This window comes from Pinus tabuliformis, chromosome 6 (assembly GCF_031772625.1).
Source record: "Pinus tabuliformis cultivar Carrire ecotype Pingquan chromosome 6, CPIR1, whole genome shotgun sequence".
NCBI lineage: Eukaryota > Viridiplantae > Streptophyta > Pinopsida > Pinales > Pinaceae > Pinus > Pinus tabuliformis.
Genome location: NC_142292.1, coordinates 977,041,370 through 977,113,458, shown reverse-complemented (window position 1 = coordinate 977,113,458; position 72,089 = coordinate 977,041,370). Strand labels below are relative to the sequence as shown.

At 35.8% G+C, this 72,089-nt stretch overlaps 1 protein-coding gene across 1 annotated transcript; it reads right to left on the bottom strand.

Moving 5' to 3' along the window:
• Positions 1–17,346: 17,346 nt before the first annotated feature.
• On the bottom strand, positions 17,347–53,634 carry LOC149262260 (putative carboxylesterase 11). Its single transcript, XM_089423799.1, has 2 exons — positions 51,780–53,634; positions 17,347–18,611 (listed from the first exon to the last, which is right to left on the bottom strand). The coding sequence occupies exons 1-2, from the start codon at positions 52,787–52,789 to the stop codon at positions 18,074–18,076; spliced, it is 1,548 nt and encodes a 515-aa protein (XP_089279925.1). The 5' UTR covers positions 52,790–53,634; the 3' UTR covers positions 17,347–18,073.
• Positions 53,635–72,089: the final 18,455 nt, after the last annotated feature.

The following is a 72,089-nucleotide window of genomic DNA, read 5'->3' as shown; positions in this document are numbered from 1 at the left end:
ATCTTCATTGTGTCTTTGTTGTCGATTGTCAACCTGTTCACTTCTCCTTGCAGCTTCAAGATAACTTTTGGAGGTAGATGGCTTATGTGCTTGAGATGTTTCTTTAGTATACCCAAGACCTGTCTTGATTAGAGGAGAACGCTGCACTTTGATAATCTCATCTAAAGTTTCAGATCCTTTAGCAAATCTAAGATTAAGAGCTTTCGTTTTCTCAATGTCCTTTCTAAGTCCCACAATTTCACATTCTAACTTTTCATTGTGTTTCTCCATTTCAGCAAGTTGGAATGTCAGAGTATCTATAATCATATTTTTTTCTTCTAAGCAAATTTTGAGTTTAGAAATTTCTTCATAAATACCTTCTTCATCTATAGCATCCAAGAAATCATCATCTTCAAAAGCCATCAAAAGTCTATAATCATTACCTTGTTCATCTTCATCACTATTTGAAAGTCCATCACTGTCTTCATGTGTGTAATAGCTCTTCTTACTTACATTCTGTTTTCTGTTCCATCTAACTGGTTCCTTACCTTTGTCAAGCTTATCTTTATGAGGACACTTGGCAGCATAGTGACCGACTCTTCCACAAGCAAAACATTTGAAAGGTAGCTTACCTCTGAATCTTCCAGAACCCCGTTGAAGGTTCTTGACAAAATTTGATTCTTCCTCTTCTTCCTACATATGCCCTGAGTCATTGTAATCTCCTTTTCCTGAGGCTTTGAATGCGGCTTCTCTATTGTCTAATGGTCCCCCTTTTCTCATTTCATAAGTGGTTAGGATTCCGTGTAGTTGTGACATGGTAAGGCTCTGTAGATTCTGTTTTTCCTCTATGGCAGAAACTTTTGATTCAAACTTAGAAGACAAAGATCTTAGAACCTTTTAAACCAAAACAACTTCTTTTATTTCTTCACCCAAATTTTTCATACAATTAACAATCTCAACTATACGTAGGAAATAGTTAGCCACACTTTCATCATTGTACATTCTGAGATTTTCATATTGAATTCTAAGAGTTTGTAGTTTTGCTCGTTTTCCCTGATCATCTCCTTCATAGCTCACAACGATCTTGTCCCATATTTCTTTTGCGGTTTTGAGCTGCATAACCTTGACAAATTCTAATTGAGATAGACTTCCTAATAGAGTATTGACAGCCTTTTCATTTGTTTCATACTGCTTCTTACCAGCCGTATCTGTAGGGGTTGCTGATGGAAATGTGTATCCTGTTTCCACGATATCCCAGACTTTTGTACCAAGAGATTGAAGATATGTTGTGATTCTTACCTTCCAATAAAAAAAATTGCTCCCATCAAAAATTGGTGGCCTGATCGACGCTTCTTTCTCATAATTTCTCTTGATGATGGATCTTCCTTCAAGCGATCAAGCTTCTTCTGAAGGACCTGCTCTGATACCAATTGTTGGAAATAATACTGAGAAGGGGGGGTGAATCAGTATTATCAGGTCAATTATTTTTCATTTCACAATTAGATTTGTATACACTACTTCAGTTAGTAAATACCGTGTATGTACGTAACTTTAGTTAAGGAAACAAGTGTATATCAGCAGACTTGTAATTTAAATTATTCTTCAGATGTTGATCATTAATCTGTGCATCAAACCATATAAACAGTAACCAAGAACAGTGAAACAGAACAGGCAATCACACATAAGAACACAAGATATAAGGTGGAAACCCAATGTGGGTGAAAACCACCTGCTGCAATTCGTCTCTATCTTCTTTTAATTAGAAACTTATTTTTACAATGTTTCTGTACCGGTGCAGTCTTATACCAGTACGCAGGCTGCTACCTGCAGAAGGCTACAACCTTCTCTCGTTCTCCAGCTTCTCCTGGAAGGGAGCTACAACCCCCCTTAGCTCTTGTACTAGCTGAGGTACTAGTACGTAGGTGCTGACCTACAAAAGGCTACAACCTTCTCTTTTCTTCCAGGGACCACGTTTCATAAATTTTCATACTGGATCCATGAACAACATCAATCAAACATCAAGTATATCTGCATCAACCAATCTCCTTTGCACCAAACAAACTGAATCAAATAATCACTTCTCTGAATGATGTACCCAGAAAACAGTAACAATAACCAGACACCAATTCTAAACCCAGAACACTGCAGCAATAAACAAAAGTAGCTAAAACATATATTCAAGAGACATGCGCTACTTCGATGTGTACCACCTGCGTGCATACGCTTCTGAATCAAATCCAACCCGCGTATATGTTATTTTCATTCATAGAACCAGCATGTATACGTGCCTTTGCTTCGCTTAACCTGCGTACAGATCTATAAAAGATAATTCATTCTTTTCACATATTCAGGCATCAGTTATACCCAGATTATCAGATTTATAAATCAATTCATGCACCAAAATAACAGATCAAAATCACACAAAGATACTACTATTCAAGCCTTAAGATCTTGACCCATCAATAGTACTTATCCATCTTCTTGCGCTCAAGTTCCTCCTCCTTGATTCAGATTCAGCTATGCACCATAAACCAATCACCAGTATTCCCGATTTTTCTCTTCATAAGATATTCAATCCTTCAGTCAATACCTTTGCCAAATGATCTCCTCCTTTTTATAGACTTAGGACTTATTCAAACCATGGTCCAAAACCATAGAGAATCAATACTAGGGACCCAATACCTGGGTTCAATACTTCGGATGCAATACCAAGGTCCAAATATCATGGACCCAAAAATAAGCTTTCCCACATGTACGCGCTTTTCCGTGCATGAAAGTGCATGCATACGCATACGCGACTTTTGATCAGCAATCCCGCGTGTATACGTGATATGGTTAAGAGGAACCTACGTATATGTATTTTTATTCCATTCTGAGAGCTTGTACTGTGATCTACCATCTGAGTGAGTTTCCATCAAGGACAACATCTGTGCCATAGTGCCAAACCCGTGTCATAATGCCAACACTTTGATTGATGGAATGTTTGGGAAAGAATATGAAAACAACAGATTAGTCATAGGTTATTTGAATCTTTAGTTTAGTTTTATCTTATGCTATACAAATTTTTTTCTGTTTGGAGTCTTCTATAGCGAATACAATTAGTATATCTTTAGTATCATAGGTAAAAATGGCACAAGAATAGGCTCCATTCATTTTGTACCTTTGAAGGTAGAATTATTATGGATCTGGATGATGTATGTTAGTTTTATGGCCTGAAAACTAATTTATATTTTTAATAAAAAAATTCATAATCATTCCTTAAAAAGAAGCAAACGTTCCAAATCAAAAAAAAAGAGTAAAAAAAAAAAAAAAAAAAAAAATTAAACAGGAACATAACTTAAACCAGTGTAACGAGAGGTGTAATTGCAATTGTAAATGTGATCATGTGAACCCTGGTCTTGTCTCGGCGAATGTGGCTGGTGAAAGTTTAACGAGCGGGATGGCTCAGCAAGACGGCATTTGCATTTGCGTTTCATTCCTGTGTTGGGCTCCTGGTCGGTATTCTGCAAGCAAGTGCAAGAGTCGGCGGTGGGCTTTTAGCGTCGGGTGGCGGCATCCGATCTTCCCCTGCGACTCTTGGTTGTGTGAATTCATTATCGTTTTGCTCCAAAGGCACCCCGAGTTTTATTGCACTTGCATAGTGCAGCTATGGGTAATTGGGGGAACTTGGTATTTCTGTCTTCGATGGATTTTGGAAGGTGCGAGTAGTTGGTCCGTTGGAGGCGTTTGGAGGAAAAAATATACAACATATGAGCTCTAGAGGTGGTGTTGTTGGGGGTGGTGGTGGTTGTGCGAGGGATTCTTCATTTCTGGTGCTTGGTCCGAAAATTGGCGCACCTGGTGGTTTCGTGGGCGTTTCTCTGTGTGCGATGGAGATAGAGGAGCCACCTTTCCAGAGTATTCAATGTCAGCATTTTGGTGTGGGCTACACAAGGCTTCTTGGGGAGCGTCGGCCTGGGGTGAGTTTCTCCCGCCTTCTCCTTCTCAAGTAGCTTGCGTTCTCGCTGGGGTGCTCAATTGGTGGTGAGGTGGTAGTCGGGTTGTAGTGTGTGGTCGTCTACAGAGAATTGTGGGTGAAGGGAGATCTGGTCTTTGGGTGTGGAGGTCTGGGCAAGTTTCAGTGGGTTGGACTCTGAAGACTGTTGGGGTATTTTGCTCTCCTGGACTGTTCAATATGCGACCTTCCTCACGTCGTGGGCGCTCCTTCCCCCTAGAAAACCAACCTCTATGGGTCGCGGGGACCAGACAAGGTTGGCTCCTTCATAATATTTGGCAATGGTGGAAGTTAGGACGCGCCGGGGTGACAAGACCACTGGTTGCTACCAGCTATCGGTTGTTGGAACACGTGGCGGTCATGGTGGCAAAAAGTAGGCTTCCCTTGGAGGTGGAGGTGGGAGGTCTCAGCAACCTCAGTGAAGTGGTGGTGTGCGGCGAGGTGGAATGACTAGTTGGGGGTCTGGTCGGCGTGCAGCTCCCAGCCCACAGGTAATTCAACATTGTTGTCTGGAGAATTGCTGGGAACTAATTCAATCTCTGCTAGATCGGGTGGAGTCGGCTGAACGGGTTCGAAGGGAGGAGCATGTTGAGTTGGTGGCCACCTTGGACAAGATGCACTACTTTCAGTGCTAGGTCAGAGAGCGAGTGGTGGTGGTCTGGCGAGGCCAAAACCACCTTGCAAAAAAAGTGGAAAAGCTAGAGACTTGGTTGGCGCACTTCGAAGGGCATGTCCAGTGCAACTTCCGCCCTCCGCCACCTCTAGGAACTGCCCCGGATAACCCAACTTCCATTACGTCGGATGACTAGTATGCTATCAGGTGTTTTTTATGTATTGTCTGTCTTTTGGTGCCTTTGGCCCTTTCATTTATGGACATTGTCCTTAGCCTCCTTTTTGTATTTTTGTCACCTGCTACAAACATTGGTCAACAAACCTAGTCGAGGTGAGACCACCTGCTTTTTCTCTACTGGATGTACATCTTTTTTACCATATGAATAAAATATCGACTTACTATATATATATATATATGATTTAAAAAAAAATAGAAAACATCTATATATATATATATACATATAGAGAGAGAGAGAGAGATATATATATATATATATATATATAGATATATTGGGTGGACCCCCACCTCCACCTCAGGCGTGACACCAAAGGGTCGTCCGCACAGAGGTAGGAGGTTGCTCATGCCACCCTACTCGCAACCCTTTGGCACCGTAGTTGGGGTCTGGGGTCGATTCTCGAAATCAACCCCCGCCCACAACAGTGTCACCGACATTACAGCAAGAGCAACCTGCAACTCCTGTCGCCATAAAAATGCTTTAGCATCACAACCACGGCATGGTCTCCTCAAGTTTATCTTCTTCTCTTTTAATTGTTTTTAATTTTTATTTTTATTATTAGACTTAGTTACCAGAGAATCCACAGTAAAAACCATTTTCTGTCAACGTTTCAAATCCCAACCGGGATCCATCATCAGGACTTCTTGAATGATGATAGTAGAAGAGCTTAATTGAGGGTTTTAAATAGTTAAGAGGAGAATAGATTTAAGGATGAGAAGAATGTCAGCTTTATTTAAAAATGTTAATTTTTTATTAATATTTTTATATATTTTAATGTTTTTTTTAATTGTCTTATATTTTACTAATTTTTTAAAATTTATATTATTTTTTTCCTTATGTTTTTAATTTTTTAATTTGCTTCTGATTTTTTTCCCTTTTAATTTTTTTATTTTTCTTAATATTTTTGTAATTGAATTTTTCTATTTATGGGTTATTTTTTATCCTTTAAAATGTTTTACTCTTGAATTTTTATTTAATTTTTATAATTTTTTTATGTTTGTTTTTTTTCATTTTAAATTTAAAAAATAAAAAACAAAATAATGTTTTAATTTTATTTTATCTTATTTTTTACTTATTATTATTTTTAAAACTTTTTATTTTTCATTTTAATTTTTGTTTTGTTTTATTTTTAAGTTTTTTATTGATTTGTTTATTTATTTATTTATTTACTCTATTTTTTTGCTACAGGGGTTGTGTCGATGTTCGATTAGCAACCTAACCCCACTATGTATCAATTTGATTGTTAACCTTTAAGTCTTTATTACAGTGGATCGAGTTTGCCTCTACTATGTGTCAATTTGATGGTTGATTTTTAAATTTTCATTACAATGGGTCAAGTGTGCCCCCACTTTGTGTCAATTTGATGGTTGATTTTTAAGTTTTCATTGAATGTGTCAAGTTGCATTAGGCTAAGATTTTAAGAGAACTATATTTTTAGCATTTTGTATAATGACTCTTTCATTTGGGTATTCATTTTTAAGTTTGTTTTTAGTCATGATATCTGGTCTCAAAATATGTTGAAAATTTAAGATAGTCTATAGTCATGATATTTGGTTTTAATTCCATGGTTGAAAAATGTCAAAATTTTAAGGTTTTTATCTTTAACACCATGGTCGAAAAAGGTCATTATTTTAAGAATTTTTAGTCTTGATATTTATCTTTAACACCATGGTTGAAAATTGTTAGAATTTTTAGATTTTTCGGAGTTGTGGTATTTTATCTTTAACGCTATTGTCAAAAACTATTAAAATTTTAAGGTTTTCCAAGTCATGATATTTTATTTATAATGTTATTGCTAAAAAATGTTGGAATTTTAACCCCCAAAAAAAAGTTGATGCAACATCAACACTTTTTGACTTAGAGGTGTCTTTTCATGTATATTGCACAAAAAAATTTAGTTTTTAATGACATTGTTAAAAAAATTGGAATTTTAGTCAAAAAAAAGTGTTGATGTAACATCATGTTGCACCAACATTTTTTGTTTAGGGTGTTTTTTCATGTTTATTGCACAAAAAAATTGGCTTTTAATGTCATTTCTAAAAACAAATTGAAATTTTAATTCGAAGAAGAAAAAAAAAATTGTGTTGACTCGACATCAACACTTTTTGTTTTTTGGATGTCTTTTCATGTCTTTTGTGCAAAAATAGGGTTTTTTTGGGCTAGAGTTTTTGTTTTGAGAATACAATTCTCATTAAGTTGGTAACTTTGTTTAAAAACATTAATCTATTCAAAATCAATATTCACACCACATATAATGCATAATCAAATGCTATCAGCAATACACAACATTAATCAACATGAGTACTACACTCTGAGACAAATCCTAACACACTATCACATTGTGTTAAAGCTCAAACTTATCTCAAGAGGTCATAATGACTCTTCATTTCCTCTATCTCAAGCCCATCCATTCCAAGTATTGAACCTTATATACCACACTATAACACTCCCTCTCACCCCCTTGGACCTTCCAAGCTTAATGGGAGGTGTTACTTTGTCCTAACCTAACATCCATGGTCTCATAATGAAAATGGGGTTACAAAATTTCTTCTCTGTCAAGGTCAATAGAATTAACCTTAGGACATTATCATATTCAGTGCATCGAAAGCTTTCCAACAATATAAGGTTTATTAAAATCTAACACCCTGATCAAAAGTTATGGCCATTCAAGTTTACCAATACGTCCCCACCACATTAACAAGCAATGCCACATGGAATTCCCCCTTCCCCTTAATAACCCTATGTGGCACCTCCACCTCACCAGTGGTCCCCACCATGGCCCTGCCATGTCACTGCACCTTCGTGCCCTACTTGGTTGCTAAAGGTTTACAACTCTCGGCCACCCGCGACAAGATAGACATTTCTACATCTGTTTCCAGAATAAATTTCCATTCCTCAGACCTGTTAACCGTGGCCTCCAACGTTCTTGAACTACTACCACCACAAAAGATCTTGTGGTGTGATGAAGATTTATCACGCAATTTCCAGGTGGGTTTCTTGTTCCCCAACCTCCATTAGCTTTACGGCATCTATTGTTAAAACCTCCTACGCTCCACAATCTGCGATGATGTCCCATTAACGTCATATTGATACGTGGCCTCTTGCTAAGGTTCCATGTGTCAACCAATTCCAAGCCACATGGCCACCCAGGGGTTTTCCTCCTACCACGTGTCATGTTTTCTGCATGCCACATTAACATACATCCACATCATCCTACCACTAGGCTTCGTCATGGGCCTTACGTAAGTATGGGCCCTTGTGCAACACAACAATTCATGTTAAAATATTTTTGGTAGTTCCCATTGTGGACCACTCCTACGACACTTACACGTCATCGCACCCCAACCCAACACTACAACATAAGGCCTGCTCGATACTTGCAACTATGACATGTCATTCCCATTCTCTGAAGGAATACTCTGTCTCACAACTCATGTCTACTAGGATGTTATGGGACAACACACCCACTCAACTCTTGGGGTGCGATGGGAGTTTTATCCATTAAGTAACAAGAGAACTATTTCCATCCAATTCCCTTCAACCCTTGAGAAATTCTACCTCTATTCATCGTAAGTTGTAGCGTCGGTGAAGTTCGATGACTCTTACAAAGAGGTCACTACTCGGCTTTTTGTTCATAGAGTTCATACACTATCAATCCCAAAGGGACTTCATTTAGAATTTCCCAATGTTAATCACAATCCTATCTAACCTCTATACAAGGACAACCAAGCATACACACTGGCTCATAAAGGAAGCACACATATAGTTAGCCCCTAGGCCATTAGCCATTAACATAAACATGCTCTTAATGTTTAGATGACTAGAAACTGGGAGAGGGACTTCGACTCTCCTCCTAATCGCAAGCTAATTGAATCACTTCTCTTTCCTACAGTTAACCACCTCTAAGCCAGATTCAGTGCTTATAGAGGGAAGTGCTCAAGGGAAATCATCACCAGTCATATGAACATTCACATGGGAATCCAAAGTTCATACTTCCTCCACCTAATATCCAGGAATCCAAATCATAGTACCTCCACCTAAACACGTCCAGATCAGACAATCCAAAGCATTTAGGACATTTAGGACTCCACCCCACAACCAATTCATGGAATTTAGAACTACTACAACTCCACCTCACAACCATTTCAAGGAATCTAGAGCACCTAATGCCCCACCCAACACACAACAGGAGTCCATAAGTCCAAGCACCTCCTCCCACTTCAAGCTTCAATAGTCCAGAATCGCAGTGCCTCCACCTGTCTCCTACAAGAATCCAAAGCACACTATGGATTCCACTTGATAGTATTCATGGGAATCTAGAGAGCATGTCGTCCACCTCTTAACTAATACTTAGGGATCCAAAGAGCTAGTCTCCACTTGATTGAGAAAACAAGAGTCCAAAAGTCCAAAGCACACCACTCCACTTGTTATTCGTGTCTCCTTCACCTCCATTACCTTCCCCGTTGTTTGTGTATTCGCCCCTCGTTTGTATGCATGAAGGTATAAATTGTGAATAATCGTAATAATGCCTTGAATGCATGAATCCCCTTTCTTTTCTCAACATCCCTTTTCCATCTTGATTTTCCATGGCATGTTGACCAAGGTCACCTCTGCCTTGGAAATGGGGCGGCTTTCCCTTTTTCTTCACACCTATACATAGCATTTAATTTCTTGTGTCCTTATGTTCCTTCAGTCAACAAGGCACCGGTACATAGGCACAATTTATTCCTTCAATGTAACAGGAGGAAATGGGTGGCTCATTAATGGTGACTTTAAAGCTTGTCTCTTCCTCAAACAAGCTTCCACACAACTTCGCCTCCACAGGCTCATGAATTCGTGTCCATTCTCAATCCAATCATCATTCATAATTTTACATTAGTTTACATTAGTAATGTAGAAAGAAATATTTACAAGAGGGTAACAAAAGGGTTGTTACACATCACATATAATGTGTATTTCCTATGTGAGTTCATCGAATTGTGAAAAATAGTAATCCTTTAAACACAACATCCAACAATCTTACTAAGTCATACTAACCTAATATGAACTGAATATTACACCAAAAACATCATAAATGAATTAAACAAGTATTTAATAACACCAAAGGTACTAAGCAAGGAATTAAGTTTTGATTTATAATTCCCAACAACATTCTTAACTATTTTGAATCACCCTTCCTCCATAACCTACTTTCTCCTACCACATCCTATCATTTCCTCTGCTATACCATGCTTGAACATCAACTAGATCGACCTAACCCCAAATAAAACCTATAAGTGAAAGCATCAATTATCTCAACCAATATTTACCAATAGGCAACCGGCAATCACTATCACACTTGTAAGTTACTGCAGTTTAATGTTACCCTCCCATAACTCCAAATTTCAGATGATAAATGATGGGAAATACTTCCACGCCCTAATAAACCTAGGGTCAGCAACCTTTCACTACCGTAGTAACTACGTTGTTGTTGTGGTTAATACATTTACATCATTGAATAATCAATTTGAGCAATTGTGCTCCCTGTAAAATCCACAATTGCCCACATATCATAGCAATGTATTGAAATTATATAGAAATGAAGCTTCATAGCATACCATTTCTCTTTCAATGTCTATAACATCTACATCACTTTAGTGTCATGCTTATATGGCTATCACTTAACCCCTTTAATATGTATGTTAATTTACCAAAACATAAGATTGTACATAACAATATTGTTATCCATATGTGAATGTCATATTATTGATCAACGAGCAATGTAAACAAGCTAGTTTTTTTTTCATGTGCATGATACATATTGATTCATTTGAGCCTCTAATTTAAATCAATATCCACATACCACAATTTTTCATTTAAAACTTGCATACCAAAAGTAAATGACGCAACAACTATCATTGATAACATTAAGAATAACTATACATAACTTTTGCATATAGGTATGTCCTCATGTCCATATAATAAAGTTACATTATTTTAATGATATCCACATACCACAATTTTTCATTTAAAACTTGCATTTCAAAAGTAAATGACACAACAACTATCATTGATAACATGAAGAATAACTATACATAACTTTTTCATATAGGTATGCCCTCATGTCCATATAATAAAGTTACATTATTTTAACAGAGTTCCAAAGATAAGAAGAAAAGAAATACAAAATAGGTCGTAATGCAATTTAGCCACTGAAATTAAAATGGTGCCTTACAATATGTTATTATGATCATTGGTATCCTAGGGTACACCAAAACCTTCTTAAAGAACATGATCATTGCATCTTATCCTTTGATGGCCTTTTTACAAGGCATGGCACTCTTATTAAACTTATTAATCATCAAAAATAGACAATCATGTCATGTCTTAGTTCTTGGAAAACCACTCATGAAATCCATGGAGATACTCTCTTGTGGTCTAGTAGGTAAAGGTAATGGATTTTATAAATATTTCTTGCTATGTTCGGCTTGTAGGTACAACAAAGTGTGCATCTTCTAATAAATCAAGCTATATATTCTTGCATTTTAGAGCAATACACATACTTATGTAAGTTGAAACTATATTTCCGACACAAAAATGCATTGCAACTTTAGAGGTGTGAGTATCTTTCATAAGTTGTCATCTTTCACCTCTAGGAACTTAGAGCTTCACTAGCTTGTAGAGAAACCCATCATGGATATGATAGTCAACTTTGTTTTCAACATATTCTACATGAACTTGTCCTTGTAGCTATTGAAATACCTCCTCCTAGAGCTTCAGTAGCTCGTAGAGAAACCCATCATGGAGATGATAGTCAACTTTGTTTTCAACGTATTCTACATGAACTTGTCCTTGTAGCTATTGAAATACCTCCTTGTATTCCTCTTTCATGTATTCCTCTTTGTATGCATCATGGGTGAAATTCTCAATGTACATAATAGTACCCAATTCTATTATAGTAGATGTGGGTAGCCATGAAAGGTCTTTCAAACTATTACTACCCTCCTTATATATGATGATAAGATGAAATTGTTGTAAAAACTTGATCCACTTATAGTGTCTTGTTTGTTAAAGCCTACATTGGGCCTACAAATATTACAGTGGCTAGTGATCAATGTGGTTGATGGTTTCTTTTCTCGTTGAATACTGATTCAATTTCTTAACTGCTTCAAACCAAGGCATATAGTTCTTTAACATATGTAGGGTAGCCAAGGACTTCAACATGGAACATTTCAAAATGATAGCATATTGGCTTATCTCCGTACATCAACACTACTCCCATATCATATCCACTTGCATCTTTGTTCATTTCAAAAAGCTTCTAAAAACTGGGCAATGCAAAAACTAGTGTTTCACTAAACTTTCATTTCAACACTTCAAAATCCTTACATTGAATATTTGCCTACTAGAAACTATTGTTGTTCATTTTTATGGCATGGAGTAGTGCAATGACAATTGAAACGGAATTTATAAACTTCCAAAAGCACTATGTTACCCTCGCAAAACTCCTAACTTCATTAATGTTCATAAGAGTTCGCCACTCGATGGTGGCTTCCATCTTTGTAGGACTAATCTTGAGTTCCCCTCCATATGTCACATACCTTTAGTACACCAAGTACTTAAACAAAAATGCATTCCAACCACTCATATAGACTTGTTTTATAGGCAATCTTTTAGGTGTCTTCTTCTTTTACTCATACCTTGTGGTATCCCAATTTGAGACCCAACTTAATGAAATCCTCGGTATGCTACAATTGATCTAGCAAGTTTTAAGTCTTGGAAAGAGGCTATGAATTCTTAGATTTGATCTTATTCCCTAAGATTAATAAGCATTCCCTAAGCTCCATCCTTCTTTAACTTTACGATGAAAAGTGACCCACAAGTAGTGTCCTTGATATAATTAATACATTAAACAATTGTTGCAATTGTTTCTTTACTTCATCTACTTCTAGCATGGTTTGTCTATACAACTTTATGTTCGGCAATGGCAAGTTATACAACAATTGTAAATCATCTTCCACTTCCCTCTTAAGTTGTAGCCCTTTAGGCTCTTGGAACACTACTCCATATGCCTACAAGAGCTCCTCAAACTAGTGCTTATATTAATTAGTACAACCTTCCAAAGATGCCTTTACCTTTATAGATTCATTTCCTTGTTGATTCTATCTCAAGAAGAGCAACACAAACGTCAATTTCTTGGCTTAGTTAGCAATTACCATATAGATATTGGATTTACCTTGTTGCACATTGATGATGAAAGATTTTCCATTTTTGATAATAAAAAAATCCATTTTAGGGGCTTCCAAACACCATTCCACACAAAGAGAGATTACATTTACTTCCACTTCATCAATAGAGTTTGCGCTCATAGCAAATTTGGTCTTGCACTACTCACTAATCCATAGTTCTACTTGTTTACCCATCCCAATGGGTATGGGTGAGGCTGATCATGAAATTCCAATATAAACTTAGTTATCATATCCTACATTATGAGATTGATCCAAAATCAAATAAAGAATCCACCTTTATCTTCTTGATCTAGATTTTAGTATGAGAGAATTTAGTCATCTCCTTTTGCATTGTAGTGTAAACAATATTTTTATCTACATCTAAAGATTATCTCAACGTAACTACCTAAAGCCAAGGCTAGCATGTTCTTTTTATTAGCCTGTGTACAATTATTTGATTCAACTATGGATGTAGCATCCAACCCTCCAACCTAAGTATCTCTATATGGCTTTCCCACCAAGTTTGGGCATTTCCCTCTAACACCCACTGAGCAAATGATATATTTTTCTCTTCTCCTATGTATTAAAATTGAAATAGAATTTAAATTATTGCTATAGGGTTGCTTTTTCATCTCCTTTATGGGTCTTTGTTGTCCCCAAATTTCCTTTGTAGGGAAACTTTTGAGTTAGCACCACCATGAGGATCATCATGTTGTGAGACATCTCAGTGACTTGTACTTCTAGCAATGAAAATCTCTCCTTCAAATTATCCCTTTCGTTGTTACAATACTTATCCATTGTAGCTAAGGGTTTGGAGACTTTTTATTTAAGCTACTAACTAGATCTTGTAACTTCCCAACAAAAGCCCAAAAAAATTGCCATGGAACCAACATTATCTAGAAACTAGCATGGATATTCAACTCAAACAATTCATCAAGTGGATTTTACCAGATTCTGCAAACTATTTGTTATGCATTATTTTATTTTAAATTCAAATTTAATATTACTAGTTCAATACACAAAATATTGAAATACGCTGAGATGGAAATCAAAGAAGCTAAAACAAATACCATACAATCCATGCAACGAACACAAGATGTACCTAGGAAATCCAACCTGGGAAAATTGAGGACTATGCTTTGCTCTTTTCTTCTTAGTGATAAAATGAAAATACAGAGAAAAGTGAACTTACTATGGAGTTTCCATGGACATTGTCACCTATAGGACCCATTTCTATACTACACCAACATTCCACTCCCTTGCTCCGCTCAACCATAGAACAATAAATCAATACAACAAGAATGGAACATCTTCCTTTCTTAATGGCTCAATGTTTAACATTTTTTAATAGTCGTCTAGGATAAGGGTTAGGTTTCTTTGCATACCTCCACTATCAACTAGGGTTAAGGTTTTGGACTATCTATAATCTTCTTAAAAGTCCACATGAGTGGATAATGGCAACTTATGTGTCATCCATTGAATAACATGGTGGTCTACAAGATAGATCAGCATGTAAAAGGCATAACTTCATCATACAAGGTCCAATTGAGGTGATCTTTGCATTGTTTGAAAGTTCTTGATGTGTCGAACAATGTCAATAAGTTAGGAATTTTGTTTGCAAAGTTTTGACGCCAAAATAATTATTAAATGCTTCAAATGAGCTCTAAAAATTTTGGACCTCAAATCACCAAAACTAGGACATGCTCATGATATGTGCCATACAAGCCAATATCTCCAATTTTTCCACCCAAAAAAAAATTCAAAATCGATGACTAATAGTGATGCATTTTGAAACAATTTACCAAATTATTTCTTACTATATATATTTCATATAGGAGTCAAGGGCTTAGAAGTGTTTCGAGACAAACAATTGATCACATAAAAGAGAGACAAAGATCATAAATCATGAATTTAAAATTTCCTACAATACTCAAAAGTGCAATTTTTTTCTTCTCTAATTTTTTCTTTTATTTAAGAAAACAAAATTCTAAGTAGTACTAGTTTTCGTAAGGCCCATGCTTATGCAAGGAGTTTGTTTCCCTCTTAAGGGTCAATTATGTATGCCCTACATCCACCTTCTAAGTTGACTTTAAAAGTGGTTAGTTAGGATACTCATTGTTTTGTTGGACCAAATAGGCCCTAAAGGGTGGTTTTATTGGGATGATGCAAAGGGGGCTTTGTTTAACATTGGGTTCAAGCCTCATCATTAAGTTGGCCTCTTTGCATGTTCTCATTACAATTGTTCTATGATACTTTGGGTAGAAAGGCAATTAAGTTATTGCATTTGACAACAAATAGAATTAGTGGACAAATTGAGATAAATATCTCTCAAGGTTTGACAAATATTTCAAAACTTAGATCTCAATACATTCTAAGGTCTTGTAAGAGATAGACCTAGACACACATTTGCCTAGCATAGGCACTAACTTTGATTGGACTCCGCTCATATTTCTACAAGACTTTGAACATTTGACATTGGCCACATTGATATATACCAAAGAACCTTTCCTTAAAAGCCATGAGGTAAAAGAAACAATAAACACTAATTAAAAACAAATATAATCAATAATTGATATCATTGCAACCTAACAATTTGCTTGAGGCAAGATTGCATCTTACATAAATGACAACATCGAATTCAAATGGTAACATATCTCCACTTATTTGAATTATAATCAACACTTTCGAATTATAGTTCAGCTATTTCTAAGTTGATAAATAAATTATGGGATTTTGTTCCACATGCATGCCAGTCATCTTTTAACTTAGTTATATAGATGTTGGCTATGTGGCATATCCCATTATTATATATAGATCTCATTCATGTTATTACTTATTTTCATTCTCTAGATAACTCTTCAAACATCTTCCAAAATTCCAAATTCTCCTAAACCTTCCCAATATTTTTGAGCCTGGTAGATATGTTGCCTAGAAGCTTAGACAACACATATGCTAGTAGTCTGTAACAAAAGAAAATATCTATCAGCCCAATGAGATTCTCTAAGACAGGCCATGATATGTAAGCAAGAAATGCAATTTGGCAATATGTACAGAAAAATATTCCTTGCAGAAAACGAAAAGTAGCATGGGTGCAGTCACTTAGTTATATAGATGTTGACTATGTGGCATATCCCATTCTTGTGTATAAATCTCATTCACATAATTCCTTATTTTCATTCTCTAGGTAACTCTTCAAACATCTCCCAAAATTCCAAAAGTTCATAAACCTTCCCAATATATTCAAACCTTTGTAGATATGTTGCCTAGAAGCTTGGAGAGCACATATGCTAATAGCCTGTAACAAAAGAATATATCTATCAGCCCAATAAGATTTTCTGAGACAGGCCATGATGGGTGAGCAAGAAATGCAATTTGGCAATATGTACAGAAAATGAAAACTATCATGAGTGCAGTCACTTAGTTATATAGATGTTGGGTATAAGGCATATCCCATTATTACGTATAGATCTCATTCAGATGATTACTTATTTCCATTCCCTAGGTAACTCTTCAAACATCTCCCAAAATTCCAAATGTTCCTAAACCTTCCCAATATTTTCAAACCTGGTAGATATGTTGCCTAGAAGCCTAGACAGCACATATGCTAGTAGTCTGTAACAGAAGAAGATATCTATCACCCCAATGAAGATATCTATCACCCCGATGAGATTCTCTAAGACAGGCTATGATGGGTGAGCAAGAAATGCAATTTGGCAATATGTACCAAAAAAATTCCAAACAGAAAATTAAAACTAGCATGAGTGCAGTCACATGTCGACAGGTTGAGACTCGAGACATTAGAACTGTGTTTTTGCTTGACTGGAACAAAAAGAACCACTTGGTTGTGTGCAAATGCCCAAGACTCTTTAGCCATGGGTCTTCTAAGTACTGCCCTCAACCTAAGAACTAATGACAAACCCAAAAAGAAAAAGCCCCAAAAAATCACAATCTCAAAAAGAAAATGCCCTAAAACATCATAACTCATGTCACAAGTTTATTCACTCTCCCTCAAAAATAGATTTTTTTTCAAGTAACATGTTGACTTCATATTGAGTATATTGTTGTTGAACGAGATCTAAAGGAACATCTTACTCTTACCTATGGGCTGAAAGGGTGAAGTACTTACATGGGAAAAGATATAACACCCTTATGATGTGTTTTTTATTAAAATTACCATAAATTAAAAAGATGTTATTACCCACAACCTAATAACCAATGACAACCTCAAAAAGAAAATGCCCCAGAAGTACACATCCAGAGAACTAATAAATCATGTCACAAGTATATTCAATCTCCCTTAAGATTGAATTTTTTGAAGTATTATGAACAAGATGTAGCCCCCTTGTGGCATGTTCTTTTTTATTGAAATTTCCATCAACTAAAGAGATTACAAATTATAAAACACCTGAAGTAGAAGGCATAGTTCCACTTAAAACAATTCATTTACGAACTCAGACTTGGAACGCTTTGGCAATAGGAAATCTATTCAAAGTCGTTCCAAGGAAAGAGCAAACATTATAGGTTGATGCACAAGAAATAACGGCTAGCCAACCTAGATTGGCCGTCACATTGTGAATAAACACGAGGATCTCAACACCCCAGATATGTTTCCATGGTGATTAACCATTAGACCATGAGCTCAAGATGATGTATGACCTTGAGCAGGAAATATCCCGCATAAAGATCAAACAAGAACAGAGTCTACTAGAAACAATAGAACAAGTTTCCTTCGACATTGGCACATTATTTCTTAATGAATAATGATGGTAAAGCAGCATGAACCGTGGTAACCACCATCATCCATGTGATAATAGCTTACAAAAAAATTCACAAATGCAATATAGACAATATCCGCAAACAATGTGGAGGAACCTCGTCAAATTGGTTATTACAAATGTACAAATGCATAAATTATCTCACAACCACTCATCCTCATTAGCCGACAAAAGAAGTTTGAATCTCGTGATTGATGAAAAACTCAATGTAAAAGAGCTTCAAAGAACATGCACAATGTGGATATTTGTCTTCAAAATGTACAGCACCTATCAATAGGAAAATTCATGGCCCTTGATAGAGATGTACTTCTTTATCCAAATAGCCATGTCTTCTGCACATACTTCTGCCTGTCTAGATTTTACTAACATATCAAGTGATGCAAATTCATGAACTGCATCCTTATACTCCAGGACTGGAGCATCAATATTCACTTTTCTCAACGCCTCTGAATATGCAATTGCACGATCTTTCATCCAGTCAAGTTCTGCCACTATTGTTAATGTTGGAGGCATTAGTTTCAAAGGTGGTTCCCTGCCAGGAATGAGAGGGTTGGCTGCAACATGGTCCAAATTGAAATCTTCCTCAGGTAAAAACAATTTCCATGCTAAAAGACATGTAGCTTTGTCATAAAAATATGAATTAGCTAGTTTGATCTCTGAGTGTGTAGGGACAGTTCCAATAAAAAATGGGTACATAAGAACTTGTGCCACCACTTTAACAGGCTCTAAAAACTTGCCAGCTTGAACCGTCTTCCGAGCTACATAATCTGCAATATTTGCACCACTGCTTACTCCAAGAAGTACACACCTGTAAAATAATTAAATGCAGCATGAAAACCAAGCATTAGACAGATGAAAGACAACATACAAACTAAACTCTACATATGCATGAGAGATGGGTAGCAGCTTGAAGGGGCAAAATTGTAATAAACAATAGCAATAGAACTTTAAATTTAGCATATTCAAAATTTCCACATGAAAATTGGAAAGAAAAAATATATCCTGCTACGAGAAAAGCAGTCATAGAATCATGAGAATAATCTATAGATGTCATTTCTCTATTCTATATGGCATAAACAAGCAAAAATCTGGATGCACTTTCATATTTTATGGTTTCTGTAACCTTGAAAATTCACTGTTTTAGTGAACAAATGTAGGCATATTTTGAAATAAATAATCCATCAGATGGATCCAAGACAACACAGACATACAGTTTCAAGGAAAAAGTTAAAACTATTTCAAAGCATAAAAGAAATCCATAGGATCATTGGCTCCCAATGGCAGGACCCTCGTTTTCTGTTTCCAGGCATAGTTTTTCCATGAAGATAGGGTTTTGGGACACCTGCCAAATATCCAACTACAGTGACTAACGATTTATGCGCCTATGTTAGCCCTGACGAACCCATAACATGATGAGGTTGTGTAATGTCCCCAAGAGATTAGTTGCCCAAGAGGTGAAATAGCCTATCGATCCCCGTAGGCTATAATCATCAATAAAGGGGAAAACCCCAAAATACCCAATGTTTGGTCAAGTTTGAGCAGCTGGGTCCAAAAGGCCCAAAGTTGGGGTTTGATGTGAACCTCACTAAATCAATTTGAGGCATCATTGGATTGGATCATTTATCTCTGTTTCTCTTTGAGCCTGAGGCTCTGAGGGTTTTAAGACCCTATTTTCTTCTTGGACTAGTTTCGGTGGAGGTGATCCCACCCTACCTAATCACTCTTCTTATCTTTTCTATTTGTTTCTTTGTTCTGGCAACAGGGACTTCTCTACACTATGAGCAGCAAAGTAAATTGGTAAAAGAATCTGTATCAAAGCAAATCGAGCCACCTTGAAGCTGGAAAGATTTTCTCTGAGGCAGATTAACGCTTTCTCCTGAAACAGCCAAGTTTACTGCAGCCCAGGTCGAAGCCTGAGGCACCCCGAGATCATTTGAGGCAGGCAATCCAAGTCTCTGAGGGCATATTGGTGAAGTTTCTTAAGAGAGTCGAGGTCTTCTGTAGCTGGAGGTAGAGTTATGAAGCACCAAAAGTCATCTGAGGCAGGTCACCGAATTTCTCCAAGGAAATATTCTGAGATTTGTTCTGGTGTGAAGATATTCCTAAATCTGGTCTGTTTTATTATCCTGAACTTTGAAGCAACCAGAAGATCTGAACGTAACAGAAGTATCCCAGTAGAAGACGAATTCTCCTGAAGCTCTTTTAAAGGCTGGTACACATCAGAGTACCTCCACAGATTCTACAGGTCTTGAGGCAGGTTAAGGAGGTGATTAGAAGGAGACCACAGCTCTCAGAACTCGGCTTTAGCTTTCCTTTAACAGATTCGGATTTAGGGTTATTTACTTAGTTCTCTGATCAGAATTTACAAGGAATACTAGTTGTACACAGGCAGATCAGATCATTGATATATAGGTGCATAATTATTCATTGGTTACTTCTTGTTGAACTTGGAACTCATTGTTGTTGGCTGAATTTCACTACATAAATGCAGAGGGTTATCATTGATGAATAAACAGTGATATGGTTATTGTGGAATGAGTGATGATAATTAGTGTGGATCATATAATATTGTGTTATTTGAATGAGTTGTTGGTTTCACCATTGAATGAGCAAAAGAGATTTTATTGGAAGCCCTAGATACCTGAAACCCTAGGTCAAAAATCTCCCTAGGATATTACAGGTAGTCATATTTTATGCTATTCATCCCCTGTGTTATGCTAAGGGTACAACAGCTGTCATCTGGTATCAAGACCTTGAGAAGACCTTAAGGAAAGAATCACAGGAAAGGCAACACAAGCCTTGTTTTTATCCATAACAACAAGAGTTCTCTCCCAGTTGTGGATTGCCATTAATAGCAATGTCATCATGTACAAAGTTATGTCCACTTTTTCAAAAGACAGGAAACACTATAGACCAGCACTTGAGAGACATTTAAATAGTGTCTACCTGAATAGATAGCAACAAATCTGAGAAGAAATATGGCTTCTGAAATTAAAAGACCATGTTGTGTCAAGTCCAGATGTGATCATTATGTATTAGAATCTCACATCCAATTTTTTCGTGTTTCACCATTCCAAAATTCATGGTGCTTATTCTTCAGACCAGAAAAAATCCGAACAATATCTGGATTCTGGAATGCAATTGTCGAGCTTTTCCAATTTACAAAAATACCAAACATGCAAACATCTTCAGCATCTACACTGGCTGTCAATATGCAATAGAATCACCACAAAATACAGAAAACTCTAAGACAATGAAAAATGTGAGATTACTTGTGCATTGGTATTGAAGTTGCATAAAAGCAATTATTGAATTAAGGAACTGTGAAAAAAAATTGCAATGAATTTTAGACCTGAGTTTATTAACACCTTCTATGTTTTTCAGAACTAGGAATATTACTTCATAAATAGCAAAATACATATGCACGAACATTATTCAAAGCATGAATGTGCATTGCTCTGATAGTCTCTATATAGTAATTCGATTCAACAAAAACCTAATATATCTGCCGAACATTCATCCATTTCAGAATGGTTGCCATATGCAAACATCGAGTTATAACAAAATATTGTAACTTGTTACCTAAAGATGTATCAACCATCACAAGCAAACAATGTCTGTAGATACATAAGCAAGAAAAGCAATAAAGACATCAGATACATTGCACTCATACGATTATGAACTTTTGCTGTTTTGTTCTGTTATAAACCATGCTTTAGTCTTGTTACTGAAGAGAAAAGTAAACCTTATTTAAGTGTCAACATTTTTTCCTCGTTAAAAGTAAGTCATATTCACAAGATTCGGAACCATAAAGAGTCTTTGTTTATCTATACATACAGAGCACTAATTTTTCCATGGAAACTCCACTTGAGAAACCATGATGAGCAGCTATGGAAAGATTGAAAAACTGCTTACAAAAGGACACAGAAGAGTCAGAAGATAGCATACATTGGATAGATGTTTGATTAGAACCCAAAACCTCTGAGATAGATGTGTGCATTTAGGATTATGAAACATTGTGATCTAAATTCTAGGTTTCACAAAAATTTGTGGGAAGGGGATGGGGCAATGAGTTTTGGGGACAACCATGGAGATACTCATAATATCCAATGGGTGATGCACAGGAATGCAAAGGGGAAGACCCAGAAGAAACCTCCCAAACATATAAAATATCAAAAAACTAGTAAATATGTTATTAATGAATAATCACAAATAAACACACTGCAAAATCCAATTACACTTAAAATTCAAATAGGTGAGTCATTGTTTCTTTCATTATTAGATCAAAATAAAAGTACATCCAGATTCCAAACATCAACAATCACTTATCATCATCTGAAATGGTATAAATTTATTATTAGAGACTGCAAGAATCTGTGGGTTCCCTTCACAAGAAATAACCTGCATGAAGTTAACAATCAAAGGGAGTGAAACTATCGTTTCACCAGTCTTTATAGAAAGTTAAGCCCACCAGCTGGCTTACAAACAATGATTGATTTGCATAAAATCGAGTAGTTTAAGATGAATTTATATGGGGTCACTTAACCAATCAAAAGACTGAGTCCTGTCCATCAATGAAGATGGGCAATCAAACCTTTTCTCACTGCAAGTGAAAGAAACATATGCTGACCATCATGTTCCCCAAGGGGGGTTTGGTAGGGCCCTATAAAGGACACTTGAATGCCCCCCACAGGATCAGTTGGTATCCTTAAGATGTCCCCTGACTCTCTGATGCACGGTGCACCCTGCCGTTGACAACACGGAAGCGATGCAGGGGGTGCATCCCCTATGAAACAGTATGAATTTGAAATCATGGTTTTTTTTTACCATATTAAAGTATAGTGATTCAATTATAATTCTTGAAAGAATTTACTTCTAAACACAACTAGTATAACATGATTCATGTAGAAAATCCACGAAATTCTGATCCACTAATATGAGCAATCTGAAATATAATTTCTTTTCCTATAACACAGAATTTCTCTACTAGATGCAGCGGAATAGAAACAGAAATAAATGCACAATTACACAATTCAACAACACAGAATTGTCTAGGAACCCAACTGGGAAAACCCTCTGCTCATTATTGAGAATTCTATTGATAATGAAACTGAGTGATTGATCTCTTACAAAATACAACTGTTTCAATCTGAAAGACACACTTGTCTTTCCTGCTTGTTCTAAAGCTTGAAACGTTTGCAAGACTGCTGATCTCTGCTGCCCTCTACCATCCTGTGCACAAGCTTCTCTTGCACACTCTTCCTCTCACAAGCTCCACACATAAACCTGTGCAACCTTCGCACAAACCCGTGAGCTCTATTATCTTGTCTTACTAACTCGTGCTCACAAGATAATGATCGAATTGTGCCTTCATTCCTTCTTTTAAAGGCAAATTGAATGGTTAAAATTAGTGAGGTTTCTAATTAAAGAATGATTTTGTGATTGATTGAGTTAGCATGAGTTAATTGCTCATGCAAATCGTCCTATTACAAGTCAACCACTTGAAACTCAATCACTTGTGTTTTTCCTCAATTAACTCACACTAGAAAATCAAGAACTCAACCTTCAATTTCTACACATCAGTTAACTGCATCCTAACTCGTCCTAATTTATAGAGAAACTTCTAATTTTTTGGAAATCTAGTATGACAAAGAAGAAACTCGAATTTGACTCCTTGAATTAAGGCACAAATCAAGGAATCCCTTTCTTGCTACTATTTTCAACAATTCAAGTTTATCCCCCCTTTTATGTTATGGACCTTCGTATTTTACTATTAGAGGGTCATCCCTCCAGGTTATTGGGTACTTACAAGACCAATAACAAACAAAGCTATTGATGGGTTCGCAGTCATCTAATTGTTGAAAATCCTCTTCAGATATTTTATGGCTCAAAATAGAATTCTCTATTTTTGAACAGAATGTTTCCATGTTGGAGGACTGTTGATAACCTTGATTTCATTGTCTATGCTTATTTCTTCTCATTCTTCTTTCCGTTATATCCGCATTGCTATTCAGCACTTGACTCTACCTTAGGTTTTCACAGATTTAAATGTCTAGTCCCCAGTTACCAGACTTAAGTACAAGTTAAAGAAGCAAAATAATCCATTCCTAATTCAATCTGAAAATAAAAATAATATTTGAAAACCTCCTAATAGTCATACCCTATGAAAATTTAGAACATTCATATATTCAAGCTATAGATATGAATATTGGTACTCCGAACATCAATACTAGTTTAGAAACTAAGCAAAATACTAAAAGAAAATGAACAAACTACAATGAAAGAAAATGAGTGGATCAGATAAGAAAGGTGAAGAGTTAAGTCATGGAAAAGGAAGCAGCAAACGAAGGAACAACACGAAATATGGAGTTGCAAATCATGAAAAAGAACCACATGTTAATCTCTCTGAACAAAGAATAGAAATGGTGAATAATAGAATGTAATAACAGAACTCTCCAGAGCAACTCAAGACTACAAAAGTCAGTTTGAGATTATAGGAGCCATAAAAATAAAATCAATAGACATTCTAGCAATGTAATGCTCCAAGGGCAATTCACAATTACAAAACTTGTCATTGTTAATAAAAGTGTGATCTAATACCACAGCTCTCCAGATTTCAAATTTGCCCTTAGAGTGTCCATTTAATGCCATTTCAGCTTTTGTACTCAAGTGGCCCTTCAATAATATTCATATTGTCTGTTAAGTTCCATTAATACCCCTTGCCTAGCCAGAATGTAGACGCATTAACCAGATCAAATGACCCAAAAGCACAGCTGCAATGAGTCTTACAAAAAAAGATGAAGGCTTGAAAATGTTGAGAGTTAAAGTTGCAACTTGCGACAATGAACTGAAGAGCTGTTGAATCAGATTGTCTGTTTGTCTATCGGAGTTACCATGAAGATCTAATATGTTCACAAAACATTCTTCCAGTGTAAATATGCCTAACGACAGTTCTAACAGAGAAGACAGTAATTAATTGCAAGAACAACACACCAATTTTACAAACTCAAAATACTAAAGGCCAAACTTTCCACTTTCATTATTAAAAAAGTTATGTTTTCCTTCTTTGATGATGAATCACACCCATTCTGTATTTTCCCCAAAGAAGTGATTAAAATAAACTGTTAATGATACTTGAACGGTGCTACTGCAGTTTCAGAAAATGTTTCCAAAGCCCTTTTACACCTGGGAATTTTTTATGGGGAAAATTTCACCACTTGGCTATTTTTTGGACATTTTTCTGAAAAATACAATATTCGCCCATTTGGTTAAAATTACACCTATTTTTTACATATATATGATTAAATTGAAGATATTCACCAAAAATTTACCAATTTTAATAGTAAATCACATGTTTTTTTATCGAATATTCGCCTACATTCTTTATGTATTATTTTTTCAAACCATAATAGTTGCCTATAATACTATACATAGGCATAATATTTGAATCCTTAATTTGGGGGAAAATAATATTTGAATCCTTAAAAAATAGCATGTTTTACATGAAATATTCTAAATTGCATTGCAGTACCAGAAATGATCCACAAGACGAAATAGCAGCCATATCCCTTTTGATCAAGAATAGAACTGATTTCTCATTATAATATGGAAATCGATATTATATAGGATACTATGAATTTTGTTCTACCATTTATGCTGAGATGTGCTAATAATTATTAGGGCATCACATGAATCTTGTAATTCGCCAACATACGTAAAGTTGCATTGCATTACCAGAAATGATCCACAAGACGAAATGGCAGTCATATCCCTTTTAATTAGGAAAAGAACCGATTTCTCATTAGAATATGGAAATGAACATTACATAGGATATTATGAATTATGTTTTACCGTTTATGCTGAGATGCGCTAATAATTATTAGGCCATCTCATGAATCTTATAATTCCCCTACATATGTAAATGCTACCAAAACCGAACACCCTTTTTCTTTCATTTGCATTCAGCTGGAAACAATTGCATCCCTGCATTCCAACAACATTCCCTGATTCTGTTTTAAAACCTGATATTTATACTAGTGGAATGGAGGAATGCAACTGTTATCCATTGAAATAATACATTCAAAGCCATAACTACATCAAAATACACTTTCCTTTACCTCACCAAGGGATCCAAAATTCAGAACTTTTCAATGTTAGTTAACTTCCTAAAGCAAATTTCAAACATCCTGGCACATCTCTTTTAATACTGAAAATGAAGAGAGACCATCCTCATCAGGGATACCAGAATCATTACTAACCCCTGTGATACTAGAATACCAGAAATAGACCAGAGCCTCAATCATCACTTTGGAAGAAAATTTTCTCAATCAACATTGACACAAATCCTAATGTAAGAATCCATCCTTCCTCCTTTGGTATCAAATTCAATAATCTAACATTTGCAATTCCATTTCCCATCAAATAAAGCAACTTCTCTTCCCACCACTCTAAATGCACTGTGCAGAGAGGAAAGCTGGGCCCATAATAAAGCCCTTATTGGATCGTGGAGTCTATTCAGTATTTAATAGCAACCGCCAGAATTTCATTAACAACCCTGCCCTATGAGGACCACAGTCAAAATTTCTCTCTTCCTCCTGTTCACCCGTGTGAGATCAAATTGTCTCTCCATTTCCAGCTACTGTTTATCCAGTAGCCAGCTTTTTCAGAGATTTCAGCGAAGACCCAATCCCAACAAATTTATAAATTAAAGCCATTTCTCCCAGAATGTGTATTTTTTCACTGAAACAGTTTGAAACAAAAGATTTATTGGCCCTGATTTTGTCCTTCAAAAACCCATTCGGAAGCATCTTTGAAGGCTGAAACTACAAATATTTTTCTATCAAAAATATCTGTAGGCTCATCATCAAAATTCATCTCAGCCACCCCACCATAGTATACTAACCCCAGAGAGCAAAATGTGATCCTCTCCCAAATTGATCATTAGACAAACCCATCTCCTGAAGATAAACTTCAGAGCACTCTTGGGGAAGCAATTTCCACATAAAATAATGCCAAAGGAAACAATATTCTTATTCATATTTAGATGCTCAATGCAATAACCATACAAAATAACGGTAATAAAGTTGAAAAAGATTTCCCATGAATAAAGAATCTCATATTTTGGCTAGTGGATTCACTGACAGTTTAAAACTTATAACCAAATCATCTTTCACTATTAAGGTAAACAACGGTCTGCTCCACAAAACTTCTGCCCAACATGGCAATCAAGCAGGGTTCCGTAAACCTTCTTATCCCACACATTCATAAGCTTTTCAATATACTGTCAAGCACCGTTTCCCTAAACCATGGACCCAAAACTCATTCTGCCTACTTTAAAACCAGTGACAAAAATAATTTCAAATTATTCCTTTCCAGAATAATTCCATATAATTTGGCTAGAAGAAGACTAAGCATGATATGAATTTGTTATATAAAAAATGAGTAGCATATGGCTAGAAAGTCATGGAAAAAAGCTAATGGCCAACCATGGACCACTTAGTTACTCTTAAGATTATCACAGAGGAATGTCAAAATAATAAAAGCAATCTATTGTGTTGCTTCATTGCCTTTAGGAAAGCTTTTGATATGGTGAATAGAAATAACCTTTGAAATAAATTAGAAGAACTAAAAAGACCTTTTCAGTTGAAAACTGCTGTGATAAGGCCATATGACATAGTACTTGCTAAGTTCAAGAATAATAAAAGTTGGTCAAAAGAAATGAATCGTAATACAGGGGTTAAGTAAGGTTGTCGCTTATCCCCAACCCATTTTGGTGTCTATATTGACAAACTAGAGGCATGTCTGGCAGTAGCAAGTTGCACTGCAACTACTCTACTATAATAGTCACTACCCTTCTTTTTAACACTGAAAATATTATTCCTATGGTAAGGTGTCCCTCTGACCTTGACAAGCAACTAAGAATTCTCAAAGATTTATATTTTCACATTGGTATGCCAAAAAATACTGATAAGACAAAGGTTATGATAATCAAATCCAAGAAGATTGCTTACACAATGTTGGTCAAAAGAAATGAATCTTAATACAGGGGTTAAGTAAGGTTGTCGCTTATCCCCAACCCATTTTGGTGTCTATATTGACAAACTAGAGGCATATCTGGAAGAAGCAAGTTGCACTGCAACTACTCTACTATAATAGTCACCATCCTTCTTTTTAACACTGAAAATATTATTCCTATGGTAAGGTGTCCCTCTGACCTTGACAAGCAACTAAGAATTCTCAAAGATTTATATTTTCACATTGGTATGCCAAAAAATACTGATAAGACAAAGGTTATGATAATCAAATCCAAGAAGATTGCTGACACAAAGATTGTCTCTGACAAAAGAACTTAGAGGAAGTTAACTGATACAAATATCTTGGAGTTGACCTTCATTACACACTTAACTGCAATGACAACAATGAGAAAAGGCTAAGTTACCAGGATTCTGTTCTGGATCTATATTCAAATACAAATCCACCAGATTTTAAAAAGAATAGGATCCAGATACAGTGGGGAAACAGCTGTTACAAACAATATAAATATCAAAGACACCTGGCATGATAACGCAGGACACGGAGGACACAGAAATAGGAGTGTCCAACATGCAACCCTGAAAACAGGACACAAAGGACACGTTCTATATATATATATATATATAATCCAAGCAAAATCCTGGCAGATCCACCCAAAAGGATCACATCCCGCCGATCAAACTAATCAAAGCCTAACCCCAAGGGCGTCGAGGAGAAGAAACCCCGTGACCTCCCAATGGCGAGGTGCTTTAGCAACAGGACCTTGACCAATTGAGCTAACCCTCGGGGCTTATATATATATATATATATATGCACCAGTTGTATGATTGAATTTGTATCATCAACATGAAAATTGTAAATGTTTTAGTTTCTAAATTTGGAAGAGATTAGAGTTCAAAAAATATCATGCTACAACACATAACTAGTACTACATATCATCAAAATCATTGCCTATATATGGATCCTCATATCAATATCACCCCCTAAGCATTAAAAAAAGATTTACATGTCAAATCGTGACATTGTTTGAGTGATTGGTACACTTATACTAGGGTCATGACAGAGGAGTTCAACCATCACTGCCACCAACATTGAGGTATATAGAGGACTTGCTGCTCTTGATTAAATGCTAGCTCCATCCCCTCATACATGACAAAATCGAATAGAAACGTTGCAATCCCCCAAATCCTGAAATCATGAAAACTTGATAATATTTTTATTTTTCGGATGAGTATTGTTTATAGGAGTTAGTTCGTCCAACATTTCAGGTGGACACTCCACCCATCATCAAGGACTAGAAAGCTAGAGTGAAAACTTTGAAGTCTATTGAATCTTGAGTGGGATCTAAAATCCTACTTTCTCCATATGAAATCCAATGTTGGAACCACTCTCAAACATCCTAAAACAATTGATGGTAACATTAGAAATGATTCTCCTTTATCTTTCATTGTCGTCCTTTTACTTTAAGAATTTAACATTACCATTAATTACATTGCATTAGTAGGGCCCAATGTTTTACGACTCCGACTCCGACTCCGACTCGGCCGAGGATCGACTCCGACTCTGTAATGACTCGGCCGGCTCGATTTCAATGACTCGGTCGTTGTAAAAAATACATTAAATATTTATTTTTTTTATAAAAAAACATAATTTTAAATATTTTAAACATAATTTTAAAGATTTTCATTCATGTTTCCAAACACACAGCATTATAATATAGATGGAAGACAACATATGATCAAAGTAGGCTCATGAACCAATCCATTATATCAAAATGGTACCCAATGGCAATACATAGTCAACTGTCATACATGATCAAAGACTCAAAACAAAATACAAATAACCAAGGAGGCTAGAAATGGCCTCTACAACAAAAGTAAACTGTGATGGTGACCAGACTCCAATACTAGTACTACTGGCTAGTAGCTACTGCCAGAGGAGCCAAGATCATCTCGACCAATCTCTGGATCATCATCATCAGAGTCAGACAAGGGGCCCCATGCCTCCTCCTCATCATCATCGTCTCCAACTGCAACTGTAGAAGTGGTGCCAGTACCACTAGCAGGCTGTGTAGCAGATGCAAGCTGAGATAGAGTAGATATGCGGCTGCGCTTCTGTCGTGGCTGAGCAGAGGAAGCACCTACAACTGGAGTCCTACTCCTTGCTGGCTGTGAGACTGAGGCTGGTGGATCGGGATCTGCATTCAACTGAACAGGCTGAAGTTGATGTTCCAGTTCAAGTTCATCAAGATCCTCATCAGGATCAAACTCTGGTGGACGACTCTCCACTACCCAATCTGATGTTGGATCAATGTCTTCCAACACAATGGGATCTGAATCAGGTCTTTTGTTCAGCAATTGGTTCCATCTGAGCCGAAGGTTGTATTGGACAAAAACTAGATCATTCAACCGTTTTTGCTCCAAACGGTTTCTCTTCTTTGTGTGAATCCTCTCAAAGACAGACCAATTGCGCTCACACCCAGATGCACTGCAAGTTTGACTCAAAATACGAATTGCAAACTTTTGCAATTGAGGGCACTGGCCACCAAAGGCCTCCCACCATTGTGCTGCAAAAAACATAGGAGTGTAATGAATTATGAGTTAGATGAAGGCTGAAGCTCAACAAAATTACAAATTATATCTAACTTTCAAATTATAAATGATTTAACAAACTTTAGTCTTTAATAAAAAAAGTAAAACTGTAAAACCATTAAGAAATTGAAAATTGAAATTTTTGTTTACCTGGCTCATCTGCTTCTCTTGCAATCTTTGCTAGGTTCTTCCCAAAGGTACCTGTTGCATTGCTGAAGGATGTGACCTGTTGATGTATCTGCAGCTGATCAGACTCCGATGGGATCATGCGTTCAATGCAATCAACCAGTCCATCTCTGACCTCCCCCCTCAAAGCTCCTGACTCCTTAGCTTTATAATGATACCGTGGGTTCAAAAAATACCCAGTTGCATGTATAGGGCGATGGAGTTGATTGTTCCATCTTTCATCAATGATTGCCCAAATGGGCCCATACTTTGCCACTCTATCCTTGTATGCTGTCTTTATTTGCTCCTTTGCTTGATCCATAGCCTCATAAATGAAGCCCATAGCCAACCTTTCCCCATCCACCAACCGCAACACCTTAACTAGTGGCTCAGCAAGCTTCACAATCTCTGCTGCCTTTCTCCAAAAAGTTTCATCATGGACTTTCCTTTTCAATTCTCTGCCTTTTGGTTTGTTAGACCAATTGCTTTGATTCCATTCATCACTGGAAAACATCTTTTGCAAGTTTCTATGTTGGGAAAGCATAGATTGCAATGTCAAAAAATGTGTAGCAAATCTAGTGATGGCAGGCCTAATAATATCCTTGCCTCCAGTGTGTTTCCTCATGAGACTCAAAACCAGTGTATGATTGTAGATAAATTTTGTTATGCTTTTGGCATTATCTACAGTGTTTCTGACCCAATCTAATTTTCCAATATCCTCAAGCATGAGGTCTATGCAATGTGCAGCGCATGGGGTCCAAAAGATGGTCTTGTGTTTTTCCTCTAACAGTTTACCAGCAAGAACATAGTTAGAGGCATTGTCTGTGATGATTTGAACAACATTAGCCACCCCCACATCCTCAATAACCTCATCCAATAGCTGAAACAACAAGTGGCCATCTTTTACCTTATCAGATGCATCAACTGATTTTAAAAACATGGTTCCCTGTGGGCAGAAGACAAGAAAGTTTATGATGGTACGGTTTCTTTGATCAGTCCATCCATCTGACATGATGGTACACCCTGTTCTTGCCCATGAGTCCCTGAACTCTTGCAAATACTCATTAATGGATTGAATTTCTTTCTGCAAACGAAACCCCCTTAGCTCTTGCATAGTAGGGCCTTTGAAGCCTTTTCCAGCAGCATGTATGGCATCAAACATAGGCTCATAATATGGTGAACGAGCAGCATTAAAGGGGATATCAGCATCATACCACCATCTAGCTATGTAGTCACAAGCAGTCTCCCTCAATTCTTTCTTCCAATGGTCATCTAAAGTGGGCTGAATTTGACCTTTACTAACTTCAGGACCATGTGCATCTGATGGAGAGGAGGGAGTGAAATAACTTTTGATAGTCACATCACCCTTCATTCTACCCTTTCCCTTGTCTTGAACAGAACCAAAAGAGGGAGGAACATAACGGAAAGGGTTGGATGCATCAGTTTGAGGGATAGAGGAAGAACCCTCAAAATCATAGTGGGGGTTGGTAGCCATCATTCTTTGTATCTCCCTCTTCCTCCCAATTTCATCCTGTATCTCTTTTTGCCTAGCCTTATCTTCTTTAAATTTTTCAAAGCTGGCCAACAAATTCTTTCTAATCTCCTCAATTTCATCAGAGGGACAGGCGGTAATTTGGCCTTTAATCCCTGCCAAGTGTTGTTTCAGCCTATGAATCCCCCCAGGACCTTCCTTAATTTTCCTATGGCAAAACTTGCAATGCATCTGACTATCAACCATTTCAACATATGCCCAAACAGGATCTTTTGCTCTAGGTGCCATTTTTTGACTAGGAAAACAATCTGAAAATGAAAAAAAAAAAAAAAAAAAATTGATTCAATGTTCATTTATTTGACAAAAAACACTCTCTAAGCTTTCTTGATATGCACCTAAATTTACTAAGCAAAAACAGATTTATAGAGGTGGAAAAAAATACCTCCAGGCACAAACTGCCTCCTCAAGCTTGCTCCAAGAATCAGCTCCTCAATGCTGCTCCAAATGGCTGCCCAAGAAGCTCCTCACTCCAGCTACAATGCTCCTCCAAGACTCCTCACTGCTGCTCCAAAACAAGCTCAAGAACTGCTCACTAATTCTCAAAGAAGACTCTCACTCAAATGCATAAGACTACAGTGAGTGAATGAGAGCATTTGGCTATCTTAAATAGGGTTTGGGAGGGGGAAATGGACCCCAAAATCATTTAACAATTTACCATTACCCTTTGGAATCCATAAACCGAATTTAACTTTACCACAAATCACAAAAAAATTGAATTTTTTTCATGTTTTACGCTGCCCAGCCGTAGGTTTATTGACTCGGCCGAGTCATAACGGACCCGGCCGGGTTGACCGAGTCATAGTTGACTCGGTCAACCGAGCCGGGTTGCTGGCCGGGTCATTGTTTTTTGTTATGGCTCGGTACGAAACGGCCATTTCGGAGTTGACTCGGGCGGGTTGTAAAACAATGGTAGGGCCTAGACAAATCCACTTCCCAACACTTGTAATCCCTTCTAACATTGATTCATCACCCTTAGTTGCACTCCAAAATTTATGAGAGCTCCAAACATGTCACTCAATTGCATGAGAATGAAGCAAAAAATCAATTTTAAGAAGTCGCAGGTTGATTTTTCACTAAATGTGTCTAAATTTTGTGACACAAGTAGGGCTCATGTTTGACACAACTTTGACTTGTGTCTTGCAAATAAGACAAGCACCAAAGTCATGTAAGCCTTGTGTAGTGCCCAACACGTGAAGTATGTGACACAAGAGGGTAAGGAAATGTCTGATTTCTTAGAAAATTTATAATTTTGTAATATAATAATATTTATATAAAATAGTTGATCTAATTTATTAATTATTTTATATAATGTATATTATAAATTTATAACACATTAAATTTAAAACTTATAATTAAAACAAAACTAAATTAATACACTAAAATTTATACATTGCCACATTAATTAAAGATTAATGCATTAAAGTTCTATACATTAAAATATATTGACACAAAACTGTAAATAAATAAATTAAATATTATAATGATATACCATAAAGTTAATAAATTAAATTTCTTCCCAATTTCGTGTTTCCTGATTGCAAGTGCCATCCACAAATTCTTCCCATTCATGCCACCTTCCCAATCCTGACAAAAAGGAGTAGGCACAGTCGACTTCAAGCAACAAGTGAGTGAATGATAGGGTCTGTTGACCATTGGAGTGGCACCTGGCGATTATATGAAAACTCTATGCCCAAAGATGATCCAGAAGACACTTGTTCCATCAAATATCATCAATCAACAGAGTTTTTTAACTCTACTTCTATCTTTTCATCATCTTTCTTGTACCCAGATTCCACACCCTGCGGGGAATTATACTAAGTGATACTAGTGATGATGAGTTTTTGAGTTTGTAACAGGCCTAGGATGTTGGGACTCGATCAGCAAACAATTACAACTTGGAGTGTTTTTTTATCTAGTTAATTATCTCTTCTTTTTCAGAGGCGGATAATTTTCTAGGTTTTTTCACTCATTTTTTACCCCAAAGTCGGGGTGACAGTTTGAAGGTTCTCCCCTAACACATCTTAGTGTCTAGAGTTGAAATATATTACCATACTAGATCACACAAAAAATTTCGTGGAATTTGGTTAAGTCTAGGTAGTCATTTTTTAATATTTTTTATTTTTAGCACCAGAAATTGCTAATAAAATTGTATTTGTAATGTAATAAGTGATGTCTAGAGAAGTTGTATGGGGTATGAGTAATGAAATTTGCACTTCTCACCCTCAACTTTCTACTATGACACAATTTGATGGGTTAAAAATATGTTTTGAACCCTCAAAACCCACTTTTCATAGGTTTAGTGGGAAATCTGGCAATTAATTAAACCAGAAATTAAATAAATGGAGAAAAATAAATATCTACACATCCTAAATGTTATGGAAATGAGGCGGAAAATTATGGGGGAGTTAAAGTGAAATCCCAAGGTGATGTGGACTCTTAAAATCAAGGAAAGGACATGTGCTCAAATAAAATCGAATTCTGGCATTAAAGGAGAAAGTTGTTTACTTGGAAATTCGAATTTGTAAAGTTAATGCACATTTGGGAGAATTTGGGAGAATATTTGGTGGAGATTTTTGTGGGAAATAGTCCCCACGTGAGTTACCACCCATATACACTTGTAATTCTATCATAAAATTCAAATTTGACACATAAGGGAAGAAGAAAATGATGTCCACTTACCAGAATTCGATTTTTACACTTGGCATTGGAGCTCCATTCAACAAATTCAAATTTCTCTTTCGGATTGTTACCTCATGCCACTTGTTTAATCACTTCTACATTGGGATTGGCTCTAATGCCATTTGCCATTGTCATTCTTCATTGGGATTTGCTTCCATCTCTCTATATAATAGAGTCATGAGCTTTCATATTGTATCATGTAATAAACTATTGGGCTTGAAAAAACTCTGTCATTTTGTAATTGCATACTTTCTTAATACAATCAAGACTTTGGAGATATTTGGTTGTTGTTATCTTGGCGTTATGAGGTGATGTCCTTTCATACTACTGCTATTGTGTTTAATTTATTTCGCATGTTGAATTAATATTAGTTTATGTTTGTCATCTTGCTTGGATTGATGTGTGCAAGCTATCTTACACATATCATTGATTTGAAGTAGTATTCTAGGGATAAATTTGCCAATTCATTTTAGGAGGAATGTTTGGTTTATCTTATTCATTATATTGCTCTAATATTGTGCAAACTAATACATGTTCAAGTGTGTAGGAAAAATCTTTTGTATTGTGTGTAGGAATCCATATGGAAATGGGAGAAATCTCAATTAGATCAACTCACTCCTAGAGTCAGCGATCCAAGACTCGGCCATTTTTTCGCTCCAAATTTTCCATCCAATGAAGAGCAAAAGGGAGTTTTCTTAATCTATAGCTACTTGATCATCCATTTAAAATTCAAAATACTTCTTTGATTCTATTTCTTTCAAAGTTATATCTCATATTCAAGAGTCATTTCTAAAGCTAGGGAAGTATGGGGGTTCACTCTCATTACTTGAGCTGGTACTTTGTAAATTAAATTCTAAGTTTAGTTTTGGTTTTTTTCCTAATTTCACACTAACAATTGGTTTATTTTTGTGTTTTGCAGCCCATAGGTTTGAGCATTGGGCAGCAAGGAGCTTGAGGAGAAACTTTGGAAAACTACTCACTCGTGTGTATGCAGGACCCCCTCACGTTGTCCAAAGACTGATTTCTAGGGAGGCCATAAGCACTTGGGAGAGAGTTGCAAACTCATCTAAGTCGTGGGCCTTTTGAGCCTTGTGAATCTCTTTTGGAGAGTTTTTTCCATCTTCAAGTTTGTTGTTGTTATATTTTTGGGGAGAGAGTCTAGCTTTGTTAGAGTCTCATCTTTGTAAAGATCTCTCTCGTATTGTGGGCTGCCCTCTTAGAGGCATTTTTACCCGCTTTAAGTGCTAATAAAATATATAAAAAAATTGTTGGAGGGAGCTTGGGATTTTTTCCATGGCATCCCCCTTCCTCATTTAGAGAAGGGATTCTTGTGGGCACCCTAATCTTGCTTTTAGTTTTTTGTTATCTTTCTAGCTTTTAAATTGCATATTGTGCATGCTTAAAATCAATACATTTTACTCCAATGCAAAATTTTATTAATCTTGTAATTAAATTCCCACATGCATACGCTCTCAAGTTTTGCAAACTATTTCTCTTTTAAGCATTTGCATGAAGCACCACATGCATATGCTCTCAAGTTTTGCAAAATATTTCTCTTTGAAGCATTTGCATGAAGCATTCGTTTAATTTGGGGAATTAACACAATTTGCACTTCCTCTAGGCATTTTAGTATAGGAAAGCCCCAAGCCTCATTAAAACTTACCTCCAACTTAATTTGGTTGAATAGACTTTTAGGGACCCTCTACCTCTATTGACTCATCATTGTGAGATCCAAACATTTAGGCGAGGATGAAGTCTGAGGACTAGAGTTCAATTGTAACTTTGCCTTAGCACTAATTAATAAAATGAACCAAAAACGAATTCCATCATATTTGTTTTGTTTGCAAAGTTCTTAAATTTCTTGCTATCTTTATGGTTTAAAGTCTCACATGCAAATCTTATTTCAAGAGGCACTTTGGATGCAAGCCTTGTAATCTCTTTTAATTTGGCGACAAGTTTAATTTTTCTTGTACTTGGAAATTGGCTTATCTTTTGGTTTAATTGCATATTGTCATGAATGGTTGATTTCACTTTCAAGTACTATTATTTTGTGTTGCCAACTTAATTGCATGTTGTCATCTTAGTCTAACATTTGAGTTATTTTTGTATCATTTTGAGCAAGATAGCTTCCATGCTTTAATTTGTAGACTTATTCATCTTGAAAACATTTATAATATCTTGTGCTAACAATTTATTGTCTCACTTTTCAAGGTTATTTTGGCTTTCTATTTGAAAGCATTTCACTTCATTTCAAACAACATACAATTTCATTTCTTAAAGAGCAATACTTTGAAGACATTGGTTATTTATGTATTTCATGCTTATCTTAAAGAAATAATCTATTAAACTCTAACAATTCTCCTAGAAACTCACATATTTTTAACTTAACTTTTAATTAGGGACCACCCCCCTTACCTAACCTAGGAGATAGCTCAAACGGAGAGAGTCAGGATTAGTGTGGCAGCCCCTTCTCTGAGTTCCCTGTCACCAACCACACTTTGTGGGGTTGAAGGCTTTACTCACTAACTTGTAGGTAGGTGTAGGTGGCAGGGTCAACAGGGTCAAGCAAATGTATGGCTATGCAAGAGGTTTAGTGAGAAATGATCAGGTCAAGAAATTGAATGGTTGCAGGAACCCTCAATGGGAGAATGGTCACACAACACAATGGCATGTTTTTTGTTGGGAATGTTCTAGAGACATTTCATTTGTAACAATCTAGTATTTGAGAGGATCCTAATCGAATCCGAGGGTATTAGGATCCAAATTCGTATCTGACTTGGAGATCTACGGATCCATAACCCCTAGGCAAACAGTTCCAATAACGTAGAGAAAAGGATTAATGGAGGATAGAAAGCCTATTTCGATCTCAATAACTATCAATGAACAAATTTTTGGTTCTTGGAAAAAAAGGAAATTCCTCTTTGAAACACTTGTTACCCAATTATTTTAAAAAGATGTGATGTTTTGGGCTACAACATCTCTAGACAATCTTGGAGGAAAATTAAGCAATTCTAAAACCATTTAAGAATTTATATATATTAAGATTAAAGGAACACACCTATTTAATCCTCCTATAAGTTGGTAATCAACCCATTGAAGGTATGGCCATGATAAGGTGACCAATGTACAAACACAAGGTAACTAACATCAAAGGTAAGAGGCTTCCCAACATTGCTTCAAATTCCAATTGAAGTCATTTGTAGATTAAGAGAGGGCAGCATGAAGATGTTAATTCATGGCTAAACCATTGAGACTAGAAGAGGAGTGTTAATTTTAGTTATGTTCTATGCTAAGAGCAAATTTACTTCAATTTTCCATATTAGCTCAATATCAATTCCAGATTAGCAATCACATTTAGCATGATAGTAAAATGCAGATAGAACATAAACATAAATCGCAGAAAACAAGCCAAGACAAGAGGACACAAGATGTGGCGCTAGACAAGGACAAACCCCAATGTGGGGAAACCCTTGATCAATTCTTCTTATGTTCTTCAATAGTTCAGCAGAGAGAGAGATAGTACATATACATCAAAAGTCAACACTTTGACTTGACAAGATAAGAGCAGAGATCTTCACCATGAAGATAACATAATGAGGTATCCGATCTAAACTCAGGTGAAGGCATACTGCTTCAACTGATCCTCCAAGGTGACTCCATCACCATGCTGTACCCATCATTGTGTTGCACCTCATCATCATGTTGCACCCAATCACTGCGTTGCTCCCATCTCTTAGCAGTACCTCATAATCATGTTCTACCCATCAAGCTACTCTTCATCATAATTATGTTGCATCCTGTTGTACCCTTCATTGTATTATGCATACTGCAATACATCCATGCTCATCATCACAGTGTTGCATCATGTTGCATCCATTGTGCTGCACCATACTGCACCATGCTGCCCACAATAGTCAATGCATTCATTATCCATGTTGCATCCATCCAGGTATCTTGCATCTAAACATACTGTCCATCATCACTGGTTGTACACTACAATATTGTCATGCGACAGACTTAGTTGCTTGCTATGGCTTGCAGCCTAGCAAAGCAGCTAGTTGTAGCAACCCTTCAAATTAAGCTCATCATCAATATGCCCAGACAGTCCTTAACACGCTATCATCTACAGCATCATGATAGCAATACAAGACTACTAATGGTAAGTCTTCCTCCATGACAACTCCTAAACAGTGGTAGTCCTTTTCTTCCACGTTGGAGGTTCCACTACCCTTGGTTAAGGTTCCTTCTACTTGTTGCGTATTACAAACAGTGATTTATCTGCCAGCATATAGGAGACTTTGACTGTGTATAAGGGTCAGCAATTAGAGCTCCTTAGAACAGCGGATTAGACCTTCACACGCAACTGGTTAACGCCTCTCCCTCTGCGTCCTATCTCACCCTTTAGGACTGCAGCTAGGGTAACATAGGACAGCGTTAGGGTGACTCTGTATTAGGCCAGCGTATAGATCTCACAACAGTGAATAGAATCTCCTTATGATAGCGAACATTGGGAGTTGCTTGAAGCCTTCTTTAATTGCGGATGAAGGGCAGCTTCTAGTGCAGAGTAAGCCCAGTAGTTAAAGCGAATCTTGCACTGCAAATAGGGTTCTCCTAAGGGATGTGTAATGCTTCCTTCTGTTGTAGATAAACCCCTTGTTGACTGTGGCTTAGAACAGCGAGTTAGGGATCTCCTTTAGGGCTTATATAAGGCAATGTAGATCTTTTATGGACAGCATTAAGGTCTTCACCATGACTGCATTTAGGGCAAATTCATCTCAACGTTGAGGGCTATTGCAACCAGCATATTCTAGTCACTTTCTTGACTACGTCCTAGTCCCTTTGACTGCGTCCTAGTCCCTTTCAGTTTAGGGCATGGCAGACCTCTTCTAGACAGCGTATCCTCTTGGGGACTTTCCCTTCCACTAAACCCAAGAGAGTGGAGAGAGGAGATCACAAGAGGTGAGTCCCAAATGACTTTCAAGGCACCTCTATTTATGCTAAAACGTTTAGGACAAGTGGGGGTTATTTGGTTATTGGCCGACCTTGATGAATTGTCACATAACACAAATAAATTCATATCCCCATGAATACTTGTCAGAATTGGATGATCTTTAGATCAATCCTACACCTCTCGACAAGAGGAATTCAAGAAAAATATCAGCTGCCATAAATAAGATGACCCACATGGAGTTTGGCCCTAGTTGCCAGTTTTAACACTCCATCTCAACTAGGGAGAACTCCATCTGCTAATCCATCTACCAGACTATACTATCTCTGCCATCAGTGCCCTGCACTGCTCTGCTCTGTTGATCTATGAAGAAGAAGAAGTGATCAAGAATGTAACATACCATCCTCTACTGACCCAAAGTCAGTCCCATATAAAAGAGTGTCTCATACCACTCTTACTGATCCAAAATCAGTTCCAAATAGAGAGTGTCTCATACCACTCTTACTGATCCGAAATCAGTTCCAAATAAAGAGAGTGTCTCATACCACTCTTACTGATCCAAACTCAATTCCATTTGATCCCAAATCAATATCATCCTAACATAGGGAGTACGGTAGTAACACTATGGTCCCTATCCTCATTTCCCTACTCATTAGCCAGATGAGAGGTACTTCCCATGAATCCCAGACTGCATGGGTAGGATGTCTCAACAGGAGAAGGATGAACCACTCATCTTGCCTACATGTCACCAGGGGTATCCCAAGGGAAGGTTGAACCATTCACCCTGTACACAACAAATCACTAGGGGAAAGCTGAATCACTCACCCTATGACTGTGTCTTAGCAAGAGAAGGGTGAACCACTCATCCTGCCTACATAGCAGACCACTAGAGGAAGGTTGAACCACTCACCCTATGGTTGCTCATCGCTCCACGATGTACCCCCAAACCCCCCCGGAGCTCCCAAAGCTCAATGTCCATATCATACCGGACCCTTAGGAGAGAGTCTCTCCACGACTCCTAGTCGTTCTCGAAAAGTCAAGAATTTGACCTTTCCCAGGGGCTTTCAACAGAATATCGATGACCTGCACATCAGTCCCAATGCGATGGAGCCTTCTTGCTCCTCGATGTACCATATCCCAAATAAAGTGGTACCTGATGTCTATATATTTGGAGCGATCATAGAACAAGGGATTCTTCAACAATTGAATCCCCCTATGGTTGTCACAAAAGATCACGATGGTATCGAGCACGTGTCCAAACCATAGTTTTAAAAACCGTTTTTAAAAACCGGTTACCGGTCTAACCGGCCGGTTAGCAAGCCAGCCGGTCTAAACCGGCCAAAAAACCCGGTTTGAATGCCCATTTCTCCATTTTTTTGCCCTAACCGGTGAAAACCGGCCGGTTTAGGACAGAACCGGCCGGTTTGTATCAAACCGGCCGGTTTTGTCCTAAACCGGCCGGTTTTAGGCACGCCCACTGTAAAGTTAAGAAAGCATATTTCTGACTGTGTTTTAGGGTTTTTGGGGGGAAACTAAGGGTGTTTCAACCCTAACAATGTTGGCAATAAATGGTAATGTTAAATTCTTAAAGTAAAAGTGACATTTCCTTTAATTTTCATTTTCATCCTTTTACTTAAATTTTTAACATTACCATGAAATGACTCAGGATGTTTGAGAGTGGTTTCGACCTCATTGGATTTCATATGGAGAAACTAGAATTTTAGATTTCACTCAAAATTCAGCAGACTTAATGGTTTTCAGGATTTCATGGTTTGGGGGTAAACAATAAATGCAATCGGAGCTCCAAATGATGAGCAAAACTCCCGATCTAGATCCCATTGTGTTGGACGATATTGATCCAACATCAGAATGGGTGGAGGAGACTGAAGAACCTGTGTTTGACGTTGATTTTGATATCGACATGGCTTTAGCGGGGGATGAAGCAGATTATGTGGTGGCATCAGAAGGATCAGTAGCGGGATCAAGGAAAGGCAAAGAACCAATGGAAGGCACTAGTCATGCAGGTCGACAAACTCGTGCTTCCATTAGGTCCACTTCTATTGTCATTGGTGGCATTGATACTGAGGTTGTAGATCAGGCTGAGGCATCCTCAGACTCTGAACCAGATGATGTCTATGTAGCTCCTGATGATGATCCTGTGTCTAGTAGTGGTGATGAACTTGATGATTGATCATGTGTACACTGTAGACTTGTAGTAGGCCAATGGCCTCATAGCTTGCAACATTGCTTTTGGACTTTATAGGCCATTTAGAGCCTAATTTCTTATGTATTTTGCTATTTTGTCGATGATATGTATTGCACTCGATGCCATTTTGATATATTCACCTTTACATGGTATATAAATGAGCAAACTTTGCATATTTTGTCTCTATTGGCTTGGAATCATGGTTTTACATCTTAAAAATAGTTTTGTTTAATTAAAAATTAAAAATTAATTATTTAATATATTTTTTTAAAACCGGTTCGTTTAGACCAAACCAGTCCCGGTTAGACCGGTTCCGGTCGGTAAACCGGTTCATTAGGTGGACCGGTCCGGTCACCGGTTCCGGTTTTAAAAACATTGGTCCAAACAACTCACTGAAGAGCTTCCTCAACCAGGCAGCTTCACACGAGGTCATACTCGTAACTATGTATTCGGCCTCAGCAGTGCTCAAAGCAACCGACTTCTACTTCCTGCTCATCTAAGATATCGAAGCAAAACCCAAAGAGAACCAACACCTAGAAGTGCTCTTGCGATCCTCCACACTGCCTGCCCAGTCAACATCAAAATAATCATCCAGCTTCACCTTTTTGGCAATGTATCTCAATCGATGAGAGATTGTACCCAAACGATATCTTAAAAGATTCTTAGCACCGATCCAGTGAGGCTCAGCCATATGTTGGCTCAACATGCTAACTGCAAGACATCTATCTGGACGGGAGTTCACCAAGAACATCAATGCTACTATGAGTTGACGAAACTCAGAGGCATTTCCCAAATAAGGTTCAGTAGCACTCCTACATAACTTCTTAAAGTTAAGCTCCATCGAGGTAGTCACGAGGTTGTAGTTCACCATTCCAAATTCGGAATCCAACTCCCTCTTACTTTTGCAAATGAGAGGGTTTGCACCTAACAAAAAGATATCGTCCTCATAAAGTACCAGTATGAGAGGTCTATCATCCATAACCTTAAAGCAAAGGTTTGGATCGACTTCACTCCTAGTGAATCTCAGCGTCATCAGATAGTTGTCAATCCTCTCACACCAAGCTCGGGGTGCTTGCTTTAAATCATAGAGAGCTTTCTTCCACCTGCATACATGAGATTCTCGATCATGAATCTCAAATTCCTCGAGTTGTTCCACATCTGTAGTCCTGCTATTACATGAGGGGGATGGTCCCCTTGTAAGCTTTCCTTCAGTACAGTTCGGACATGTACCTCCATGCTCTTCTTGAACTCAGGCATTCTTGTCACCATCTGACTCACATCGGGTAGGGCCCCATAATAAAGATGGGCAGACCTCCGGTGTCGTAGAAGAGATGAGTCACACGACATGGTCCCTAATGGACTTCCTGCAACTTGATACAAATTGCCAACCCTGGACCCATGAGTAAAAGCATCTTGAAAATTCCATTTTCAAACACGTACCTTTCCATCGATGAATGCCACCTTGAAACCTTTGACTTCCATTGCCGAAATGGACACCAGGTTCTTCTTGAGATCAAGTACATAAAGAACTTCATGTAAATGAATCGCGTTACCCTCATTCAATTGAGTGGTAACATTCCCTACACCCTTTCCGGGATAGGTGGCATCGTCTCCAAGAATAATATCCATGATTGTTTCCTTCTCTATCGAATTAGAGAGAGCTTCCTTGAATCCAGTGAAGTGCCTTGAGGCACCACTATCAATTTTCCCAACGAGTCTGGTGGAGAGGGCCAACATAAGATAATACTCAAAAATAACATTTGATTCTTCATACCTCTTGCTTTCTTTGACGAGTCGGCCATTTCCTTGATGACCTGCATTCCTTTTTCCTTTGCCATTGTACCTTTCATTCCTTCAATCATTGAAGATGCCCCTGGAATGATTGTTATCATCATCAGGTGATGTGTCCCTTCTATTCAGATACTCCTTCGCATAATGGGCAAAGTTATTGCAAGCAAGGCATCTGCCTTTCCTTCCATTCTTATATCCGAACTTCCCATTGAAGTGACCTGTAGGTAGGCCACCATGTGCTTCCATTGCGCCACTGTGATAATCTTCTTTGCTTCGACTTCACCCTTGGTGAATTTGAAGAGGGATGAGGAACCCATTGAGTCTTTTTGTCCTTTCCAACTATCTTCGGTGATTGCTCTTTCACTCTTGCTTGGGCTTTGTCTTCACCTCACCTCTGATACCATGTTAATTTTAGGTATGTTCTATGCTGAGAGCAAATTTACTTCAATTTTCCATATTAGCTCAATATCAATTCCAGATTAGCAATCACATTTAGCATGATAGTAAAATGCAAATAGAACATAAACATAAAGCTCAGAAAACAAACCAAGACAAGAGGACACAAGATGTGGCGCTAGCCAGGGACAAACCCCAGTGTGGGGAAACCCTTGATCAATTCTTCTTATGTTCTTCAATAATTCAGCAAAGAGAGAGATAGTACATATACAGCAGAAGTCAACACTTTGACTTGACAAGATAAGAGCAGAGATCTTCACCATGAAGATAACATAATGAGGTAGCGGATATGAACTCATGTGAAGGCATACTGCTTCAACTGATCCTCCAAGGTGACTCCATCACCATGTTGCACCCCTCATCATCATGTTGCACCTGACACTGTGTTGCACCCAACCAATGTGTTGCTCTCATCACTATGTTGCTCGCATCTTTGAGCAGTACCTCATCATCATGTTGTACCCATCAAGCTACTCTTCATCATCATTGTGTTGCATCCTTCATGCTACACTGTGATGTACCCTTCATTGTACTATGCATACTGCAATACAACCATGCTCATCATCACGGTGCTGCATCATGTTGCGTCCATTGTGTTGCACGATACTGCACCATGCTGCCCACAACAGTCAATGCATTCATCAATGCATTCGTTATCCATGTTGCATCCATCCAAGTATGCTACATCTAAACATACTGTCCATCATCACTGGCTATACACTACAATATTGTCATGGGACAGACTTAGCTACTTGTTATGGCTTGCAGCCCAGCAAAGCAGCGCGCTGTAGCAACCCTTCAAATCAAGCTCATCACCAATATGCCCAGACAGTCCTTAACACGCTATCATCTACAGCATCATGATAGCAATACAAGACTACTAATGGTAAGTCTTCCTCCATGGCAGCTCCTAAACAGTGGTGGTCCTTTTCTTCCACGTTGGAGGTTCCACTACCCTTGGTTAAGGGTTCCTTCTGCTTGTTGCGTATTACAAACAATGATTTATTTGCCAGCGTATAAGAGACTTTGACTATGTATAAGGGTCAACAATTAGGGCTCCTTAGAACAACAGATTAGACCTTCACACGCAGCTAGTCAAGGCCTCTCCCTCTTCGTCTTAGCTCACCCTTTAGGACTGCGGCTAGGGTAACATAGGACAGCGTTAGGATGACTGTGTATTAGGCTAGCGTATAGATCTCACAACAGTGGATAGAATCTCCTTATGATAGCGGACATTAGGAGCTGCTTGAAGCCTTCTTTAATTGTGGATGAAGGGCAACTTCTAGTGCGGAATAAGCCCAGCAATTAGAGAGAATCTTCGACTGCAACTAGGGCTTTCCTTAGGGCTGCGTAATGTCTCCTTTTGTTGTAGATAAACCCCTTGTTGATTGTAGCCTAGAACAGCGAGTTAGGGATCTCCTTTAGGGCTTAGATAAGGCAATGTGTAGATCTTTTATGGACAGCGTTGAGGTCTTCACCATGATTGCGTTTAGGGCAGCTTCATCTCAGCATTGAGGGCTATTGCAACCAACATATTCTAGTCACTTGCTTGACTGCGTCCCAGTCCCTTGTGTGACTACATCCTAGTCCCTTACAGTTTAGGGCATGGCAAACCTCTTCTAGACAGCGTATCCTCTTGGGGACCTTCCCTTCCACTAAAACCGAAGACAGTGGAGAGAGGAGATCACAAGAGGTGAGTCCCAAATCACTTTCAAGGCACCTCTATTTATACTAAAACGTGGAGGACAAGTGGGGGTTATTTGATTGATGGCCGACCTTGACGAATTGTCACATAACACAAATAAATTCATATCTCCATGAATACTTGTCGGAATCGGATGATCTTTAGATGAAGCCTACACCTCTCGACGAGAGGAATTCAAGAAAAATATCAGCTGCCATAAATAAGATGACCCACATGGAGTTTGGCCCTAGTTGCCAATTTTAACAAGGAGAACACTACACAATATTAATACCTTTAAAAATACTATCACAACAAAATTTAAATAGAGACATTTCGATGCAATGAAGAAATAACGAATAAAAAAATAATGTACTATAAATATAACATCAACACCAATCTAGAATATTCAATATCTTCCATAAATGTAATATAACTAGAACATTACTACCAATCTAGAATATCAAAGATCTTCCATAGCCCTTTCTAACAGTTATTTTCTACCCTAGTGTTTTTGAACTACCTTTCACATGGTAAGGGCAATAGAGATGAGCAATGTTTCCTTCTTCGAAGATGTCATCACAGGCAACAGCATATAAACTATTGTCAAGCCATACATGGATCATGAAAAAAACCCACACATTCACCTAACAAGGATGATGGCTTATCAAAAATGCCATGGCTCAGATGAGCCAACATTCTCTACAGCGATCTCCAGGAAGTTACTTGCCAAAGACAATGATAGACCCGAAATTTGAAGTTGAATCCAATGAAATTGGAGATTATATCCAATACATGAAGGATCCCTTCCGCCCTATTTGAATTCGCATGTGTTCCCTTCCCAAGGAATTTTGGGAGGAATAGAGAAGGCATTAGAAATACTCTGGGAGACTTTATCAAAATATTAGAAGACACTAAGCTAGGAAGATATATCTTCTACACAAGCATCTGTCTACATGAATATAGCAAAGCCATTGCAAGAACATCCCCTTTAGATGTAAGAGATGTCATGAATATGGGCACCTGTTTAGAGATTTCCCTTTAATGTCAACCAATGCTCCTTTGTTGCAACATGAAATCAAGGACTCAGATGGGTTTACCAGCCCCAAACTGTCTGAGAAATCAAAAAGCTCATCCACCTCCACACTCTGGCAAGAAGCTCAAATCAAGCAATAGCTTTGATTCCCTAGCAAATATGATTCCATCAACCCCCTAGGAGCCTCCACCATAGAGCATGCTCATAACCTAGATTTCATTGTGCAAGAGCACGACCTAAGGTCGATTCCCTTGAACATTCCAGAAACCTCCCCAAGCGATCCAGAAAAGGCCCCAAAGATAGTCATTCAAATTCTCATGGTTGAAACAACGAAAAATCCAAAGATCGAGGAAACAAAGGACATGGACCTAGATGCCCTAGATTTAACCAAAATGGCAAAGGCCTAGAAAGGTAAGACCCCAATACTATCACAGATCATTAGGTAAAATTACTAGGCAAAGCTTTCCTTAAAGTTCATCTTCAAGCTTAGAAGGATCCTTCAAGTATGAATTCCTCCAACTCTCAACTAGGAATTCAGACTCACTCTTTCAAAGACGAATAAAGAAGACAAAAGAAGTGAAGGAAAAGTAGTCAACAAATACTAGAGGAACTAAGTGAAAGGCTAGTAAATTCGAGAAGAATAAGATTGATATCAAAGGTTTATCCCTCCACCATCACCAATTCGAAATCATCTCCTAGAATATATGGGGCCTCTATTGTAAAGGGAAGCAAAGGCTCCTTAACCATAGATGGGGGAAATATTTCCCATCATTCGTGTTGATTCAAAAAACGAAATGTTCTAGTAAATCAATCGCAAGAATGGTCACCAACAACAAGACATTGTCAATTTATTAATCAAGGTCAAGTAGGGGGTTTGTCTATCCTTTGGAACAGACAAGAAGTCTTGGTATTAGATATGATTGCTTCCTTCAAGGTTTTAACTATAAAATTTCAACTAATAGGATCAAATTAAATTTGTCAATTGTGGTTATCTCGGGTGGTTGGGAAAAATGGTTGTTATCTCCCCTAGCCCATTTTAATTCCTTACATGTGATATGATGAGGAGAAATATTGTTGTAATGGCTATGTGCCTACGAATATTGTTCTATTGACCCTCACTCCCGCCCTCGGGCTGAGAGAGAGCACGATTTCCCTTGAAAAGAATGATCAAATTAAATTTGTTTCCCTTCCAATGTACATAGGCATTCATTACAAAGAGATAAAATTGCTTTTTTTTAATCCATCAGCAACCTTCAACCTCTAATCGAAGATATTCCTTGGATTAGGTAGTGATTTCAACTTGATCTGAAAAAAGGGTAGCATCAAGCCATTGGAAGCAAAACCCCAACTCTTTAAAGAAAAGCTGGAACGCTCCAAGTTGTTGGACTTGGATACATCATACTATCAATGGGATTTACACTTGGAATAACAAAAAGGGAGGCTTCTCAAGGGTTAAGAGGAATTCTCAAATGAATCATGTATGGACATTAATCAAGCTAAATCTCAGAAGAAAAAAAAATTAATAACCCTCTTGCTGTGCAGACTCATGTAGCCAGATTGCTTGGCTACCAACATTGCAAGCTCCCCATCCAAATATCTACGAGCTCCATTGGTGGACTATTCCTTACAAAACAAGGTGCAGTCAAAATTGTTAAGCAAAATAGAAGGTAAACTAGCTAGCTCGACTTACCATTCTCTCAACATAGCAAGCAGGCTCATGCCCCCAAAACCTGTCATCCAGACACTCAAATTCTATCTTCTCTCAATCCTAATGGTTCCCCATTCAATTCTCTCTACCATCAGAAGCATACAAAGATCTTTTCTTTGGCAAGGGGCAAAAAAGGAGTGAAAATGGGCATTAGTGGCTTGGGATAATCTATGCCTTCGTAAAATTAGTAGAGGACTATGTTTGAGAGATCATTCCATTCTAAGTTCTGTCATGGAGGCAAAGAAATGGTGGCAATGGATTCGAGGTGGGCCATCATTATGGAGGCAAATCTGGAATCGCAAATATGGCAACAATTTGCACACTAATCAGCTTATTAGGATGAACTTTACCTAGCCTAGATCTTCCATTTGGAGCCTTGCCAAAAAAGGCATGCCCCTCATCGAACAACATTATAATGGGAAATTAGAGATCATCACAAAACCCTCTTCTAGGAGGACTCCAGCCAACAGATTCCAAAATTCACTAAATTGCCTAACATACAAGAATTAAGGGACAATATGAAGGGTACAGACAAGTATCAAGTTGCAGGTTATTAGAATCCCAACAGCCTGGGGTCACAACTCCAATAGTTCCTTTTCCATCAAAGAAGCCTACCACTTAGAGGCCAGGACACAAGAACATTCTCAAGAAAAAATATGAAAAATAATCTGGGGACAGAATCTATGGCTGAAAATAGCCTTCTTTTTGTGGCTTTTGGTCCAAGGCAAAACACTCATTTGGGACAAGCTTCTCAAACAGGTATTATGTGGACCCTCCAAATGTCACCTATGCAAATCAGAATTCAATTGTTCAATGGTTGTACTTTTGACGAGTGTATTTGGTCAGTTATAAAGGCCACTATGTGTCTAACGGACTGCAATAGGAGCAGCATACCTAATACCATTGAGCGCTAGAGGGAAAAGACCTACACAAATCCCATTCTCAATATAATCTGGACACTTTCACCAGTCTTTATTCCTTGGGCAATATTGAAAAAAAGAAATTGCCAATTCTTCGAAAATCACTCCCTCAGCCATGATTCTATCTAGGTCAGTATCAGAGACAATATCCAGGAGACAACTTCACAACACTAGACAGCACAGGAATGGCAAGCCACATATTTGAAAGTTAATAATCTTCAATCCTAGAGGATTGCCTCCTCACAGCAGCAGCCTCAGAGCGCTCCCTCTTTGTGTCCTCCTTCCATCTCTGCTTCCTTAGATTCCCCCTCCATTCATAAACTTAAACTTTGACCGGGCCTCTAATGGAAACCCGGGAAAAGCTACTTATGCTGCAGTCTTCCAGGACCACATGGGAAAGATCCTGTATCTCCTCTCGTCCTATTGGTATCAAAAGTAATAATGTGGCAGAGCACGGAGGTTTAAAAATGAGGTTACAGTTTGCTCAGATTGAGCAGTTCCATAAAGTGGTTACTGAAGGTGATTCACAACTTGTCATAGCCATGATAACCAAAATTCCACATGGTAAGTCACCAAGCAAAGTTTCAAAAAGTTGGAAATTAGAAAGTGGTCCAGAATGAGTTGCCAGCCTTCCCTTCCTTCAATCCCGGCTATCACCACTTCACATGTTAGAAGATCTGAGAACAAACTAGCAATCACCTTGCCAATGATGGTTGCAAAGATCAAGCAAGGCTGCTAAGTTTCACATGGGATTCCTTTCCTGACTCAAGCCTTTGGAAATTAGAAAGTGGTCAGGAATGAGTTGCCAGCCTCCTTCCTTCAATCCCGGCTATCATCACTTCACATGTTAGAAGATCTGGGAACAAAATAGCAATCACCTTGCCAATGAGGGTTGCAAAGATCAAACAAGGCCTGCTAAGTTTCACATGGGATTCTTTTCCTGACTCAAGTCTGAAACAAGAATGCTCTCATTTGGCTCTGAAAGACCTTTCTTCCCCGGATGAGATGACTAGGAGGAGACAGGTGGAAAGGTGCATAGCCACCGACACACAAAGCATTCACGGTGGTGGACGTGGCACCGTGCCCCACAATGTCAATAACTCAAATTTTAATTAAATTTTAATACTAAAATTGAATTAAATAGATTGCTTTGATGACAAACTGAAGAGACCTAGGCCTGGAAATAATTAATAAATCCAGGCTTGAAGATGTTTGAAGCCAGCATCTTTTTACCCTCTTTGCACAATTCGGGTGGTCATTTTGCAACAACAAATAATAGAACCGCAGTACAAAGATAATAAAGCACAAGTTTATGGTTCTTTAGACATCCTTGGAAAGGAATATAAAATGAAGAAGAGTCTCGCTTATCAATTACTATTTCCTTATCCTTACTTCGTTACAGGTCCAGAATAGTTTCCTAAAGATCATATTATATTACTTAATTTTGAGCTTGGACAACTTTAATTCAATTAGCTCTCTGTGTGGCAGTAAATTTCAACGGAAACTAGTGAAGAGTGACAATAACAACAGTAAACCTTGTATCAAACAAGCCCTGGAACATAGACGTTTCAACGTTTCTGATAATTCTAACATTTAGAAAATTAAAATTTCTATTTCGGTAGTGCTTTGTTGATGCTCTGCATTCCCAATTTAAATAGTAGAAGTTGGTCCAACAAAAAACAAGTCTATTTTTGTAGAACTTAGTCAGAGTCCAGGCATGATACCCAAGTGCAATAAATCAACTGAGATCTAAGACTATTTAGGAAGATTCCATTACATATCCTACGTTTTTCTGAAAATCCACCTTACTGCTTAATTAGGTTTTTGCTATCCAATCTGTCAAGAAACGCCTTAACCGTACAAGAAATCAATCTGATATATCAATAGTGAACCTGAGAATCTTCAAACTTCACATATTTTAGAATCTGCTTTCTAATCATACTTTTAAGTCCAGTTTCTTTGACACATCGAATACATAAATCTCCACAGTTGCGCATAAGCAAATAAATACAAGTCCCGAAGTAAGGTACCCTTTAGATGATATACCGGAGGTCTGGTTATGATTTAGTGAGCTTTTCTGTAATTGAATGGGCAATTGGGGTCCTTGAGCAGTTTATAGATTTTTAAAATAAATGGAATAATTAAATAACAAGACAGAGAGAAAAATGCCAACGGCATGCAGAAGAAAGAAAGGAATATAGAGTTAAAAACCTGGAAGGATCTCCGTGGGCCGCGAGCCATGGCTCTACCAGAGAAGCTCCAAATGTGTCGAGAATTTCCCGATGAGAATCTGCTCTGTAAACATCCAAATCATTTCGAAGATAACCCTTGGGTACATGCGAAAAAGACTTGTTGCACTCGGCAAGATTGGCCTGTTTCGCCAACCACTGAACAGCCTTGAATCCATCATCGAATGCTGCTGGGAACTTGTTCTCCGGCGCAAGGCGATATCCTACAGCTATAACTATTGCATCGCACACTTTGGCCAACCTCCTGCAGAAAAAATCATTGGCAGAAGAATCCTTACTACCCGCGACAAACCCCCCACCGTGGAACTGAAGGATGATGGGCAATCTCCGGTTAACGGACTCTAAATTTTTGGGCAGGTAGCCTTTGTAATTCCCGGCTTCTACTCTCTTCTCTTTCCCCGCATCTGCCCCAGATCTAGACCGCACTGTCTCAACTTCTGTGTCGTCATGCCCCAATCTAGTACCCCCATTAGGCTGAAAGCCCTCCTTCTGTGTTATATAACCTGTTGCTTCAACCCCATTCCTAAGCCTTTCGTTCATGGAACTCCTCTCTTTCTCGCCAATACCTCCATAGCTGCTCCTCCTATTGCCTTCCCCATGACTTGTGTCGATGGCCCCTCCATAGCTGCTCCTCCTAAAGCCTCTATTAGTGTCTAATTCCTTTGTTCTCCTATCAGATCCCACCCCTGCATCTTTCAGACCAGTCAGGGACTGTTTAGATACCGGTTCAGGTAACAAAGATGACTCTGGAAGAAAAATCCTGATCGACAGATTTGTGAGGGCATCTATGTGTATGTCCTTGGTCGCAATCCCATCGACGAATGCAGCATTTGCAGGCACGTTGCCTGATCCAGACCTCGATGTAACCCCTTGCCCAGCATCATGATCGACCACTTGCGCTTGGTTCTGGAGCCTGTGCTTGAATAAAAGCTTGAAGAAAACACTGTACAATTGCACACCGACGCTGGGCATCTCTGATAGATCTAATCCTCCCTATGCAGGACACTTACAGAGCGAAGAATTCGGTACAAAAGATCCGATATTTGTTGTGGGATAATCGAAACTTGATTGCATCCTTATCATTCACAATTGGAATATAAAGGGTCCCCCATGGATTCAAAATTAATCCATGGAAAGATAGGAAATTAGAAGGGCTTGTCGGAACCTATTTTAATGCAGTTAATGCAAGAATTGAATGCGGAAGCAGTGAAATGCAGAGATCGAACCTTATACAATGATTTCTTAATGCAAAAGCTTAAAAAGGATTGCTGAAACACAGAAATTTGCAGATTAGGCCCTGCAGAAATATGTGTGTTGATGGGCACCCTGGATTTTGATGGGAGCACCCTTTATCGATAAGGTCTCCCAGATCTGAAATTGAATGGTTGGGCAGGAATGTGAAGAGACAAATAATATAAGTAGGTCCCCAAAAGATCAGAAAGGAGGAATACAAGAAAAGACGAAAAGCCCCAATATAGAGACTCTTTCAACACCAAGAAAGCAAGAAGGCAAACAGCATGAGGCCATTAATGGTGGCTGCTTCTAGAATATCAGGAGTGGAGAAATGGTGACAACTACTGTTGAATTCAATTCAAGTCTGGGCTGCACCCGGACCAATATTCAATGACAGAGATTCAAAGTTAGTTTCAAAAAACAAGAAGCGTGACAATATGATACGCCACAATTATTTGACCTGGCTATCCAGCTAGCTCGGTACAACAAGCGACAGCGCCCATCCGTTTCCTGATACCAACCTCGGTGGTGAGAATCATGGATTCGACAACATTGAAAACACTTGGTATCTGCCATTAAATTATCCAACCTGATCTTCTTAATATAGGGATTTAATTAACCGACTTTCTTAATATATGCCGATGTCATGAAGCTTGCTTTATTTAGACGGGTTTCCTAGGTTTTTCTTAAATATCTTTTTTTATAAAAATAAATTTGATTGAATTTAAGATGTGGCGTCAATGTATTTATATAGCGAGGGGGTTTTAAATTGCGGTAGTATGAGGAATTCTGATAGTTTTTCTGGCAAGAATCCGATGATATAATTTTTACTGGATTTCATTATGAAAGAGTTTGAAAACTTATTATTATAATTGAGTAGTTAAACTAACAGTGTAGTGGGTAGTTATTAATAAGTTTTTATTTGCAGGTCGATTTATTATTATTTAAGAAAAATTATTTTATTAATTGGTGTTGTTATTTAAGAAAAACAACATTACTGGTTGGTGGTTTGAAAGGGGCGAGTTTCAGACTTGTTTTCTTACATTTAAGAGAGTAAGTTTTACACTTGTGGTTTTGGGTTATTAACTGGTTTCCTTATATTTCAGAAAAAACAAAAACAGTTTTAAGAGACAAGGTCGTAGACAAACAAAAACAAAAACAGATTTAAGAGAGAAATTTTTAGACAAACAAAAACAAAGCATACTCAAACCGCCGATAATAGACATTCTTTCTATTAAATTGTAATATATTATTTTTTTAATTATAAATAGATAATAGACTTTCTTTTTATTAAATTGTAATATATTATTTTTTTAATTATAAATAAAAGATATTGATATATTTTGTTCACTCATTCTTTTTTATATTAATGATTATAATTTTAAATATTAACTGCCTTTTATTTCTAAATTTATATTTATCTTTTTCACATTTATATAATACAATTTTAAACTTTTAAAAATTAATTAATTATTTATATTTAAGTATTTGTCTTTTTTATTTTTAATAATTTTGCTTTACCATTTGTAACGTGTATTAATGCAAAATTAGAAAACTTGAATTATTACATTAAATAAATTTTAAAAATCAAAGTATTGCATTAAATTCTAATACACAAGTGGAATATTTCAATTTTAGCTCTATTTTTTTAAATAAAATATATATTAAATGTGTAGTCTATTTTTTGGCGCTTTTTTTAGTTAATTTTGTTTAAAATTTGGTAGAAATTTTTAAGAACGATAAATGTAAGTTTAGGGTGTTGAACTCATTTATATATTCAAAAGTACATTTTAAATAACAAGAAATCACAATCATGCTATAAATTGTATTGTTGTATAGCGGCCGAAAAAACCATTTCATCTATTAGTTAGACTATGTCTATATTAAATATATTTATTTTTTGTCCACTTGGCATATAGTAACAAGATATTTTGTTAAGGCATTCCATGGGTAAAAATCCAAAGATGCTAATCGCTAGCGAATTGATTTTGTCCTATACATATGTTTAGTGATTTTGTTTTATATATATATATATAGATATGAAATAGCTTTTTTCAGGGTATTTTGTAGAGGTTTTTAAAAACTTGAGGTTAAATTGTTTAACCTTTCAAGGTGTTTAATCTATTAATGCTTTCAAAAATGTATTTTAAACAACAACAAAAATAACAATTGGTGAAAAAGATCATCTCATCTATAAATTAGCCTAGACATATATACATAAATTAGACTATATATATATAGAGAGAGAGAGAGAGGGGGGTATAATATATAATATAATAACTATTTAAGATAAAGTTGTTAATATAATTTTAGGTATAATATATAATATAATAACTATATAGGGTAAAGTTGTTAATATGTTTTTATCACTGTCATTAATTTTATAAAAGGGCAAATGGTATCATCCACCACATTTATTAATGTAATTGTGTTAATTTAAATTGTATTTATAAATGTGTAAATGAATTTAACATTTAAAAAAAAATGAGATATTTAAACTATGTAAATTGAACAATTTTAAATTAAATCAACAACAAAATCACACCAATAAATTAACCAATCATCTCATTAAAATATTTTTAATTGTAAATTTTAAAATTAATAAATTAACCAATCATCTCATTAAAATATTTTTAATTGTAAATTTTAAAATTAATATAATTTTGAACATTTCATTATTTCTCAAGCAATATGGTAATTATTTAATTTTACATTTTGAAACGTTAGATTTGGTTAAATAATTTATAAAATTGAATTAGCCTATAAAATAATAAAATTTATATTTTGTATATTTAGTATAGACTTAGTCTAACTTATAAATCAAATAGCATTTTTCACCGGAATTCACCAAAATTCGGCAACACAATTTCAAGATTTTTTGTTGTTTAAAATACATTTTTGAATGCATAAATGTATTCAACACCCTTGAAAACCCTCGAGCACTCAAATTATGCAGATTAAACAATTTAAACTCAAGTTTTAAAAATCTATGTCGAATTTTGATTAAAATTAACTAGAAAATTTATTGTGAAAATTAAATAATTTAAACTCAAGTTTTTAAAAATCTCTATCTACTTTTGACTAAAATTAACAAGAAAAATTATTGTGAAAAAGGTGATTTCGTCTATCATGAAAAATTATCAATCTTTTGCTTGCAAAGCTTTTGAGTGGCATGGTAGAAAATAGAATCAGTGAGTTGGCAGAAGTAAATGAAAAGAGGGCAAAAGGGCAAGTAAGTTTTAGGCCTAAGCATTCTACAATAGATCATGGTAAACAGAATAGTAAGTGGGCATAAGTAAAAGAAAAGAGGGCAAAAGGTCAAGCAGGTTTTAGGCCTAAGCATTCTACAGTAAATCATGGTACTGAGACACATTATTGAAAAGGTTTATGGGACTTTGTTGCTTGGTTGACTTCAAAAAGGCATTTGACACGGTAATAAGTTGTGGCGTAGAATGGAAGAACTTGAAATTCCTTTGCAATATAGAGTTGTTGTCCATAGGCTTTATGAAGAGGTGAAAGTCAAAATTAAAACTTCACCATGCATTTCAGAAAGTTTTAGAAGTGACATCTGAGTCAAGCAAGGTTGCCCTTTATACACTAGGTGGGGATGGTGTTCAGTTGGGGGAGTTTGTGATAAAACTTCTTTTATATGCTGATGATCTTGTATTGATTACTAAAACAGCCCATGGATTGCAGATGCACCTATATGCCCTTGAGCATTTTTGTAAAGCAGTGGGGATGCAAGTCAATACCAGTAAGACCAAACTAATGATTTTCTCTAATAAAAGGAACATACGTTCTTCTTTGAAGGCAAAATTCTTGAAGAAGTAAATGAATACAAGTACCTCCGGATCGATTTTAACAACAAGCTTTATTTGGAGGACTGCAAAAAGAAGAGAATTTTAGGAGGGTGGAAAGCATTATATGCACTTCAAAACAAATGTAGAGAGGCAAAGTTATGGGATTGGAAAACGATTAAAGTTTTTTTTGGACTCCTAGTTTGCCGAGTGATATTATATGGGTGTGAACTGTCGACTAGAAGCGTCTCCGTTTCAAAATGGAAACAAATGGAGAAAATCCAAATGCTTATCATAAGCAAGTTCAAAATAACAAGTTTGGTTCCTTATGAGATAATGTTGAGTGAAACAGAGTAGCTATCATCGAAGCAATTGCTATGGTGCATCTTATAAGGTATCTAAATAGCAAGGAGTTAAAGAAGTTTGTTATGGAGAAGTTTCCTAAGCGTATATGGGGAAAAGAGTTGGGTAGAAAGAAGAAGTATTATATTCAGGAATTCAACCCCACTTGTGATCTCCAACAAAAAGAGTACATTGGAGCCAACATTCTGTGGAGAGAAAAGATTCTTATTGCTCAATTAAGAACTAACTCACATCAACTTCGGTGTGAAACAGGACGGTGGAAGAGACCTAAAGAAGCTTGGGAAGAACGGGTGTGTACCTTTTGCACTTTTGGGCAGTGGAATTGGAAAAGCATTTCATTTTGGAATGTGATGTTTTTAGAGACATCAAGGACAGTTATGATAGTATGTTAGCCACAATTCCTTGGCATTGTCTTTTCAGTAAGAGGACTGGTAGAAGGTTGCATCAGCTCATCATCAATTTGAGTAAGAAAATGATTGAATTGCAAAACACAAAAAACAAGGAGATCAGTAGTCCTATAGACTATTTTTAGTCTCTTAGATGTTAAGATACCATTCATATAAGTTAGTTGATAGTCCCATAGACTATTTTTAGTCTCATAAACGTTAAAATATGATTAATTGATTTATATAAGTTAGACTAAACCGTTTAAATAAATGTAATTTTAGTATAATTTTTTTTATTAATTTAGATTTATATTTAAAAATTGTTGTATATTAAATATTTTAGAATTGTGATATTATTTTTAAAATAAAAAATATTAGTTAGTTTTTCTTAATTATCATAACTTAAAAAAATTATACTAACAATATTATTACTTTTATATTTTTTATTCCACTTACTTTCTAATTAATCTCCATATATCTTTATTAGATTTTCCCAAAATGTTAACTCTTTTATGGTTCTTGTTTCACATTAATTTGTAAAACAACCTCATTGTACTTTGAATTTGATTCTCCTTCAACCTCAATTTTCATTATTAACTATGTAATTGCTTTGAGCGTAGGTTTTGCAATGCAAGAGAAAGTGATATTTACATAAAAAGTTGGTGGTGTATATGGGGCAAATAGTCCTATGGGTGGGGGTGGCTTTTTGAATGAGTTGACGTTTTACATTGTCTTTTTTGTTATTGATGTGTTCTAATTTCTATTTATTTTTCCAAAGTTGTAATAATTTAGGTCATTATAAATGGGCAAAACTTATAGGGCAATTCTCTTAACATTGGGGTGGATTTATCTCTCTACATAGTTGTATTAGATATCGGGATTTTTTTGGTAGTTCAAAGGGGGCAATATAAGTGTTTCTTATTTTTATAAGAGATACATTGTCTTATTCTCATAAAATTATAAGTGGTTTCATCTATCAACTCTCTTATAAAGTTATAAGTCATTGGTATCTTTAATTAGTAAGTTATTAGATATACTTTTTGTGTTTAATGGTAATTGAAAGATTTAATCGTGAATTTTACTCAAAATATTAAATATGTGTGAGTTTATATTATAGATTCAATTTAAAAAAAAAAAAAAATTGATAATCCAATATTTCCATATTAATCTACTTATTTAAAAAAAAAAATGTAATTTTAAAATATTAAACATTTTTAAAATTTAAAATTAAAATCTTAATGGAACAAAATTGAATTATAGTTTTAAACAAAATTCCATAAATTGTATATATATATACTCATTCAATTTCCATATATTAATTATAATATTTGTTAATTGGGGTTATTTTAGGTAGTTGAGTGTAATGGTTGTTCTTTAACTCACCTAAGCTCAATTTTGAGTGAAATGATGATGAGAAATATTGATGTAATGGCTATGCCCTTATAAATATTGTTGTATTGACCCTCACTCTTACTCGAGTAAGAATGATTTCCATTGAAAAAAATTATTAATTATAATATTTATATATACAATAAAGTTGCTTCATTCCATATACTAATTATAATACCTCTTTCAATGATTGTTTTAATATAAAATTCGAATCTATCTAGAAAGATAAATTTATTCATGTATAATTTTTTTAATACATTAAAAAAAAATGAACCTTTATGATATTGATAAATCTAAATTTGAAATAACTTTAAATTGGTTTAATTTTATTTTTATTATGTGGTGATGTTATTTATGTGACAATATCTTCATCTTTTCACTATTCTAAATGCAATTAATCATAACATCATATCATGAGAATTTATATTTTTTTACTACTTTCAATGTAATTAATTATAACATCATGTCATGAGTATATATAGTTTGGTAAAACTTTCTAGACTACTTTCAAGATCACTCAAGATTGTCATAATCTACTTGTTCTACGTTTTGTAGTTGAATTTGCCCAAAATCTGATAGAGATTTGATGAAATCACAAGTTTGAACTTTAAACTTTCCATAAATCCAAATATCCTAGAAATATTTTAGGGAGCTAAATCTATTTATATATTTAAAAATACATTTTAAATAACAAAATTTGTAATTTGACCAATTTTTTTTTAATTTTATAAAAAATATCAAAATTTAAAATAATTAAACAATACTCTAAAAATTTTAATCTACTAAATAATCTAAATTATCAATAATACATTCAATAACTTACCAATTAAATATATCACCCATTTATAAATACATTTTAAATAACAAAATTTGTAATTTGACCAATTTTTTTTTTAATTTTATAAAAAATATCAAAATTTAAAATAATTAAACAATACTCTAAAAATTTTAATCTACTAAATAATCTAAATTATCAATAATACATTCAATAACTTACCAATTAAATATATCACCCATTTATAATTTATCAAAGGCCTTAAAATCTTGAGTCTATTTAAGAGACATTTCTTCCAATGATTTATCATAACAAATCAAAACCAAATAAAAATAAACTATATCTCTTAACTATCTCATCAAACTACCTCAACTTATATTTTATAATAATAAATTCTTTAAATACAAAATGTATCCAACATCATCTACATATTTTATAATAATAAATTATTTAAATACAAAATGTATCCAACATCATCTACACTCTGCCACAACATTCATAAGTTTACCTCATCATGTAATACATGTGAAATATAAAAATTAGATTTTCCCTTTCATGCTATTTAAGTTTTGTTTCTCAGGAGTGTACGTGTTTTTTGGCCAAATTTGGTATCATCATTTAACAAGATGGCCAAATTTGGTTTCAGCATTTAACAAGATGGGTTTTGCTTACGCTACTTACTCATACGTTGGGAATCGTATCATTCTTTATAAATACTTTTATTAAAATTTTTGTATTTGTATTAATGATATATTATATTATAATTAAGTTAATTATGTTGAAAAAAAATAATTATTATAAGGTTTTATGGGCTAATATTGTAGAGATATTTAACTTGACATTGTATAGATTTTCTATATAGCATTTTTTATTTTATTTTTTTAACACTAGGACAATTGGTAACTGGTCAACTTTTTTTTTTTTGAAGTCCCTTCTCCCTCCGTTTAACGACATAGCCCTAGCCCTCCCCTCTCTTTAACGCCCTCCATTTAAGGTCATGTTTCCCTCTGAACCCTAATGTGCAAATATTAGTAATAAGTATTATAGTTTCCTTATAAATTATGGTTTTTCATTTTATTTATTAAATATTATATTATTTCTAAATTATGGTTTTTCATTTTATTTATTAAATATTATATTATTTCTATATTATGAATAAGATAGAAAGATAATAAATGATATATTATAATTATCATGAGTTTTATTATTATAATTTTTTTTTATTGATAATTTTTTTATGGTGGATGTTAGAGTGTTTGAAGTGTTTTTTTTATGGTGGAAATAGATTCAGTACAATCATAAATTCTTGGGGCATCCAAAATCTTGAAATTTGACAGTTACAACTCAAACTTTCATAAATTTCTATCATATTTTATCATAATCTTGTCGAAATTTCCATTATTTTCGAGCTAATGTGTGGATTTTTTAGACTAATTTTTTTTAATCTTTAATTTTTTGATTAATTACATTTAAACAATTTAATTAATTAAAAAATAAATAAATTTTTATAATATAAATTTGATTATATTTATAATTTATATTAATTTAATTTTAAATTTATTAAATATTAAATTAATAAAAAAGAATTAAAATATAAATTAAAAAATCAAACTTAAATAATGACAGTTTAGTAAGACAATGACAATAGTTGTTCTGTTAAGGTACTTTGTTTAGGCACTTAGTGGTGTAAGAGTTGGTGTGATTCAAGCTTGGTGCAATCACAACTTAGGGGTGCTAGTCATCTGACTCACATAACCTAGCAAACAAAAAATCAAAAAAAGACAGTTGAGTAGAAATTAGAAAATATATAATGAATACTTAAACTTAATATATGCAAGTAAAGAGTGTTATTTGTTAACAGATAATTAAAATAAGAAAAAACATTATCTACTTAAAAAATTTGTAAAGGAAGATTGAAGTGCATATCCTAAAAAACAAAAGAGATTTTGAATCTTCTAAATAACAAGTTCATTTGAGTAGTTATCAATTCTAAATTAGATATCATGTCCTTAGTAACAAAATATATTCATACCATTTCACATATATTAGTTATTAACATTTTGCAATGGGTAAAAGATATAATAAATATATATCATAATCTATGTTAAAAATAAGTATATGTAATATTATTATATTTATATTATATTCATTAATATAAATAATGTTAAAAAAATCTTCATATGATTAAGAGTTTCAATATTTAGAAGTTTTTCTACTGGATTTTTCCATTTTAATTTCTCTAAAATCCGGTAGGAATTTATTGAAATCACAAGGCACAATCAAAGTGCCCTAGGGTTTTTTTTGGGGTGCTTAATCCATATGTACAATGAAAAAAATAGTTTAAATAACACAAATCAAGATTTTACCTCAAAACCAGTGTAAATAACACAAATCAAGATTTCACCTCAAAACCAGTTTAAATAACACAAATCAAGATTTAACCTCAATTTTTCTACCAGATTATGGTACTAGAAAGTCCAAAAAATCACACTAAAAACAACTAGAAAAAAGCAATTAAAATAACTTTTATCTTTTTCTATAAGTTCTTTTCTTATTTTATCTATTTCTTTTAATTTTGATTTTTTTATAGTACATTTTCCTTATTTTATCTTCTTCTTTTTTTTAATTTTAATTTTTTTACAATACATTTTCTTTTCTTTTTTACAATATCATACTTGTTGGTTTGAAACGCCTAGGCCAAAAAAAATTCTCTTATATAATTTTTACTAAAAAACTTTACTTAATTCATTATGAATCACAAAAACTTGAATACCGAAATTAAAATAATTTTAATTTATTTCACTAATAAAATAATACAATAATAAAATTTAAATGCAAAATCAATAATAAATCTATTGCTAGAGTACCGACAAACTAATAAATAATAAATAGTGGCACGATAAATACATGGGGATCTTTTTCCTTTTTCTTATTATATTACTGGATGTGTTTTTGGAAGCTTTATTTAATAAAAGGATTTTTTTTAATGGGAGTTAATCGATTTAAGAAATTGTGATCTTAAAGCACTAGATTTGGACCACATTAACCCTGGAAATGGTTAGTATTTTATTTTTATTTTATATTTTTTTAATTACTTATTACAGATTAGAGTATCTAAAATTTTTAAATATGATTAAAATAATATAAAAAGAATTAATGAATTAAGTTTTTTATTTTAAAAAATATTTAAAATCCAACTACAATTTGATTATTACAGTTTAAAGTATTAATTACTTTTAAAAAATAAAGATATAATAATTTTTATTTTTTTTAATAAACTAAGTTTTTCATTTAAAGAAAAACATTTGAAATCTCAGTGCAATTTGATTATATAGAAAACATTAATTTATAAAAATATTTTATTTAAAATTGTCATAACTTGATTATTTTATAATAATTAAAAAATGGAATTTAATATTATGAGATGTTTAGTGATAGTACAATTCGTTGAATTTATTTTAATATAACATTTTACTCAAAAAATATCATGGGGTTAATTATTTTTTATGTTAATAAAAAATCATAGAGTCAATTATCCTTGATGCTCTTGGGGTTAAGCTTTTTAAATAAGCTAACGAGATATGATCCCTTTGAGTGGATATGCCCAAATATTTCATTTAAAAATCATCATACCTTATTTCTCTTAAAACTCACTGAACCAAACATAACATAAATAAAAATATATTTTATTATTGTATTAAAACATTTAAAACAACACAAAAATCAAATTATAAAATATTTAATTTTTATTTTAATATAATTAAAAATAAACATAAACATAAACATAAATTTATTTTAATTTTGTGTATTGAGTTTGGAAAAATAATGAAATTCAAAATCTATTAAAATACTTACTTTTGAATGTTAAGATTACCCATTCAAAAATAATTCTCTTTAAGTAAAAAAAATATCTTTACTTTAAAATTTATTAAATTTCATTATAAATAAAATATAAACCTTATTTCAATTAAATAATAATATTTTTTATCTTTTAAAATATTGACAAGGAATAAGTGATGGACTCAATTAATAAATGGTGGGGTTTTCTATTTTTCTATGTAGGAAAAGTAATAAATGGTGGAGTCAATTAAGAGGAGGTGGGCCTTGCTTTTTCTTTTTATGTAGTAATAAATGGTGGACTCAATTAAGAGAAGGAAAGTATAAATGGTGGAATCAATTAAGACAAGGAGGTGGGGTAGGTTGTATTTTTTATATATAATTAAATATTGAAAGTTGTTTTTCATTATTTTAAATTAATAAAATAAAAAAAATAAGTATATATAAATGATGATGATAATGATTAATGTTTATTAAAATTAATATGGTTTATTAGATCTTAAGAAAGTAAAAGGTTAATTGAGATTTTTTAATATTTTATTTTTGTGATAAAAAAGAAAGGAGAGAAACATTCTTAGATCACTATAATTTTGCTAAATTAACAACTCAAGAAGGTCAGTAGTGTGGCTAAGGTTTTGGAAATGAGATTAGATGTGAGTAAGAGTCTGGCAATCCAAGAGAAAGTGTTTTTCATCTTCAACTCTCTTAGTACTGCAAAGGTGATAGACTATTTCGTCCCAAGGTGTTTTGGGAATTGACCAACACTTGGTTTCACTTTGAAGTTCATGAGAATTAGTTCTTATCTTTGCAATGTTCATTTTCTTCTTAGCACTAGTCAAGACAAAAAGATAATTATGGTTAGCAAGATTGGGGTTAATCACCTCCTTGTAATACTGAAACTTCCTTTTTCCTTCTAACTCCTTATCATCCCACAACTTATCCTTAAGTTTGGAAGTAATAGTATTTTTACTATTATCCTTATTCTCCAACATTATCTCCTCCTTTACCCCCCAATGGTCAAGCCAAGACTAGGCATCATTATGCCAACCTCTCTTGAGCTGAAGGTGGGGGTTTTGGCTAGAGTTAGAAGCAATTTTGGGGAATCTCTTGGATTCCATGTTGTAAATATTCTTCTTATACATTAGATACCTAAACATAGTCATACTTTCAATGGGAGAAACACTGGCGTTATGCAGAATTTATGATTGCGGACAAAGGCGATACAAAGTGGAGCAAGGAAGACCCTCGCTTAACAATGGAAGGCGAGGAAGAATGACTCGCATTAAGTGGAGCACGGAAAGAATAAAGGAAAAAAACAAAATTCTCACTTTGGTCAAAGGCCTGCCCCAAATGACACCAATAATGTTGCTAAGGGTAAAAAGGAAAAGAATAAATTGAAGATTTTGTGTAAGCTTTGCAAGGATTGCCATTATACTCATCAATGCCTCAAATTGGAGGAAGCTGAAAGATTGTTGGCACAACAGGGTGCTCAACAACAACAACCTACCGTACTTACAAATCCTTTCCCTATGTAGCAACAAAAAATGGTTGCTACTAACCCTCTAACCCCGCAAGAGGGCAACTTGGGAGCCCCTCTGCAAGGGGGAAATACTTTGAGTGCCAATGTTTACATGTGTGAGAAGGATACTAATCTCCAACATAGAGCCCATAATTGTAGGAATAGAAGATTACTGGTAGCATGTGTATGACCCGCCTATGCTCTCGCTCAGGAAAGCGAATATCGGAGTGGAAAAACAAATAGGGTAGGCATGTGTGGGATCGTCAGAACTGTCGGATTTCATTTATTGAGGAAACAAAGTGGATATTGGAACTACTCGGTTGTCTCAATCTGTCTCAATAAAAGAAAATAGGCAAATCAGGCAACTCATTGTGGGACTGAGAGGAAGGAGAAGGTCTAGCTCTGATACTCCACCGTCTAGAGCTACAGATGAGGATGCCTCCATGTCATGGTAGAATGGCCCTCTTAAGATAGATAAGCTAATAGTTTCTATGATGCATAGACCCCCTAAAGGTGTTTTATGAAGCGCTGCACACAACCCAAATGTCGAGGTCGCTCATAATTATAACATTGCAGAAGATCTAACCCGTGCACCTTGTGCCATGTCCACCTTGTAAGTCCTTCGGAATTTCCCTATGCAATGAAAGAAATTATTGTCTTCTATTCGTGGGATGGATCCTTCTGATTCTCATTTAATAATTTTTTACTTGGACTAATCTAAGCCTAAACTTCCCCACCATGTCACGTTTCAGATCCAAGTATCTTCATATGGCTCAAACATCTTTAGGTGTGTGGTGGATGAAGGAGCTTCAACTTGTGTTATGTCCATGTCATGTTGGAAATCCTTAGGTTCTATCGAGTTGGTTCCTTCACCAGCAATGTGAAAAGCATTCAATGGTCGCATGTTTAGACCCCATGGAATTATCGCCACCTTTCCAGTTGAACTAGGGGGGTAATACTATTTCGGTTGAAGTGGAGGTCGTTGATGCTCCATTATAATGCAATATTTTCTTGGGATGTAGTTGAATGTATGTCATGGTATATGTTGCGTCATATGTATTCATAGTTATTCAATTCCCTAATCAGGGATAGATAGTCACAATTTATCAATTATCTTAGTGCATGCTTGATTTTGTGGCCAACACTGGTCAAAATGTCCCTCACCCATATGTTGGATGAGCGAGAAATCCCTCTCCTATTGGTCGAGAGTTTGCTTGCTCACCCTTTAATTAATTATTACTTTACACGATTATGAATTTAGTCAATGATGCAGACTCTCTAGCTACTAGTATTGATTAAGGTAAACACTAGCAATTGCTACCCTCGTCTATGGTGGTGCCTCTACCTATGGTGCTTCTTAAGCCTCTACTTCCATTCTACTAGGGTTTGCTCCTACTTCTAGATATCAATCTTGAACAATTCACTGAAATATCGGGTAGGGCAGCCTGGAATTGGATCTGAAGCTCCACCGAGAACTATATCTGCTTCTTGGACTGGAACTTCTTGGATGGTAATTCCCTAGACCTAGTGGATTGGTCTAGAACAACAAAAGGCAGAAGATATAGAGTTTTCCTTAGAGAAGTTAGAGAATGGAAAGAGGCCTACCTCGAATTTATAGTAACTTTCCTTCCTCCTAGCTTGTAAGCTATAATTGTAGCTCCAAGTTCTATAACTAGAACCTAAACACACAACTAAAACAAAAGGATCTACAACATCTACGTAGCATAATTCAATTACTCTATTCAATGAATCAACAAGGCATTGAAATACATGAATGTAAATGTAACACAACACATATAGGAAAACAAGATACTCTTTGTATTAATAGAAATAAGAGAGAGTTTACAACCAAAAATAGTAGTTGATCTTATAGAGATCTCCCCAAGTTGACTTGTCCTTCCTTGTCACAAAGCACACCTCAATGTCACCCTAATGCATGAAGATGATGACTCCTTTAGGTTCAAGGCAATAGCATGAGGGCATGATCAGTCTCCAAAATCCAACCCTGATGCTATGGATGGCAATAAATTTATAGGAGAGGGATGGTAGTTTAGAATTTACCATAATGAGCTTGAGATCCACATATGGTTGGAGGATGAGCTCAAGGGATAAGAGGTGAAGTCTCCATGGTAGGATCATATAGGACTCAAGCTTCTTATTCATGGTAAATGGTTAAAACAACCCCTAAAAGCTTTTGGAAGAGGAAGCTTCTGAAATATTTTTAATTTTCTTGAATTTCTAGAATTAACGCACCTGCAAAAGGCAACAACTAGCTTTGATCAACGCTAGTACAGAAAGGAGAAACCAACGTTGAATGAAGGTGGCTAAAGGGATAGGGTGCATTGGGGTTAAAACATTGATTTTGAGCAGTTAATCCCAGAAACTCAAGACTTTTAGAAACATCATGCTTAGGGATTTGTGTAGGGATGATGACAACATGTTCACAGATGTGCATTGATCGGTTTGCAAGCCTATTGACCATATATGAAAAAATGGTTGTAACAGCCCTGGTAAAAAAATCCATGTAAAAAATATAAGACCAAGGTCATGGGACGCGTATTCCAAGCTGAATGGTGGGAAAAACATCCTAGTGGGTGTTCATTTCGTTATTATGGCTAAAGGAAAATGATAAAGGCAATGACAAAGGCTTTGGAAAGGCAAGAGGCATTATTTGGCATTTTGTTTGTGAAATGATGGAAATCAAGAGAAAAGGAAGGTGAAAGGTCATAGGTTTCACGTGAGGAGGAAAATGAAGGGAAAATAATGGAAAATGAAGAAATTAGAGGCCTCATTGATAAAAAGGCTTATGAGGATCAGTTCATAGGCTTTTGTTAGTTCAGTTTTGGAGTTCTCTCTCTATTATCTCTCTCTCGCACTCTTAGATACTTAGACAATTCTTGGAGAACTTCAACATTGGATCAAGAAAGGAAAAGAAGGAAAAGAAGGAAAAGAGGAAGCAAAGATCAAGCAAGAAAGAGCAGGATCAAGAAACTACAGCGGGTTTACTTGCAGGTATCAATTTGCATGTGTGATTTCCTTGCTAGATTTGGCATGCATGGTTATGCATGTGTGTTCTTGGTTCTCTTGTTGTCATGGGCATGGGTTTTTCCAGGTGTGACAGTGTTCTTCAACCTTGCCTTGTCATTTCCAGATAGCCATGGTGTGATGGGGTTCTCATGTTTTGGTTGAGTTGGATTACCAGATGGATTTGAAGCTGAGTGAGGTGGATCTCTGAATGAAATAACATGGCCTAGTGATCCCTGAACATAACTGTGGATTGTGGTAAATCCACTGGCCTAGTTACCCCTGAACCGAAATGTGGGTTATGGTAATTCCAGTTATTGTGTGCCTCGATGGGCCTAGGAATCCTCAACCTATGAATGGCGGAATATACGGTAAATCTAAGAGGTGGTTTCCCTTTGATAAGGCCTAGGATTCATTTCCATTGAATGGAAGGATATATGGTAAAGCCTGGAGGGTGGTGTCTCGATTATGGCCTAGTGATCCCTAGATTAGACTATGGATTGCGGTAAAACCTAGATAATAGGAGACAAGAAAATTCCTCACAGTGTAGGTGGAGAAATCCGGGGGCATCCATGTTTGTTTATGGCCTAGTGATCCAGTGAGGATTGTCATAAATCTTAATTATCTTGATGAGGGTGAGGTGGTTTAGCCCCAGGAAGCCCTAGTTGTTTCTTTTGGTTTAAGTCCCAAATTCATGCTTGGAATATGGCACGGGGGTGATTGGCTGAGGAGAGATTTGGCTCAACCAATCTATGGGCAGGTGGAACGTCGTAGTCCCATACTTGGTTGGATTATGCATTCATTAATAAGAGTTCCTTCTCCTTGGTATTTCATGTGTAAATGTACTAGTTCATATGTGGCATTTATGGTTGTTGTATCCTTTTTATTTATGTTGGTTATATGCTGACTATGAGCATGTTTTATGACAATGATGATGTATGGCTCTCATCATGTTTTGATTTGTAAATGAATGAACAATTAATATATGACCTAATAGATGATAATGCAGCTAATGTGATAAGGCATCAATACTTCTTAGCGATTCTCAGATAAGTATGAAACCCCTATGTTAAGATCTGTTGTTATGACCTATAGAATGCATATTTATGACATGTTTGACGAAATTCCTGTCATGGTTGGGCTTGGTTAGGTCAATTCCTTGATCAATTTTTCTGTTAGAGGCTTTGTCTTGTTGTCATTTATTGTCTTGGAAAGTCTCATTAAGTTTCGGGTAGTGGTTTGGAGACTAGCCCTGAAAAAGTGACTTAAATCTTGCAGTCTCTGGCATAGAACTGGATGAAAAGGACTGTAGTCTCTCCCTTGTAGGCATTGTGGGAGCGACTGGAGGGTCTCAGTCGCATGTATGCCCACATGGGAGTGATTAGGGGTTTAATTCATTGAAAGGCTAGGTTAACTCAGGGGTTGGGCACCTGGAGTGGTGGATTAGCTCCTGGGGGTCCTGTAGCACCTGAGGGAGGTCTATAAAGTGTTGGTTTGTCGGTTCCACTTCCTTAATTGCACTTAGGGAGTTGAATCATATCATAGTAACTCTTCGTCACATGTTTACCCCAGTGGACTGATTAGCTTGGGTAAATGTGGGAGGAGGGTGTTACAGAGTGGTATCAAAGCATTGTTCAACACTTGGACTAGATGTGCAGAATGTGTTTGTCATGCATGCATGTAAGTTGTATATGTGCTTGTTATGTATGCATGGTGGTGGTCATTGTTACAATTGTGTTTTAATGTTGGATTTGATGATGTTGTTGTTGGGATGCTTTAGTCATGAATGCATGTCAGTTGTATATGCATTTGTTATGCATGTCAGTGACTATATGTTGTTATGCATGCATTGTCATGGTTATAGTTATGCATGTATACATTAGGGGAATTTTGAGGTCTAAAATGGACCTCCTAAGAAAAATGTACAACCAAAATAAACTTTATAAGAACCAATAGGATTCAAGATGATGATGTCAACCATGGGGGATGATTCACCATTTTTGAAGTAAAAAAGTAAAAAGATTAAAAAATAATAAAATAATAAAACTACTTTTTCAACTCATATTTACAAGTTATCTCCCTAATGTTTTACTCAAATTTCAAGCGGGAGTACTCGTTGGATGAAAAATTTAATTCCTCGTCCAAGGAGTACCTATGTTACAATCACATTTTTTCATGTATTTCTCATTTTTCGTGTAGCAAGGTACATCAAGAGTATGCAACATGGGTACTCCTTGGATGAGGAATCAAATTCTGCATCCAACAAGTGTTTCCACGCGAAATTTGAGTAAACCCATTGGGAGATAAGTTGAAAATGCGAGTTGAAAAAACAATTTTTTCATTTTTCCCTTTAAAATTGGATGATGTAATCTAATCTTATTTTATTATTTCCACTATTATTTTATAATTTCCTTAGGAGGCCCATTTTAGACCTCAAAATTCCCCTAATGGTAGGTCAAACATGCATTGTGAGGTCATTGTATCTAGTTTGTGTCATCATGATGATGTGGGTTGTTATGATGCTAATGTGTTGGTTGAGATAGAGCAGGAGATGCAGATCATCAAAGCGAGGTTGCTGCACTAGACTTCGGGGTAAGAGCAGATCATCATATAGGTTTGTATATTTGGCATGCAAGTATGTGGTTAATGATTGTTATAAGCATTAGGGTTACTTATATGATTGTCATTCTATTATTATGGTTACATGTATGATAAATGCTATTTGATTAGTGTAGTCATATGCCCATGTGTCAGATAGTCATGAATGATAGTAGCATGTGGTTGTATGCATTGTTGTTGTTGTTATATGATAGTTAGCTTGATGAATATGTTATATGTTGTTGATAAGTAAGTTATATGTTAACTTGTTGATTGTTATATAATAGTTAACTTGATGATTAGGTTTATTGCATTAAGATCTTAATGTTATATGTATCATGCTAAATTTGATTGGCCTATGTAGATGGTTATGGTTACAATACTCTAGTATGAGGCGATATATTTGTGATATTGTGTTGTAATAATCTAGACTAACTGTGCATATGTGATTTTTATTCAAAAAACGACATTTTTTTATGAGTTTATGATGTGAGAATGATAACTAATTATTGTTATGAATATCATGATCTTATTTGTGTTTGAGTTGATATGTTGTGAAGTTATATCATGCTAATCTAGATTGATTATGCAAATAAGATGGCCTCCCTTGAGATCCATTGAGGTATGAGTTTGCTTATGTTGCCTATTTAGTATTTTTTATTTCGTCTAGTTGATTTATCTAACATGGTATGTTTATAGTTTGTTTGAATGTTTGATTAATTGCATGATATGAGTTTGCGTCTATAAGATTGCATGAAGGAATGATCTTGTTTTAAGATGGTTGTACTAATACATATGTGTTGAGATAACTAATATGTACTTGAGTGTAAGTAGGTGATAGTTGTAGCATTATGTCTTATGATTGTTAGTTGATTATGACCTGGTTGTTAGACTTGGTAAAGATTGATTTCAAATTAATATACACGATGTCTTGATCTTTGGAACGTGAGACTAACATGTGTGAGTAGTTGCAGGGAAACATGCTTAGTATTAGCTTGACAAGGTAATAGTTGATGTGTTTATATAACTAACAGTTGGGTGATGTGACAATGCATAGTAAGACTCAATTGCAGCAAGGAAGAGGTCAAAGAAGGGAATTGGGTGAAAATTCATTTGGCTTTGGAAACTGCAATTCCAAACGAATGAGTGCTTTACATATAGGAAGTATTCTTAACCTTGATTTTGTTTGACATTATGTGGATATGTGTTATATTCCTGAACATGTATTTGGCAGGTATACCAACTAGTTTCCAGTTATGGATGGATTCGTCAAGGGAATTGGATTCCCTTGAGAGATGGCATGGACATGTTAAGTTACAAGGCAATGTGCTTCATGCAACAAGGTAAGGTA

Excerpts from the sequence above, each read along its gene's own strand:
- LOC149262260 (XM_089423799.1), bottom strand. The coding sequence starts at position 52,789 with ATGCCCAGCGTCGGTGTGCAATTGTACAGTGTTTTCTTCAAGCTTTTA. Across the intron at positions 18,612-51,779 it reads GCCCACGGAGATCCTTCCAG|GTGTGTACTTCTTGGAGTAA; the intron begins GTTTTTAACTCT and ends ATTATTTTACAG.